Source organism: Rutidosis leptorrhynchoides, chromosome 4 (assembly GCF_046630445.1).
Source record: "Rutidosis leptorrhynchoides isolate AG116_Rl617_1_P2 chromosome 4, CSIRO_AGI_Rlap_v1, whole genome shotgun sequence".
NCBI lineage: Eukaryota > Viridiplantae > Streptophyta > Magnoliopsida > Asterales > Asteraceae > Rutidosis > Rutidosis leptorrhynchoides.
In genome coordinates, this window is record NC_092336.1 from 424,804,850 (window position 1) to 424,876,938 (window position 72,089).

Genomic DNA, 72,089 nt, shown 5'->3' on the forward strand with positions numbered 1-72,089 from the left:
ATTGGTAACAAATCTATTCCAACCATAACTTAATCAACTTGTATTGTATATTATGTAATCTTGAGATACCATAGACACGTATACAATGTTTCGACCTATCATGTCGACACATCTATATATATTTCGGAACAACCATAGACACTCTATATGTGAATGTTGGAGTTAGCTATACAGGGTTGAGGTTGATTCCAAAATATATATAGTTTGAGTTGTGATCAATACTGAGATACGTATACACTGGGTCGTGGATTGATTCAAGATAATATTTATCGATTTATTTCTGTACATCTAACTGTGGACAACTAGTTGTAGGTTACTAACGAGGACAGCTGACTTAATAAACTTAAAACATCAAAATATATTAAAAGTGTTGTAAATATATTTTGAACATACTTTGATATATATGTATATATTGTTATAGGTTCGTGAATCAACCAGTGGCCAAGTCTTACTTCCCGACGAAGTAAAAATCTGTGAAAGTGAGTTATAGTCCCACTTTTAAAATCTAATATTTTTGGGATGAGAATACATGCAGGTTTTATAAATGATTTACAAAATAGACACAAGTACGTGAAACTACATTCTATGGTTGAATTATCGAAATCGAATATGCCCCTTTTTATTAAGTCTGGTAATCTAAGAATTAGGGAACAGACACCCTAATTGACGCGAATCCTAAAGATAGATCTATTGGGCCTAACAAACCCCATCCAAAGTACCGGATGCTTTAGTACTTCAAAATTTATATCATATCCGAAGGGTGTCCCGGAATGATGGGGATATTCTTATATATGAATCTTGTTAATGTCGGTTACCAGGTGTTCACCATATGAATGATTTTTATCTCTATGTATGGGATGTGTATTGAAATGTGAAATCTTGTGGTCTATTGTTACGATTTGATATATATAGGTTAAACCTATAACTCACCAACATTTTTTGTTGACGTTTAAAGCATGTATATTCTCAGGTGAATACTAAGAGCTTCCGCTGTTGCATACTAAAATAAGGACAAGATTTGGAGTCCATGTTTGTATGATATTGTGTAAAAACTGCATTCAAGAAACTGATTTCGATGTAACATATTTGTATTGTAAACCATTATGTAATGGTCGTGTGTAAACAGGATATTTTAGATTATCATTATTTGATAATCTACGTAAAGCTTTTTAAACCTTTATTTATGAAATAAAGGTTATGGTTTGTTTTAAAAATGAATGCAGTCTTTGAAAAACGTCTCATATAGAGGTCAAAACCTCGCAACGAAATCAATTAATATGGAACGTTTTTAATCAATAAGAACGGGACATTTCATACGCATCGTCTTGTCCCACTTACTCTAGATAGGTATTCCACCATGTTAACGCAGAACCTGTGAAGGTATGCGTAGCGTACTTCACTTTGTCCTCTTCAGTACACTTACTTATGGCAAACACCGATTCGACCTTCTCCGTCCACCGTTTCAATCCGATCGGTCATTTGGTTCCATCAAATTCCAAAGGTTTGCAGGCAGTGAATTCTTTGTAGGTGCATCCTACACGATTTCCTGTACTGCTAGATCCAAGGTTATTGTTGGTATGTAGCGCAGCCTGTACTGCAGCTATGTTTGAAGCTAGAAAAGTACGGAATTCCTCTTCATTCATATTCACGGTGTGTCGAGTAGTCGGTGCCATTTCCTTCAAAATAGTCAAATGGAACAAGTTAATCATACAAAATATTAAGAGTAGTTAATAGTATTTCGTAGCATAATATGAACTCATTTATAAAAGCTTTTTCTTCATATTAGCATTTTATAAGTTTAAATTCGGGTAGTACCTACCCGTTAAGTTCATACTTAGTAGCTAATATACAATTCAACTACTACAATTCTATATGAAAAACTGATTATAATAATATTTCGCGTTCAAACTTTTACACAATATTTTACAAACTTACAATACCGCTTATTTTACATATAGCATGAAATATAGCACACAATAAATTTGATACAAGATGGTTGTGAAGATAATTCTAGCTAGTACACAAGTCGTTCAGCAAATGCAATAAAGACACGTAATTCATACGTCCAGAAACAAGTCATGCATTCTGGTTTTACTAGGATTACTTCCCATCCTTGGTCTTATGGAACATAACCGTTATGGCCGTTGATAAGACAGCGTGTTGTAACGTCATCAAAGGGCGAGGATTACGTAATGTCCAACAGTCCCGTAACAATCTAAAAATCTCATTTCTTACCCCAATTACCGACTCCGTAACTTGTGGGAACGTTTTGTTTAATAGTTGTAGCCCGATGTTCTTGTTCTCACTTTGGTGAGAAGAGAACATTACTAATCCGTAAGCATAACATGCTTCTTTATGTTGCATGCTAGCCGCTTTTTCTAAATCACGAAGTCCAATATTCGGATATATTGAGTCAAAATAATTTCTTAACCCATTGCGTAAAATAGCATTTGGGTTCCCCGCAATATATGCGTCAAAGTAAACACATCGTAACTTATGGGTTTCCCAATGTGATATCCCCCATCTTTCAAACGAAAGTCTCTTATAAACCAAGACATTCTTGGAACGTTCTTCGAATGTCTTACAAACTGATCTCACCTTAAATAGTTGTACCGAGGAATTCTGACCGACTCTAGACAGGATTTCATCAATCATGTCTCCGGGTAGGTCTCTTAAAATATTGGGTTGTCTATCCATTTTGTATTTTTAAACTGTAAAATAGACAAGAGTTAGATTCATAAAAAAATACTTATTAATACAAGCAATTTTTACATATATCATAAAGCATAAGCACACTATATTACATATATTACACCACACGAATACAACTATCTTATTCCGACTCGCTCGTTTCTTCTTCTTCGGTTTTGGTTCGTTTTGCCAAGTTTCTAGGGATATATGATGTTCCCCTAATACTAGCTGTCGTTTTCCACATTGGTTTAGAAAAACCTGGTGGTTTAGAGGTTCCCGGGTCATTGTTACAACTTAAGGACTTCGGGGGTTGACGATACATATAAAGTTCATCGGGGTTGGAATTATATTTATCTATTTTTATGCCCTTTCCCTTATTATTTTCTTTTGCCTTTTTAAATTCAGTTGGGGTAATTTCTATAACATCATCAGAATTCTCGTCGGAATCCGATTCAACGGAGAATTGGTAATCCTCCCAATATTTTGCTTCCTTGGCGGAAACACCATTGACCATAATTAACCTTGGTCGGTTGGTTGAGAATTTTCTTTTACTTAACCGTTTTATTATTTACCCCACCGGTTCTATTTCTTCTTCCGGTTCCGACTCTTCTTCCGGTTCCGATTCTTCTTCCGGTTCTGACTCTTCTTCCGGTTCCTCTTCGGGAACTTGTGAATCAGTCCACGAATCATTCCAATTTACATTTGATTCTTCATTATTATTAGGTGAGGCAATGGGACTTGTTCTAGAGGTAGACATCTATCACATAATATCAAACGCGTTAAGAGGTTAATATATCACATAATATTCACATGTTAAAAATATATAGTTTCCAACAAAATTTGTTAAGCAATCATTTTTCAAGTAAACACGGTCGAAGTCCAGACTCACTAATGCATCCTAACAAACTCGATAAGATATACTAATGCAAAATTTTGGTTCTCTAAGACCAACGCTCGGATACCAACTGAAATGTCCCGTTCTTATTGATTAAAAACGTTCCATATTAATTGATTTCATTGCGAGGTTTTGACCTCTATATGAGACGTTTTTCAAAGACTGCATTCATTTTTAAAACAAACCATAACCTTTATTTCTTAGATAAAGGTTTTAAAAAGCTTTACGTAGATTATCAAATAATGATAATCTAAAATATCCTGTTTACACACGACCTTTACATAATGGTTTACAATACAAATATGTTACAACAAAATAAGTTTCTTGAATGCAGTTTTTACACAATATCATACAAGCATGGACTCCAAATCTCGTCCTTATTTAAGTATGCGATAGCGGAAGCTCTTAATAATCACCTGAGAATAAACATGCTTAAAACGTCAACAAAAATGTTGGGGAGTTATAGGTTTAACCTATATATATCAAATCATAATAATAGACCACAAGATTTTATATTTCAATACACATCCCATACATAGAGATAAAAATCATTCATATGGTGAACACCTGGTAACCTACATTAACAAGATGCATATATAAGAATATCCCCATCATTCCGGGACACCCTTCGGATATGATATAAATTTCGAAGTACTAAAGCATCCGGTACTTTGGATGGGGTTTGTTAGGCCCAATAGATCTATCTTTAGGATTCGCGTCAATTAGGGTGTCTGTTCCCTAATTCTTAGATTACCAGACTTAATAAAAAGGGGCATATTCAATTTCGATAATTCAACCATAGAATGTAGTTTCACGTACTTGTGTCTATTTTGTAAATCATTTATAAAACCTGCATGTATTCTCATCCCAAAAATATTAGATTTTAAAAGTGGGACTATAACTTACTTTCACAGATTTTTACTTCGTCGGGAAGTAAGACTTGGCCACTGGTTGATTCACGAACCTATAACAATATATACATATATATCAAAGTATGTTCAAAATATATTTACAACACTTTTAATATATTTTGATGTTTTAAGTTTATTAAGTCAGCTGTCCTCGTTAGTAACCTACAACTAGTTGTCCACAGTTAGATGTACAGAAATAAATCGATAAATATTATCTTGAATCAATCCACGACCCAGTATATACGTATCTCAGTATTGATCACAACTCAAACTATATATATTTTGGAATCAACCTCAACCCTGTATAGCTAACTCCAACATTCACATATAGAGTGTCTATGGTTGTTCCGAAATATATATAGATGTGTCGACATGATAGGTCGAAACATTGTATACGTGTCTATGGTATCTCAAGATTACATAATATACAATACAAGTTGATTAAGTTATGGTTGGAATAGATTTGTTACCAATTTTCACGTAGCTAAAATGAGAAAAATTATCCAATCTTGTTTTACCCATAACTTCTTCATTTTAAATCCGTTTTGAGTGAATCAAATTGCTATGGTTTCATATTGAACTCTATTTTATGAATATAAACAGAAAAATTATAGGTTTATAGTCGGAAAAATAAGTTACAAGTCATTTTTGTAAAGGTATTCATTTCAGTCGAAAGAACGACGTCTAGATGACCATTTTAGAAAACATACTTCCACTTTGAGTTTAACCATAATTTTTGGATATAGTTTCATGTTCATAATAAAAATAATTTTCTCAGAATAACAACTTTTAAATCAAAGTTTATCATAGTTTTTAATTAACTAACCCAAAACAGCCCGCGGTGTTACTACGACGGCGTAAATCCGGTTTTACGGTGTTTTTCGTGTTTCCAGGTTTTAAATCATTAAGTTAGCATATCATATAGATATATAACATGTGTTTAGTTGATTTTAAAAGTCAAGTTAGAAGGATTAACTTTTGTTTGTGAACAAGTTTAGAATTAACTAAACTATGTTCTAGTGATTACAAGTTTAAACCTTCGAATAAGATAGCTTTATATGTATGAATCGAATGATGTTATGAACATCATTACTACCTTAAGTTCCTTGGATAAACCTACTGGAAAAGAGAAAAATAGATCTAGCTTCAACGGATCCTTGGATGGCTCGAAGTTCTTGAAGCAGAATCATGACACGAAAACAAGTTCAAGTAAGATCATCACTTGAAATAAGATTGTTATAGTTATAGAAATTGAACCAAAGTTTGAATATGATTATTACCTTGTATTATAATGATAACCTACTGTAAGAAACAAAGATTTCTGGAGGTTGGATGATCACCTTACAAGATTGGAAGTGAGCTAGCAAACTTGAAAGTATTCTTGATTTTATGTAACTAGAACTTGTAGAATATATGAAGAACACTTAGAACTTGAAGATAGAACTTGAGAGAGATCAATTAGATGAAGAAAATTGAAGAATTAAAGTGTTTGTAGGTGTTTTTGGTCGTTGGTGTATGGATTAGATATAAAGGATATGTAATTTTGTTTTCATGTAAATAAGTAATGAATGATTACTCATATTTTTGTAATTTTATGAGATATTTCATGCTAGTTGCCAAATTATGGTTCCCACGTGTGTTAGGTGACTCACATGGGCTGCTAAGAGCTGATCATTGGAGTGTATATACCAATAGTACATACATCTAAAAGCTGTGTATTGTACGAATACGAATACGGGTGCATACGAGTAGAATTGTTGATGAAACTGAACGAGGATGTAATTGTAAGCATTTTTGTTAAGTAGAAGTATTTTGATAAGTGTATTGAAGTCTTTCAAAAGTGTATAAATACATATTAAAACACTACATGTATATACATTTTAACTGAGTCGTTAAGTCATCGTTAGTCGTTACATGTAAGTGTTGTTTTGAAACCTTTAGGTTAACGATCTTGTTAAATGTTGTTAACCCAATGTTTATAATATCAAATGAGATTTTAAATTATTATATTATCATGATATTATCATGTATGAATATCTCTTAATATGATATATATACATTAAATGTCTTTACAACGATAATCGTTACATATATGTCTCGTTTAAAAATCATTAAGTTAGTAGTCTTGTTTTTACATATGTAGTTCATTGTTAATATACTTAATGATATGTTTACTTATCATAGTATCATGTTAACTATATATATATCCATATATATGTCATCATATATTTTTTACAAGTTTTAACGTTCGTGAATCACCGGTCAACTTGGGTGGTCAATTGTCTATATGAAACATATTTCAATTAATCAAGTCTTAACAAGTTTGATTGCTTAACATGTTGGAAACATTTAATCATGTAAATATCAATCTCAATTAATATATATAAACATGGAAAAGTTCGGGTCACTACACTTAGCCTCTGTCTTGGTGGGCCTCAAATGATTAAGAGGTCGTTCTTCATTAGGGATATCATCCTGTCATACACATATACATATACATACACATTCAAGCACTGATATACATATACATATACATATACACATACATATACATACACTTTTTGGTATAATTATACTCACCGAGAGTTGCATCAACTCAACGTACTCATTCCAGCCCATGACTTTCTTCTTCCGTTTCCAATGGATTCCACGAGGTATGCCATCACTTTTCAGCTTGAAAGCGCATGTTTCTATTCGCTGTTTGTATGCCTCCCATATCCACATCTTCAAACAAAAGTCAAATTTGATTAAACATGAGACATGTTAATTGCTTAACAGGGTATAAGTACGGATGAATACCTTAAACACCCAAGTGAAGCCGCTCAAATGGTATGTCATCACCCCTTTCCAGGTTTTATCTACTGCCCTCTCTTTATAAGGTACTAACACGTGATGCAAACTCTTGTAAAGTTTGGTCCATAAGAAAGAACCCCACGGATACTTGTTCATCAAATCAAAGTCCTCTATTAAAAGCAGCATATCATCGTTTACACCATCCCGCAACTGCTTGCCAAGGAAGCATAAGTTAATTATCAACGCAATGGCGACTATGACCTTACCCTTGTCAGTTCCTTTCAACTCATCATTAAAAAAGGCGTCGTGAAACTCTGAAAGATGACGGGGACCACTATGTCGTTTACTAAAAACACGAGATGAAACCGAGTGGTCAAAATCAGACCTCTCTTGACCTATCCAATCTACAAAAGATGTAACCGGACCAAACTGCATCCCGGTAACCAAGCAAAATTTACGTCTACCACACCTAATGACATGATCTCGGGTAACTCGAAACCATAGCTCTTCTGGCTCCTCACATATTTCGCGTCCGTTGATTGCAAAGTTTTTCGGATGGTCAATCTGATTCATTAATAAGCAATGTATGTATCCATGATCATTGTCATCACACTTTATATCTAACCAATGACCAAAACACGTTTCTCTGAAAATCTTTGTCTGAGCCGGAGTGAGTTTGTTCTTAATCTCACGAATAAGAGACATCTTGCTTCGAATGGTGACCTTCGCCTAAAACCAAACATGTAATCAAACAATGAAAATGTCATTATACATATATGTATGTTAATATACATACATATACATACATTTAACTATACATATACATACATTTAACTATACATGTACATACCATGAAAAGGGGACAAATACAGTATAGTCGACCTTGATTCCGGTCAACTATAGTCGACTCAGGATGTAGTCGACTATAGTGTATTTTGTTGACATTCGACCCCTAGAAAGGTCGAGTATGCAAGTGCTCTTCTGCCCTAACTAATTTATCTAATTTATTACTAACATCACCACCACCATCATTATACAGTTATACACTTTAGCAAAAACAATGGGAGATATGTATATCTATAGTTACATATACATATACATATACATATACATATACATATACATATACATATACATATACATATACATATACATATACATATACATATACATATACATATACATATACATATACAGTTACAGTTACATATACAGCTACATATACCTATACATATACTGTATACACATATACATATACATATACTGACATATACACATATACATATAAATATACATATACATATACTGACAGATACATCTATACACACATATACATATACATACAGTGACCCATACATACATATACATATATACACGTATATACACATATAGATACACTAACATAAAGATACACTAACGCGAATTAGGTTTTACCTCAATATCTGTCATCTTTGCCTGACGATCGATTTAGGGTTTATATGCAATTGATTGAATCTGCAATGAATCAGGGTTGATGGTTCGTATCTAGGGTTTGTGGAGCGAAATTTTGTTAAAGTTGTAATTTGAATTGTGTGAACTCGCTATTTCATTGTCTTTTTGTATACTCGACCAACATTAAGGTCGCCCGTATTTTTTTGGGGTCGAATATAGTGGTCGACCTATAACACATGGTAGTCGACCTTTCCAGTTATAAACGAAGGTCGACCACATTGAAATTTGTGGTGGTCGACCTGGTAAAGGGGTAGTCGACCCCTATGGTGGTCAACCTAATGGTGTAAATAGACAATTTTTTTGCAAAAAGTGTATTTTGGAATACAACTTTATAAAAAAGTGTATTTTGAGGAATTTCCCATTGTTTTTGTATGGTCTTTTGTCAGCATAGAATTTCTCTTTTGACAATCCTCTCATCCATTTGCTGGGTCAGGGTACTAATCCGTTTAATTTTTCCATTTTAAGATCTTAGTTTTGTATTTGTACTTGAACGTGGATCTTACAGGTCTGTGGGTTTATATTTGGATTTATATTTTGAATTTGATAGATATTAGATCTCGATAGTGTTCAAGTTGCATTCGGCAATAAAAAAGGGTGCATTTGTAATTAAAAAGAAAGATGTGTATGTATGTGTGTGTGTGTGTGTCTTTGCCTCAATCGGATCTCTTCACACACGCTGGTATTGAAACTCATCTTAATCGATTTTAAGTGCTGATTTTCACATTTGATAATTTTGTTGAAATTTGGTAAAGCCTGCAAGAACATATTCGATACCAGAATTTTAGAAAAGGGGAGTAATTTATGTCAGCAGTTCAAAACTTAAGTGGACGAAATTGCCCTCACATGCCTAGCACGTGAGAATAACACCAGGAAACGAAAGTTTGGCATAAGGTCATTCGTGTCGAAATTGCAAAGACGAGGTCAACAAGGTCAAAAGAGTAGATAAAGGTTACCCGTGTTGTTTCGAGCAAAGATAAGGGACCAACAACGCAATTTTGTCTATTATTATTATTATTATTATTATTATTATTGTTGTTGTTATTATTATTATTATTATATTATTATTATTATTATTATTATTGTTGTTGTTGTTATTATTATTATTATTATTATTATTATTATTATTATTATTAAATGATCTACACATTATTCTCGTAAAAAAAGAAAAATAAAAAACAATTATTGTTATTAAATTTATCTATCTTTGGAAAATTAAAAAATAGGAAAAAGTTGGATTTACATTTTTTGCTATAACATTATATTATACTAAATACTACGAACAGGGACGGAGCCAGAATTTGACAATAAGGGAGGCTTACTCGGAAATTTAAATATGCAAACCTAGTAATACTAAAAGCGGTCAACTTCTCTTATGTATAATCTATTTATATGTTTAATGTGTGGGTTGATAACTACTGTACGGAACTTTAGTAACTATTAAACAAATAAAAAAATGTCACTATAAAATTTGCATGATATGGCTCATGTAAATAATTGATAAGTAAACGTGTACGATATGTTTCAGTTAATAATAATCCGTATTCAGGTTTGAAAGATTGGCAACCACAAATAATTAGGTTAGATGAATAATTAAGGGAGACTTAGTTAAAATAATTAAGTATGGAATATTAATATTTCATTGGAATTGAGTCTATTGGGGGAGGCTGAGCACCTCTCTGTTCCCTCCCTGTCTCCGCTACTGACTACGGAGTATTAACAAGAGTGGATATTGACTTCCTATTGGTTGGAGTTAAACACTCGCTGCGAAGCGCGACTTAATTCTTTTTAATATTTTTTCACAACAAATATCGATAATTTTTATTTTTTTTATTTTTATTCAATTTATATTTATATCTATATCTATATCTATATTATATATAATAACAAAATCACTTTTTGTTAATCAAGATACAAAAATTTTAGATAGAGAAAAAAGGACCATTGGATTCAATCTCATCTTTCAATATCAACCATTGATGAAATTGATCCCTCATCAATTGTCTCTCCAGTCATTTTTTTGTATTGTTAATGGACAAATATACCCAAACAAATACTTAACTAAAATGAAAAAGAAGGGGGTCATTCCTTCCTGCTCTTTCCATTCAACCAAATAAGAAACAAAAACACGCATATTTTATCCGGAACTCTCGATTCAAAACACGAAGCATTCATCAAGATAATCAGATGACGGTAAAAAAAAATTCCGATACTTCAATCGATTTGAAACGAATAATCAATTTAGTTGTATCTCACCAACCATCGGTAATTTTAATCTATTTCGTTCTGAACGATTTCTTCAATTGTTTAGTTTTATCAAAACATGTATTTATAATCGATTGTATATCGTTTGTTAATCGATAGTTAATTGTTTGTTAATACATCTGATTTCAGTTTTGTTGTGAATTATAAATTTTATGGTTTCTGCACAATACGGAGAATACCATTTGATTTGATTTGGTTAATGCACTATATATTTACTAGCGTAAGGAATTAAGTTGAATTTGATTCATACTTCAGGAATCATGGTAAGTAACTATTCAATCCTGCCTGAAATTAGGGTTTCTGATATCTTCTTATTGTTTTTGAAATACTCCATAATTATTTAACGCTTGTCATATGCGCTATATATAGTACTTATATGATACCACACAAATTTCAATTTGTTATGGAATTAGGGTTTTCAACAGATGTCTGTTATCTGGAACAGTAATTGTTTTGTTCGTTTTTTAATTAATATTGTCTGGAACAGTATTCGTTTTGTTCATTTTTTTTTATTAATATTAGTGTGAAAATGTTAAGGCTGTATAACTGTTGGATTTAGATTCACTTGCAAACTAGACAGATGCAAAATGCAACTGTCAGTATGTGTAGAAAACCTCTTTATATGTGTTTAACTGTTTAATCCACTGCATTTTGATAGCTGATAATTCCTTGCAATCATTTATGATACTACCAATTTTATTGTATGAGATATTGTAGGGGGAAGACAACCTCTCACGGGTTAATTTTTAATTTTGTTCATGTGGTTTCACAGCAGCTTGGGGCAGGCAAGAACTGTTCCTTAAGGCTAATCTAAATTTTATATTAAGTGGAAGAGTTTAGTGTTAGAGGTAACTATTTCTATTCTTGCTCATATATGCATTATTTGATTTTCCGACATCTTATATATGTTGGTGTATAGATGTATAGTGTTGATTTCAATGTTTAATGTGTTGTTTATAACTATGACAGATGGTTGTTGCAGTAAGCCCTGATGGGAAGCATATTGCGATTGCTTTGTCGGATTTCACTGTTAAGGTTGTATTCATTTCTTTGAACTTCTTTTTCTAACTATTCACTATTAAACGAAATATTTAATATTTATTTTATGTTGCAATTTTGGTTGTTTATTAGTTAGTTTTTCATGATGTGGGCGTTACAAATAGATAAGTGAGCTATGTCACTTCATATCACGAACATTCAGATGCTGAAATATAACATATTTATTTAAAAACTTATGTATTATTCAGGTACAACGTATTATTTGATTTTATGCTCACAATGATGTATCCTGAGAGGGTGATGAGAGGAGGCCAGTAAGTACATATATCGGTCATCTACAATATTCCGTTTGATTCTCTCTCAAATTCTGAAGGAAAAAGATAACAAATGTTAACGAACGAAGAAGCTTGAAGCAATGGTATTGTTGTTAGGTTATTCAAGTACGAGAGGGAGAAAGATGCAAGGATTGCCGTGATGCCTCACTATGGTAATGTGTAATGTAGATGATTAAATGGTTTCATAAACAACTTTCTATCTTTTATCATATCATGAACACCTTTGAACATGGTAACAAGTTCAATTATCTTATATCATTGGTATAAGATAACAGGTCGACAATTGGGATTAACATCTTTTTGGGGCTTTTGATTTATGTCAACACTAGGTTGTTGTAAGAGCATGCAGTGCTAATGCCGCCATTCTTCTGGAACCAGTTTGTGGCGAAGATAAATTTGACTGGCTTTCTAGAGGATTTCACTTTAAAACGAAGATAAATAGCCAAAGGAACAGGAATCACCACAACACAAATGAAGATGGGAAGTTATTTACTGATGTTAGGTAATGGAGACTGAACATGTAGATGATGGGGGTTAAGGAAAGAGTTGTCTCTGGAGCTGAATACTTGATTGACTTTCCAAGATCAATGCTGATTTACAGGTCTTAATTCTTAAAAATAAATATGGCTTTCATAGTTTAATCTATTTTAAATACTTTCCAAAGAAGTCTGGTAATCTATTTTATAGTTTAAAATCATTAAGAAATCGTACATATATTACTATAGTTTTAAATACTTTAAATGTGGCTTTCATAAGAATAATTAAGGTGCATATAATTTGTTCTATGGTTGATAAGGATTGAAGCAACCCAAGTCTTAAGGAGCCGGTATAATTTCTTTTAGAAATTTAAAAAATGAAAAGCATGTTGCACGCTATATTAGATTATCAACTATAGAATTAATGTAGGATGCTCGGTAGGTACAAATCTAATAGCCCCATAGTCTCAATAATTTTTTTTTTTCGCCAACCCTGGTTTGGGTCCACACATGTACTCATAGCTTTCGGTTGTTTAGAATCTATACAAATGTATCATAGTGTAGGTCGAATATGGGTACAAATTTCGGTACTAATCCATGTGTAATTTTATTTTAGTAGTTTCTAATAAAATTTCAGGTGATGGAATCGGATAAATGCCCATTTTGTCACGATGAGCCGGAAGACGTAGATCATTTATTTACAACTTGCAGGTTGATTCTCCCAGTCTGGAGGGGATTCTTAAGACGGTGGAATATCAATGAATCTATTCTTGCTGGAGCAGCAAATGCCATCAACTCAGCAAACATGAAAGTAAGAGTAAAAGAGGTAAATTGGTTGTGTTTAGCATCCCAATATATACTCTTGGAACTAATATGGAAAAGGTGAGACGACCCGTCCTAATCCATAAGGATGAATACAATAACATATGATTACATCGCGAGGTATTTGACCTTTATATGATACATTTTACAAACATTGCATTTGTTTTTAAAAGACAAACTTCCATTACATCGAAAGTTGACAGATATGCATATCCTTTCATAATATATCCAAACTATGAATGACTTAATATTAATTTTGATGAACTCAATGACTCGAATGCAACGTCTTTTGAAATATGTCATGAATGACTCCAAGTAATATCTCAAAAATGAGCAAATGCACAGCGGAAGATTTCTTTCATACCTAAGAATAAACATGCTTTAAAGTGTCAACCAAAAGGTTGGTGAGTTCATTAGTTTATCATAATCAATCATTTACATCATTTTAATAGACCACAAGATTTCAGATATTTAATTGTACTCGTAACCCGAGTACATAATAACACGCATAACCCGCGAATTAAAATTCATTCATATGGTGAACGCTTGATAACCGAACTAACAGGATGCATATAGAATATCCCCATCATTTCGGGACTCTCATCAGATATGATAATCGAAGTACTAAAGCATTCGTAACCCGAATGGGACGTGTCGAGGTCCATAGATCTATCTTTAGGATTCACGTCAATTGGTGGCAATTATAATAAACACCAATTCTTAGGCTACCAAGCTAAAAAGGGGCATATTCGATTCGATAATCCAACCATAGAATGTAGTTTCGATTACTTGTGTCTATTTCGTAAAATATTTATAAAAACAGCGCATGTATTCTCAGTCTCAAAAATATATATTGCAAAAACATTTAAAAATGGAGCAAATGAAACTCACAATACTGTATTTTGTAGTAAAAATACATATGACGACATTGAACAACTGAACAATGCAGGGTTGGTCTCGGATTTACGAACCTATATCATTCATATATATATTAAAACATATACTTGTAATCGAATAAATATATATATTTTATTATTAGTGATGTAATTTATATCCTTAATAATTTATAAGTTTTATTATTTATTTATTTATATATTTTCATTATATATATATATATATATATATATATATATATATATATATATATATATATATATATATATATATATATATATATATATAATTGTTAATATAGTTAAGTTATGTGTACTAAGTATATTTATATATAAAATCTTTATTTTTACACTTATGACCTTAATAATGTCATTGGAACTTTTATTTTAGTAGTCATAATTATTTTAATAATAATAATATAGATAATACTGATACTAATAACAATGATAGTAAAATAATAATTTTTAATAAAAATGATAGATTTAAAAGTAATGATACTTTTAGTAATAATAACAATAATACTACTTATATTTATAACAATGATACTAATAATAATGTTTATGAAAAATAATAACATAATGTATGGTTTCATAATGATAATAATATTAATAATCCTAATAATAAAAATAATAACAATAATATTAACAATAATAATAATACTTATAATAATAATAATAATAATAATAATAATAATAATAATAACAGTAGTTTTTAATAAAAATGAAAAGTTTACTAAGTTAATGAAAATAATACTTTTGGTAATAGTACCTACTACATAATAATAACGATCCTATTGATAATGATAATATTAATAACAATATTACTTATTAATACTACTAATGGTAATAATATTAGTAATAATAATAATAATAATCACCATAATGGAAATTATAATTATAAATGATAACTAATACTTATAATAATAATAACTAGTAGTCCGTAACTAATATTATTAATAACTATAATAATACTAATAATAATTATGATAATTATAATACTTGTAATAACACTAATTAACAACAACAACAACAACAGCAGCAGCAGCGGCTACAGCAGCTGCAGCAGCTGCAGCAGCAGCAACAACAACAACAACAACAACAACGTGGTAACCCTAAAAAAACACCTATGTCCATGCCCGGGCTTGAACCCGTGATCTCCCGCTCACTCGCACACCCCCTTAACCATTCCGCTGTTCCTTTTTATCTGTATTATCCTACAACTAAATTTATATAACCCTTATTTTAAATGTCTTCTCCTTCTTCATAAACAATCGATCCCTTATAGTTCAACACCCCTCAGTGGAGTTACCAATTTGTTTAGGTTTTTAAAAAAAAAATAGAACAAGAAACATTTAGAATGGGTTGTAAATTAATTATCAAACGAAAACAACAATATATATATATATATATATATATATATATATATATATATATATATATATATATATATATATATATATAGGGGCAGGATCAATGGGGAAGTAACCAATCGGGGGGAAGCGGGGGGAAGCAAAATTTATTTTTTTTTTCATTTTTTTGGAATTTTTTTTCCGGCATCAAGATCACACGAAAATATGAACATTTAGAAGAGACACTTCGTGATGAATGTTATTATTTAGGCGGGAAAACGATCGACAAAAATAACATTCAAGATAATATTGTTCGTGAAGAATATGAACGTTTTTTTTTCTTCATGTTTTGTGAAGTAAAATTTAGCCCGATTTAGGGTTTGGTGTTTTGGGTTTATTCCATAAACCCAAAACACCAAACCCTAAACCCTAAACCCTAAACTCTAAACCGTTCGTGTTAAAAACTCAATCTAAACCCTAAATCTAAACCCTAAATCTAAACCCTAAACCCTAAATTTCTAAACCCTAATATCTAAACCCTATAAACCCTAATATCTAAACCCTAATATCTAAACCCCAATAGCTAAAACCTCAACATACGCTCGAAAAACACGATAATTGTTATATATTGCTTCTTCGAGCGTTTTCCCGCTAAAATAAAAACATTTATCACAAAGTGTCTCTACTAAATGTTCATATTTTCATCCCATCTATAATGTTCGTGAATAAAGTTTTTTCAAAAAACGAAAAAAAAAGTTTTTGCTTCCCCCCGCTTCCCCCGATTGGTTACTTCCCTCTTGTACCTACCCCTATATATATATATATATATATATATATATATATATATATATATATATATATATATATATATATATATATATATATATATATATATATTACAGCTTCTGGTGCTGCTGTTCGTCGCCTATGAAGGAGAAAAGAAAAAAATTGATTTCAGTTTTTAGCTCGTTTTGGATAATCTTTATAACACGAAAAAGGTTTTATATCAATCATAAAAACTTCCCAAATCATTAATTGTACTTGAATTTCAACAGATAACGCTAATTTAATCGATGAACAATGTTTGACTTTTTAATTCAAAATCTTTGACTCGAAAATTCGTAATCGATACTATGAATTGAGAATTGACACTTTGCAGATAGTTTCAATAATAGATTCTTATCACAACTGCATTTTTACTTTTTGAAGATTTAATCAAATTTGATCAATGGCTTTTTCACTTTTCAAGAACATGAACTCAAAATCAAAATTTGAATTCTAGATTGTTTTAGATAAAAATTATAACTTGAATTAGATAGTAACTCATTCCTAGAAACTTTATGAATTCATAATTGATCCTGAAACATCAATATTGTAACGACCCGACCAAAACCGTTATTGACGGCGCCGTTAACTTAGGTCCCGTTGCGTGGTCGTAGTCCCTATATGAGACTCGTTTGACCAAAATTATGTCGCATTCATTTGAAAGGTAGAAGACTTGCAAGTTTAGTTTACAAAACCGTTCGACAACAAGTCTAAGTTTACAAAAGTCATAAAGTATAAATGAAATAACTTGCGACATAATTAGTTTAAAAACACAGTTGCTATAAATAGCGTAAGTATGTAAACAAAAGTTTGAATCCAAAAGTGCTATCCCTAGCGTATGCATGTATGGTTGACTCCAATCAAGTAATCAAAGAGTGCGGAAGCATGTATCAAGTAGCCAAGTATGAACCTGAGAAAACATGTAGAAAACTGTCAACGAAAAACGTTGGTGAGATCATAAATGTATTTGTAAAAGTATGTTTTTGAATCACAAGGTTTAGTATCAAGCGTATACATCTCTAAAGATGTGTTTGTATCAAAAAGTATACATCTCAAAAGATGTTATTTGTAAACCATAAGATTTTGTATAAAGTGAATATCAAGCGTATACATCCCAAAAGATGTCTGTATCACGAGCACCCAATTACCAAAACTTAACTGAATCTTACCTCTGCATAATAGTGTTAGAACCTACACTATACACCGAAAATACGTTTCATCCGTCAGACGAGGGTTCGTCAAACCCGTATGGCCACACAACATAAATTCTCGCTCACACCCTACAAGTGTAACTAATGGTAATTGAACTTGAGGATTTTCGTTCTAACTCGTATGTATCTTTGCTCTTGTATTCGCATTTGTGTTCAAAGTATGAAAGTATAAACCGTATAAATGTATATAAAGTATATGTTTCTCAGCCCACGATTTAAAAGTATAAAAGTATTTGAAAGGGTGGGACTATGATCTCACCTCGAGTGCACGAGTATAAAAGTACTTCACAAAGTAACGTATGCATGAAAGTTGCTTAGCCTTGACCTAAACAAGTAAGTTGTGTCAATTAACCGGTTACGATACAAGGTCGGGTGAAATGTGTTCAATTAGTCCTATGGCTCGTTACGACTCGATTAAATATAGCATGTGAATCAATTTGTCAAGTTTCATACAAGAATCACGTATAAAAGCATGTTAGAACGATTGCATAAAAGTTTGGTTAAGTTTGACTAAAAGTCAAACTTGGTCAAAGTCAACGAAAAAGTCAACACGTTCGGGTCGGGTCCCGGACTATTTTTCTATGCTAGTTATTCATATACAAGTATATTAGAACAAGTTTCATGTGAATCGGAGGTCGGTAGCTAGTCAAACATTTCACGTGAAATGGGTCCAAGAGGTCAGAATCTGGCCAGGTGATTCTGCGCGCCGCGCGGGGATGTGGCGCGCCGCGCCACTACCTGGGCAGAGAATTCTGGTCAGTTTTTCCAAGTGTGCACGAACCAAAACCTTTTCTAACACAACACTTGACCCGCAAACACTTATAACGCCTATCATACATCGTTGGAAAGGTATTTTGACGAGGAATGCAACTAAGTACATATTATCAATCAAAACATGCATTTAAAATAATCAAATTCTCGTCAAATGTTCAATGAACGTTCATAATCAAAGTTTCAAGTTTGTAAAACGCATTTCATGATTCGGGCAACCAATTTACACATATGATATGCCGTTTTGAAGGTAATGAAGCATACATTACTACTAAACACTAACAATTAACATTTCCTGGCATTCAAGCATCAAAAGTTCATGTCAAGAACTATCAAACCCTAGTCAAACATCACAAAATCCTTAATCGGGTTTTTGAAGTTTTCTTAATCAACCTACACATCAAAATGTAGCTAACGATACTAGTAACACAATTAAAACATGAACTTTAACAATTAAACAACTTTTAATCATCCAAAATCAAAGATTAAGCTAACCCACTTCAAAAGTTCAAACTAGTTACTCAAATCAACAAATCGAGCAAACAAAATATATATTCATGTTACACACGAGCCATAGACACTAACTAACACCATTTCAAGTATAAAAACACGAATTTAGAGAAAATCTAGAGTTTTAGAAATGTTACCCAAAATCAATGAAGTTAGTATCCAATCGTAGAGGATGATAAGAGGATCATGAATATGTAGTTTGTTTTGATGTTTGCTTGCTAAATCGAAATTAGATGATGAATCTTTTGTTTGAAGGTTGAGAGAAAAGATGGAAGTAATGAAGATGGTGGAGATGAAAATGAATGGAGGAGGATGGAGTTGACTAGTTGACCTAGTCAACTAGTTTGGCTCTTTGGCGAGTTTAGTCCCTCAAGTTTCAAAGCGGGTGCGGGAATTAACCAAACGAATATTTTAAAAACGCTCGTGTAAACGGGTGACGTTAAAATTAAATAACGAGGGATATTATTTTAAAAAAAAAAAGACGGTGTTAAAATAAATTTAACGGAAAAACGCGGGATGTTACATTATCCACACCTCAAAAGAAATTTCGTCCCGAAATTTAGTTGGAAGTAGTAGTTGTTGAATCTTCCTCGAGATCTTGCGTTGTAAATTCTACGGATAAGTGAAGGTACGTCCTTGGGCATTTCAACGAACTTCGACGGTCGGGATTTTTACGTTGGATTGAAGTTTGGTTTCACGATTCATAATTTCAACCGGTTCTCCTAGGAAGTGGAGTGTACCATCGATAGCAAGCTCATCGAAGGGAATAGCAAGTTACGTCTTCAGGTTCTATGTAGGATGAACGGAGACTCGAAATGAGCCGGAAAATCTAAACGGCTAGCAACGGGTCTAAAACGCCCCAAGATTTCAAAAGGATTAAAATATCACGGATTTAGCTTTCTATGTTTCCCGAAACGGATTACACCTCCTCAAAGTGCGACTTTTAACGTGACGCGGTTTCCCATGGAATTCGAAAGGTTTACGTGTAACATCGGCATAGCTCCTGGTGATTACGAGTCGCGTTGGGTCTTGCTTGAATATGAATAAATTTTCTCAGTTGCTCATGAATAAACTCGGCCCCGGTGAATTGATCATCGTTTACTTTGTTCGACAAAAGAGAATGACGTTTCCGGTCACATGTGGTTTCAAAAGGTGTGACGTTAAGAATCGAATGATAACTATCGTGGTAAGAGATTCTGGTTAAAGGCAAGACTTTTCTCAAGTGGTTTGAAGTTGGTAACACAAATTCGTATTACGGTTTCCAAGGTTTGAATCGTATGTTTGTTCGGTCCGTCGGGTTTTGGATGGTACGCGGTACTCATGTCTAAACGTGGTCCCGAGGCTTTTTGTAAGGCACTCCGAAATCTAGAAGTGAAACGAGGATCTCGATCCGAAACAAAGTACATTCCGTAAGGTATATTTGAACAAGTTTGTTAGGACAAGTTTCTCAAGAAAATTCGCGTCGCGGAAGATTTATCGGTTTCCAAATACGTTCGTCGAGACTATTCACCCTCGAGGCGAATACTAGTATAACGTGAAGAGTCTCTCTCCATTGAGAATTTAAAATAAAAGATTTCCTGAACCAGAATTACGAGTGTAAGGCGAGAGAAGTTTCCGCCTCGATGTGAGCATAACGAGTAAATTGTAGTTAGTCAATAAGACTGTGCGAGGACGAGATAGTATACACGTGTAACATACGGTTGAAGTCGAAAGGAATCGGTAATTCATTCGGAAGCATAAGTATAGTTCGACAAAAATCGAAGGTGTGTCCCCGGTATGGTTGTTATCAATATTCTCGGAGTTTTCAGATGTCCAACATGAATAGATGAAGTCATGTACATGGCTCATGGTGGTGTTTAGGTTGATCGAGTCTAACCACCATCACGTGTCACTAGAACTTTGGTATGTCTTACCGTAATATAACCACGTTGATCGAGTGTCGTTATATTACGCTAACTCATACCTCCATTCCCACATCACTCTATAGATTCAAGTTCGTGTAATCGTGAAGTTTAAAATAAACAAAGTGTAACGACGTCTCTAACGTGACTCGTATTGAATCGAAAGAATTAGTGCAACTATAAAGAAGCGTTCCCCGAGGGAAGTGTATAAATGATTGTTCACGTCAATGTGGTTCGAGTCAGACAATAAGGTATTCAGGTATGAAAAGAGTAACGAGTCATGATAACGAGTAGCACGCAACCGTAGTGATAAATGTTGATGACGATACTCACCTAGAGTAGTGATGGTAGTAACACCAAAAAGTAGATAGTAAGAAACACCAGTGGGAAACCGATAGTAAGTTGAAACGGTGGCAAATAACAATCCGGGAGACAGAGTTCCCGAACAAGTGTGACTTGTAATGACCCGCACTTTTTCGATCGTTCTATACTTATAAGATTAATATTTATATAAATTAAACCTTACCAACATGATAAGCAATCCAAATTGTTAAGATTTATGTTTTTGAAAAGAGTTTTACACAACGTTTGACCGTCTAGTTTGACCGATGATATCACGAACTATACAATATATGATAATTATACATACATATTTAACATGATCTAAGGATGTTTTAATATCTCATTTTGTATTAATAACAAAAAGTCATAAGTATATTTTGAAACTACTAACTTAAGTTTTCAAAACAATAACCATACGTAACGTTATTTGACATAAATACTGATGATTTATAATGTTTATACATATATCGTATAAGTAATGTATTTAATCATTTTTAAAGGGCTTTTATACATAAAACAATATAAGTATATTTACAAAAGATAGTTATATTTGAATTCTCGTTCCGTTTCCTCAATAATCCTATACGTATATCTAGGGTACTATACACAGCTTCTAGAAGTATTTACTATTGGTATATACCAATAGAAATCTTCAATTATTGGAATAATATGTCATTCATGACATAATAAATTTTAACTTATCTTAGATATTTTCACTAAAAACCAAATTTTCAAGCCTATAAATAAGCACCATTTCTAACTCATTTTTACACATTCATTTTCCAAATTTTACTTTCAATTTTCACACACACTTGCAAGAACTCTCTCAACTTTTATTTTACTACTTCTTTCCAGCAACTTTACATTTTAAACTTGAGGTAAAAACTCTACTTCAACTCTTTTTCAATTCATATATTTATAGCTATATATATAAGAGTTTATAAACTAGAACATAGTTTGAATGATTTCAAACTTGTTCGCAAACTAAATAGATCCTTCTAACTTAACTTTTAAAATACTTCAAGACCTGTAATATAACTTAAAAATATGCTAATTTAACAAGGTATAACTTGGTTTTTCAAAGAACACCTTAAAAACTGTTTTTATGACGTCGGAGTGCAACCGGGGGCTGTTTTGGGTTGGATAATTAAAAACCATCTTAAACTTTGAATTGGAGGTTTATTTTCTGGAAAAATGATTTTTACTATGAATATGATAACACATAAAAATTTCATGATTTAACTCAAAGTATAAGTATTTTTAGAAAAATAATCATTTAAGGTTGTTTACATGATGGAAAATGATTAACTTCATAAGTTTCACTAAAGTTTGACCTATGACCTGTGATTTCGAATACAAACTAAGGTATTTACAGTTCATAGTCTTAAAGAGGGACTCGATCCAAGGAAGTGGCAAGTTGAATCAACGAAAACGGAGTTGTAACGAAGAAACTATGACCAAAACGAGATCGGATATCTAAGACTAGTTTGGCTACGAAAATAATTGGAGAAAATTAAATAAATCACATCTTTTTAAAATAACATGATATTTTATATATATGTACTCATAATTTAATTTTATATGGTTCAGGATCACCCGTAAACAATACGAGAAGATTAATCATAAGATCCCATGATTGTACGCAACACGTCATTTGACAACACCGGTACTTTATGTACGCAACACGTCATTTGACAACACCGGTACCATGGGTCAAGATTAATCTCGACCAATACATATACGATGGGAGTTTTTATTTATTTCATTGGGGGTTTATTAAACACCTAAAAATGAACCATTAAAATTGAATTACTAACATCGGACTGCTAACTACGGACTAAGAAATTATTAAAACTATTAAAAGTATAAAAAGTATATATATGTGACGATTGTTTAAAATAGAAATATATTGATAAATTATATATGGATAGGTTCGTGATATCAATCGGAGACCAAGTCGAAATTACATATCTTCAAGACGAAAGTGAGTATATAGTCCCACTTTTAAACTCTAAATATTTCGGGATGAGAATACATGTATTTTATGTTTTACGTTATGGACACAAGTAACTGAAAAATATATTCTACGTTGAGTTGTACCACTGGCATACTTCCCTGTAGCTTGGTAACTAATATTTACAGCGGTATTGTAAACGCGAATCCTGTTGATAGATCTATCGGGCCTGACAACCCCAACCGGACTGGACGACCAGTATTCAACGGTTGCACAGTACTTCGTTTCGTGACTACACTTGGTACGGTGTAGTAAGATTTCATAATAAAGGGAATATGCGACGTGATTAAATGTTAAGAATGGTTACCAAGTGCTCAACCACTTAGAATATTTTTATTAAAATGTTTATATATGAAATCTTGTGGTCTATATATATATTGCTGCCGGCATTAAACCTATATCTCACCAACTTTATGTTGACGTTTTAAACATGTTTATTCTCAGGTGATAATTAGAAGCTTCCGCTGCATTATGTTGAATTTGAGCAGGATCTTGCGTACGCATATTTGTGTCAAAAATAAAACTGCATACCCGAGGATTTGTGTTGTAAAATATACTAGAAATCGTGTTGTTATCATTATTTGTAAAGTTTGTAAGTCGAAGATTATCGCTAAACGATAATCATCTTTCTATCGTCTAAAGCTTGTATCAAAAATAAGATTTGTGGTTTGTAATGTAAAATATATGCAGTTTTCTTTTAAAAATGTCTCATGTAGAGGTCAATACCTCGCAATGAAATCATACGTTATCTAACTCGTTCTTAGGGTTAAGGACGGGTTATGACATGTGGTATCAGAGCGGTGGTCTTAGCGAACCAGGTTTGCATTAGTGTGTCTAACTGATAAGTCGTTAGGATACATTAGTAAGTCTGGACTTTGACCGGGTCTGATTTCAAAAACCATTGCTTATCACTGTTGGTTAAAATTTATATGTAAATATTATGTAGTACTAATGGGTTAGTTGTTGTGTGATAGATGTCGGGCTCAAAACTTGTTATCACATTCAGCGACTCCGAACCAGAATCTTCAGATGGTGTTCCAGTCATTAACCTATCCGATGACGAAAATAATATCTTTGGGGAAGACTCACAAATTCCGGATGAACCGACTATAGAGAACCCGGAAAGTGAACCCGAGGAGGAAAGTGAACCCGAGGAGGAAAGTGAACCCGAGGAGGAAAGTGAACCCGAGGAGGAAAGTGAACCCGAGGAAGAAATACAGGAAATTACAAAAGAAGAGTTCGAACTAGGAAAGAAACGAAAGGCTAATGAATTAGAAAATTCAAATCCTGAGTTTAATAAGGATGATGTGGCACCAACTCCACTAGACACTACCACCCCTATTCCCGCTATTCCTATTCGTTCTATCCCGGCATCCAGTTCTTCAGTCCCACAGTCAAAATATAGGCAGACAGCCAGGATAAGCGTTAAGCGATTCTTTGAACCTAAACGTCCTAGAAAATAGACCAAACGATGCGCTGCCGTATTAAACCATGGGATCATATAATGTTTTGTATAATATTATTAGTGTGGTTTGCTTAATGTTCGATGTAAGATAAGCATATGTAAAATAGTGAAGTGTGAAATGCAATAATTTTCCATGGTTAAGTATTATTTAGATGGTAGTAATTGATTCTGTACTAAGCTATTAAGTATGGACATTAACGGGTAGGTACTACCCTAGATATAATTATAAAACGCTAATAAGAAGAAAAGGCTTTTATAATAATACCTGGTTCATATTATTAATAAGCTATAATGTACTGTAAATATACACTACATCTATAATATTCCATGTGAATAATTATTTTCTTTTCATTCTTATAGAAGAATATGGCGCGATTGAACCGAATGACGGAACAAGAAATCCAGGAACTCATCAATCAACGAGTGAACGACAGAATGTTATGGGTCGAGGCTGCAAGAGGTGCTGCAGTTAACCCAAATCCTCGTGTGGGGTGCACTTACAAAACTTTTCAAGCTTGCAAGCCCTCATCATTCAGTGGAACAGAAGGACCGATCGGTTTAACCCGGTGGATAGAAAAGATGGAAACTGTGTTCAAAATCAGTGGTTGTGTTGAAAAGGACATGACCAAATACGCATCGTGCACTTTACAAGATAGTGCACTCACGTGGTGGAAAAATTATGTGAAGGCTGTAGGAGGAGATGTAGCTTATGATACTCCGTGGGAAGAATTCAAAACAATGTTAATCAATGAATATTGTCCAAGGAACGAGGTTAGGAAGTTGGAAGATGAGTTACGAAGTCTGAAGGTTATTGGTACTGAAATCACCAACTACAATCAGCGATTCATGGAATTAGTTTTGCTATGTCCTGAATTGGTTCCAACCGAAGAACGGAAGATTGAAATGTATAAAGATGGTTTGCCCAAAAAGGTCAAGGCAAATGTTACAGCATCGAAACCTAAGACAATTCATGAAGCTATAACCATGGCAAACGAGCTAATGGATCAGGTCATTTTGGATAAGAAAGTATCCAATACTGATGTGAAGGTATCAGGTAACAAAAGAAAGTGGAATGGAAATTATGATCGAGGTAACCAACAACAATCTTTTAAGAAACAAGAAAACACGCAAGGTACGGGTAGTGGTTTAAGCTTTGGTTATAAAGGACAAAATCCTTTATGCAACCGATGCCACAAACATCACTCTGGTTACTGTAATGTGGTATGCAACAAATGTAATCGAAAGGGTCATCTTGCTGAAGATTGTAGGGCTCTCGTTACAAATACAAATGGTACCAAGACTCCTGCCACCAATGCAAATAGAACTGCTTTGGCTACCATTACTTGTTTTGGGTGTGGAAAACAAGGTCACTATAAGAGCCAGTGCCCGAATCCAGAGAAGAATATCGGACCTGCACGTGGAAGAGCATTTGTTATTAATGCTAAAGAGGCATGTGAAGACCCGGAGCTTGTTACGGGTACGTTTACCATTAATAACTTATCCGCATCTATTATATTTGATACTGGTGCTGATAGAAGTTACGTGTGTAGAGACTTTCACGCTAAATTGAATTGTTCATCATTACCTCTCGATGCTAAGTACATGATTGAGTTAGCTAATGGTAAACTAATTAAAGCCGATAAAATTTGCCGTGATTGTAAAATAAATTTAGCCGGAGAAACGTTTAAAATTGACTTGATACCCGTAGAATTAGGAAGTTTTGATGTAATAGTCGGCATGGACTGGATGTCCAAAATAGGAGCTGAAGTTGTGTGCGCCAAGAAGACAATTCGCATTCCTCGTAAGTATAAAACGCCAGTAATGATTTATGGAGAGAAGGGTAACTCAAAGCTAAAACTCATTAGTTATTTGAAAGCTCAAAAGTGCTTGAAGAAAGGGATGTTATGCTATTCTAGCACATGTTAATAAAGTCGAAAAGAAAGAAAAAGAGAAGTGCATCAACGACGTGCCTGTGGCAAGAGATTTTCCTGAAGTTTTTCCGGAAGAGTTGCCGGGACTACCTCCCTTTAGATCTGTAGAATTTCAAATAGATTTAGTACCAGGAGCTGCACCAGTTGCCCGTGCTCCATATAGACTTGCACCGTCCGAGTTAAAAGAACTTCAGAGTCAGTTAAAAGAATTACTGGATCATGGATTCATACGACCAAGTACTTCACCGTGGGGAGCTCCGATTCTATTTGTTAAAAAGAAAGATGGATCTTTTAGGATGTGTATAGATTATCGTGAATTAAATAAGTTAACTATCAAGAATCGGTATCCACTACCGAGAATTGACGACTTATTTGATCAACTCCAAGGATCATGTGTGTACTCAAAAATTGACTTAAGGTCGGGCTATCATCAATTACGTGTCAAAGAAGAAGATATACCGAAAACTGCTTTTCGGACACGTTATGGTCATTACGAATTTTTGGTTATGCCGTTTGGATTGACGAATGCGCCAGCTGTATTCATGGACCTCATGAATCGAGTTTGTAGTCCGTATTTAGATAAGTTTGTTATCGTTTTCATTGATGATATTCTTATCTATTCCAAGAGTGAGCAAGAGCATGAAGAGCATTTAAGGTTGATATTAGAGTTGTTGAGAAAAGAACAACTATATGCTAAATTTTCTAAGTGTGCTTTTTGGTTGAAAGAAGTTCAATTTCTTGGCCACGTTGTTAGTAGCAAAGGAATTCAGGTTGATCCAGCAAAAACTGAAGCCATTGAAAAATGGGAGACTCCTAAGACACCAACGCAGATACGTCAATTTTTGGGTTTAGCCGGTTATTATAGAAGGTTTATTCAAGATTTTTCCCGAATAGCTAAGCCGTTGACAGCGTTAACGCAAAAAGGGAAGAAATATGAATGGAATTCTGAGCAGGAGAGTGCATTTCAATTACTAAAGAAGAAGTTAACTACGGCGCCTATTTTATCGTTACCAGAAGGGAACGATGATTTTGAAATATATTGTGACGCTTCGCGACAAGGTTTTGGTTGCGTTCTTATGCAACGAAAGAAAGTTATTGCATACGCATCCCGACAATTGAAGATTCACGAACGGAATTATACGACGCATGATCTAGAACTGGGAGCAGTCGTGTTTGCATTGAAGATATGGAGACACTACTTGTATGGGGTTAAATGCACTGTGTTTACTGATCATAAAAGCCTTCAACATATTTTTGATCAGAAACAGCTGAACATGAGACAACGTAGGTGGGTCGAGTTAATAAACGACTATGATTGTGAAATTCGTTATCATCCCGGGAAAGCGAACGTGGTGGCCGACGCTCTAAGCAGAAAGGAACGAGAACCAATTCGAGTACGAGCGATGAACATAAAAATTCGCATGAATCTCAACTCACAAATCAAAGAAGTTCAACGAGAAGCACTTACTAAAGAAAATATAGGAAATGAAATAATGAAGAAGTATGAGAAGCAACTCGTTATGCGGGAAGATGGAATTCGATATTTTGCAAATCGTATTTGGGTACCGAAGTTGGGTGGATTAAGGAAGTTGATATTGAACGAGGCACATAAGACAAGATATTCGATACATCCTGGAGTTGGAAAGATGTACCAAGATCTTAAGACGCATTATTGGTGGCCTAATTTGAAGACAGACGTTGCAACATATGTTGGGGAATGTTTAACTTGTTCCAAAGTCAAAGCAGAACACCAGAAGCCGTCAGGGTTACTTCAACAACCAGAAATTCCAGAATGGAAATGGGACGGTATTACCATGGATTTCATCACGAAGTTACCAAAGACTGCCTGGGGATACGACACCATTTGGGTAATTGTTGATCGTCTTACCAAATCTGCACATTTCTTGCCTATAAAGGAAACAGATAGAATGGAGAAATTATTACGATTATATATAAAGGAAATAGTTTCAAGGCATGGAATACCTATTTCCATTATATCTGATCGTGATAGTAGATTTACCTCAAAGTTCTGGCAATCACTACAGGAGGCCCTAGGAACTCGTTTGGATATGAGCACCGCATATCATCCGCAAACCGACGGGCAGAGTGAAAGAACGATTCAGACTCTTGAAGACATGCTCAGGGCATGTGTGATCGATTTTGGAAACGGATGGGATAAATATCTACCATTAGCAGAATTCTCGTATAATAATAGTTATCATGCGAGCATTAAAGCTGCGCCATTCGAAGCATTGTACGGAAGGAAGTGTAGATCTCCTATTTGTTGGAATGAAGTAGGAGATCGACAATTAACTGGTCCCGAGATCATACACGAAACGACTGAGAAGATAGTACAAATCAAGGAGAGATTGAAAACAGCCCGTAGTTGCCAAAAGAGCTACGCCGATGTTCGAAGGAAACCATTAGAGTTTCAGATCGGTGACATGGTTATGTTAAAGGTGTCACCTTGGAAAGGTGTAATACGTTTTGGAAAAAGGGGTAAACTAAACCCAAGGTATGTAGGCCCGTTCAAGATCATCGAACGCATTGGACCGGTAGCTTATCGACTCGAGTTACCGCAACAACTCGCCGGAGTACATAATACCTTTCACGTCTCAAACCTTAAGAAGTGTCTTGCAAAGGAAGACCTCACCATTCCTCTTGAAGAAATCCATGTCGACGAGAAACTACAATTCATCGAAGAACCAATCGAAATCATGGATCGTGAAGTTAAACGGCTCAAGCAGAGCAACATACCGATCGTTAAGGTTCGTTGGAATGCTCGAAGGGGTCCCGAGTTTACTTGGGAACGAGAGGATCAAATGAAACAAAAATATCCACACTTGTTTTCCGATGACGCAAAATAGGTACAATTTTAAAATTTCGGGATGAAATTTATTTAACGGGTAGGTACTGTAATGACCCGCACTTTTTCGATCGTTCTATACTTATAAGATTAATATTTATATAAATTAAACCTTACCAACATGATAAGCAATCCAAATTGTTAAGATTTATGTTTTTGAAAAGAGTTTTACACAACGTTTGACCGTCTAGTTTGACCGATGATATCACGAACTATACAATATATGATAATTATACATACATATTTAACATGATCTAAGGATGTTTTAATATCTCATTTTGTATTAATAACAAAAAGTCATAAGTATATTTTGAAACTACTAACTTAAGTTTTCAAAACAATAACCATACGTAACGTTATTTGACATAAATACTGATGATTTATAATGTTTATACATATATCGTATAAGTAATGTATTTAATCATTTTTAAAGGGCTTTTATACATAAAACAATATAAGTATATTTACAAAAGATAGTTATATTTGAATTCTCGTTCCGTTTCCTCAATAATCCTATACGTATATCTAGGGTACTATACACAGCTTCTAGAAGTATTTACTATTGGTATATACCAATAGAAATCTTCAATTATTGGAATAATATGTCATTCATGACATAATAAATTTTAACTTATCTTAGATATTTTCACTAAAAACTAAATTTTCAAGCCTATAAATAAGCACCATTTCTAACTCATTTTTACACATTCATTTTCCAAATTTTACTTCCAATTTTCACACACACTTGCAAGAACTCTCTCAACTTTTATTTTACTACTTCTTTCCAGCAACTTTACATTTTAAACTTGAGGTAAAAACTCTACTTCAACTCTTTTTCAATTCATATATTTATAGCTATATATATAAGAGTTTATAAACTAGAACATAGTTTGAATGATTTCAAACTTGTTCGCAAACTAAATAGATCCTTCTAACTTAACTTTTAAAATACTTCAAGACCTGTAATATAACTTAAAAATATGCTAATTTAACAAGGTATAACTTGGTTTTTCAAAGAACACCTTAAAAACTGTTTTTATGACGTCGGAGTGCAACCGGGGGCTGTTTTGGGTTGGATAATTAAAAACCATCTTAAACTTTGAATTGGAGGTTTATTTTCTGGAAAAATGATTTTTACTATGAATATGATAACACATAAAAATTTCATGATTTAACTCAAAGTATAAGTATTTTTAGAAAAATAATCATTTAAGGTTGTTTACATGATGGAAAATGATTAACTTCATAAGTTTCACTAAAGTTTGACCTATGACCTGTGATTTCGAATACAAACTAAGGTATTTACAGTTCATAGTCTTAAAGAGGGACTCGATCCAAGGAAGTGGCAAGTTGAATCAACGAAAACGGAGTTGTAACGAAGAAACTATGACCAAAACGAGATCGGATATCTAAGACTAGTTTGGCTACGAAAATAATTGGAGAAAATTAAATAAATCACATCTTTTTAAAATAACATGATATTTTATATATATGTACTCATAATTTAATTTTATATGGTTCAGGATCACCCGTAAACAATACGAGAAGATTAATCATAAGATCCCATGATTGTACGCAACACGTCATTTGACAACACCGGTACTTTATGTACGCAACACGTCATTTGACAACACCGGTACCATGGGTCAAGATTAATCTCGACCAATACATATACGATGGGGGTTTTTATTTATTTCATTGGGGGTTTATTAAACACCTAAAAATGAACCATTAAAATTGAATTACTAACATCGGACTGCTAACTACGGACTAAGAAATTATTAAAACTATTAAAAGTATAAAAAGTATATATATGTGACGATTGTTTAAAATAGAAATATATTGATAAACTATATATGGATAGGTTCGTGATATCAATCGGAGACCAAGTCGAAATTACATATCTTCAAGACGAAAGTGAGTATATAGTCCCACTTTTAAACTCTAAATATTTCGGGATGAGAATACATGTATTTTATGTTTTACGTTATGGACACAAGTAACTGAAAAATATATTCTACGTTGAGTTGTACCACTGGCATACTTCCCTGTAGCTTGGTAACTAATATTTACAGCGGTATTGTAAACGCGAATCCTGTTGATAGATCTATCGGGCCTGACAACCCCAACCGGACTGGACGACCAGTATTCAACGGTTGCACAGTACTTCGTTTCGTGACTACACTTGGTACGGTGTAGTAAGATTTCATAATAAAGGGAATATGCGACGTGATTAAATGTTAAGTATGGTTACCAAGTGCTCAACCACTTAGAATATTTTTATTAAAATGTTTATATATGAAATCTTGTGGTCTATATATATATTGCTGCCGGCATTAAACCTATATCTCACCAACTTTATGTTGACGTTTTAAACATGTTTATTCTCAGGTGATAATTAGAAGCTTCCGCTGCATTATGTTGAATTTGAGCAGGATCTTGCGTACGCATATTTGTGTCAAAAATAAAACTGCATACCCGAGGATTTGTGTTGTAAAATATACTAGAAATCGTGTTGTTATCATTATTTGTAAAGTTTGTAAGTCGAAGATTATCGCTAAACGATAATCATCTTTCTATCGTCTAAAGCTTGTATCAAAAATAAGATTTGTGGTTTGTAATGTAAAATATATGCAGTTTTCTTTTAAAAATGTCTCATATAGAGGTCAATACCTCGCAATGAAATCATACGTTATCTAACTCGTTCTTAGGGTTAAGGACGGGTTATGACATGACTAATGAAGTCGTCGTCATCCATACGTGTATGAATCATGAATTTACGTGTGTTACCAAAAAGTGGCGGAATACGAGTTCGTATGATGAAGGTTGGGTACCATTAAAAAGTTTGCCTAAGAATGATTCAAGTATAATGCACAAGTAGTCAAGTAAGTGCTATCTATAGCAAATGTATGTCAGAATGCAAATGCTAACTATCCGGTTGTAGTCTAGATTCACTAATGCGTCCCAACGACTCTGTCAGACACACTAATGCACATCCTAGTTCCCTACAACCAACGCTCTGATACCACTTGTAACGACCCGACCAAAACCGTTATTGACGGCGCCGTTAACTTAGGTCCCGTTGCGTGGTCGTAGTCCCTATATGAGACTCGTTTGACCAAAATTATGTCGCATTCATTTGAAAGGTACAAGACTTGCAAGTTTAGTTTACAAAACCGTTCGACAACAAGTCTAAGTTTACAAAAGTCATAAAGTATAAATGAAATAACTTGCGACATAATTAGTTTAAAAACACAGTTGCTATAAATAGCGTAAGTATGTAAGCAAAAGTTTGAATCCAAAAGTGCTATCCCTAGCGTATGCATGCATGGTTGACTCCAATCAAGTAATCAAAGAGTGCGGAAGCATGTATCAAGTAGCCAAGTATGAACCTGAGAAAACATGTAGAAAACTGTCAACGAAAAACGTTGGTGAGATCATAAATGTATTTGTAAAAGTATGTTTTTGAATCACAAGGTTTAGTATCAAGCGTATACATCTCTAAAGATGTGTTTGTATCAAAAAGTATACATCTCAAAAGATGTTATTTGTAAACCATAAGATTTTGTATAAAGTGAATATCAAGCGTATACATCCCAAAAGATGTCTGTATCACGAGCACCCAATTACCAAAACTTAACTGAATCTTACCTCTGCATAATAGTGTTAGAACCTACACTATACACCGAAAATACGTTTCATCCGTCAGACGAGGGTTCGTCAAACCCGTATGGCCACACAACATAAATTCTCGCTCACACCCTACAAGTGTAACTAATGGTAATTGAACTTGAGGATTTTCGTTCTAACTCGTATGTATCTTTGCTCTTGTATTCGCATTTGTGTTCAAAGTATGAAAGTATAAACCGTATAAATGTATATAAAGTATATGTTTCTCAGCCCACGATTTAAAAGTATAAAAGTATTTGAAAGGGTGGGACTATGATCTCACCTCGAGTGCACGAGTATAAAAGTACTTCACAAAGTAACGTATGCATGAAAGTTGCTTAGCCTTGACCTAAACAAGTAAGTTGTGTCAATTAACCGGTTACGATACAAGGTCGGGTGAAATGTGTTCAATTAGTCCTATGGCTCGTTACGACTCGATTAAATATAGCATGTGAATCAATTTGTCAAGTTTCATACAAGAATCACGTATAAAAGCATGTTAGAACGATTGCATAAAAGTTTGGTTAAGTTTGACTAAAAGTCAAACTTGGTCAAAGTCAACGAAAAAGTCAACACGTTAGGGTCGGGTCCCGGACTATTTTTCTATGCTAGTTATTCATATACAAGTATATTAGAACAAGTTTCATGTGAATCGGAGGTCGGTAGCTAGTCAAACATTTCACGTGAAATGGGTCCAAGAGGTCAGAATCTGGCCAGGTGATTCTGCGCGCCGCGCGGGGATGTGGCGCGCCGCGCCACTACCTGGGCAGAGAATTCTGGTCAGTTTTTCCAAGTGTGCACGAACCAAAACCTTTTCTAACACAACACTTGACCCGCAAACACTTATAACGCCTATCATACATCGTTGGAAAGGTATTTTGACGAGGAATGCAACTAAGTACATATTATCAATCAAAACATGCATTTAAAATAATCAAATTCTCGTCAAATGTTCAATGAACGTTCATAATCAAAGTTTCAAGTTTGTAAAACGCATTTCATGATTCGGGCAACCAATTTACACATATGATATGCCGTTTTGAAGGTAATGAAGCATACATTACTACTAAACACTAACAATTAACATTTCCTGGCATTCAAGCATCAAAAGTTCATGTCAAGAACTATCAAACCCTAGTCAAACATCACAAAATCCTTAATCGGGTTTTTGAAGTTTTCTTAATCAACCTACACATCAAAATGTAGCTAATGATACTAGTAACACAATTAAAACATGAACTTTAACAATTAAACAACTTTTAATCATCCAAAATCAAAGATTAAGCTAACCCACTTCAAAAGTTCAAACTAGTTACTCAAATCAACAAATCGAGCAAACAAAATATATATTCATGTTACACACGAGCCATAGACACTAACTAACACCATTTCAAGTATAAAAACACGAATTTAGAGAAAATCTAGAGTTTTAGAAATGTTACCCAAAATCAATGAAGTTAGTATCCAATCGTAGAGGATGATAAGAGGATCATGAATATGTAGTTTGTTTTGATGTTTGCTTGCTAAATCGAAATTAGATGATGAATCTTTTGTTTGAAGGTTGAGAGAAAAGATGGAAGTAATGAAGATGGTGGAGATGAAAATGAATGGAGGAGGATGGAGTTGACTAGTTGACCTAGTCAACTAGTTTGGCTCTTTGGCGAGTTTAGTCCCTCAAGTTTCAAAGCGGGTGCGGGAATTAACCAAACGAATATTTTAAAAACGCTCGTGTAAACGGGTGACGTTAAAATTAAATAACGAGGGATATTATTTTTAAAAAAAAGACGGTGTTAAAATAAATTTAACGGAAAAACGCGGGATGTTACAAATATGAATTCGAATTTTAAGATGAACACAAATATTAACTTTTTGAAATTTAACTTTGACTTCAAAATTCAAAATTAATAGAACGAATTGGGGATTGGAAACTTACAGTTAGAATATTTGGACAATTACTAACAACCCTGCATTATTATATTTTGGAATTTGTTACGAATTTGAGCTATCAATAAAATGGTTAAGGAACAGAGGGTATCGAGCTTTTTAACTGGTTTCTTTTCTGTTTTTAATTTCATTCTCAAATACAGCAAATTATTTATAAAGTGTAAAATTCTGTTTGATATCGTGATTGAAATAGACATGTAACAAATTTAGACAGGAATTCACTAGCTGTATAATATATCAGAGAACAAAATTTAAAAAGCAGATACTGAAAATGATGTGTTCACTTTTGTATTTAATCTATTATATAAATTAATTTATGTAAATAAACTTATTAATAATCATACTACCTTTTATATTATAAAAAAAATACAGGTAATACAACAATAATAATAATACTAATACTAATAATAATGATATAAATAATTAAAATATTGATAATAATAATTTTACTTATAATAATACTAATTATAATACTAATATTATTAATGATAATAATAATATTAGTAATAATAATAATATAACAATTTATATATATTAAATTTCATACGTATGTGTGATAATAATATCAATAATATTAACTTTGATATTAATATTGAAAATGATAATAATATTACTATAACAAATTTTAACTTATAATTTAAATTTAATATATTAATATTACATGTTGTTAACTATGTGTTATGTATTAGTTATATAATATATATATTTAATATTTAATAATTATACTTTTTATATAAATATTATAATACATATAATATTAATTATGTTTAACAATCATATATATATATATATATATATATATATATATATATATATATATATATATATATATATATAATATCAATAATATTAACTTTGATATTAATATTGAAAATGATAATAATATTACTATAACAAATTTTAACTTATAATTTAAATTTAATATATTAATATTACATGTTGTTAACTATGTGTTATGTATTAGTTATATAATATATATATTTAATATTTAATATTTAATAATTATACTTTTTATATAAATATTATAATACATATAATATTAATTATGTTTAACAATCATATATATATATATATATATATATATATATATATATATATATATATATTACATAGATCTTTATTATCTAATATATTGTTTTACTTTATTCTAATGTTTTAATTACATTTTATTATTTCACATTATTATGTATATTTACATTTATATCTATATATATATATTTATATACACATATTTATTTACAAACAATTGTTCGTGAATCGTCGGGCATAGTCAAGGATTAACTAAATCCATATAAATAGTTCAAAGATTTTTGAGATTCAACTAAGTCGACTTTGCTTATCATGTCGAAACCAAATAAAATTATGTTTAAATTTAGTCGGAAATTTTCGGGTCGTCACAAAAGGCGTAATAAACTAATCCATGCACCCCCTAGGAAAAAGAAGGCATATTTTAGATGAAGATTTGTTGACGAGTTTGCGTGTATTATCTCACCTTTGGATATCAAATAGGTGCACAAAAAGGATGGCTTACTTTGAAGTTTGGAAATGGAACCCAAGAAAGACATGGGTCTCAAGTCAGAAGACAAATTGAGATCGTTATGATGTTCAAAAGTATAAATGTTGGTGTATGTTTGATGTACCAATTGTAATCTATAACTACACATGGGGTGTAATATGCTCACATCTTGTGAGTCATTATATACCTATATCTAAAAGACAAAGCCCAAATGAATAGTACTATTCCTTCTTCTACTTTCCGTAAACTTAACCCTTCACTTTTATTAAAATACAAATCGCACCCCTATTTTATACTCTTATTAAAATACAAATCGCACCCCCACTTTATACGTATATTTTTTCCCAAATTTAACCCCCCAACTTTTATTAAAATACAAATCGCACCCCCACTTTATACTCTTATTAAAATACAAATCGCACCCCCACTTTATACGTATATTTTTTCCCAAATTTCACAAACTTAACCCCCTAACTTTTATTCTAAAAGACAAAGCTCAAATGAATAGTGCTATTCCTTCTTCCACTTTCCGCAAACTTAACCCCCCACTTTTATTAAAATACAAATCGCACCCCCACTTTATACTCTTATTAAAATACAAATCGCACCTCCACTTTATACGTATATTTTTCCCCAAATTTAACCCCCCAACTTTTATTAAAATACAAATCGCACCCCCACTTTATACTCTTATTAAAATACAAATCGCACCCCCACTTTATACGTATATTTTTTCTCAAATTTCACAAACTTAACCCCCTAACTTTTATTAAAATACAAATCGAACCCCCACTTTACTAACTTTTTTTTTTTAACTAATATTCAAATTTCACAAACTTAACCCCCTAACTTTTATTAAAATAGAAATCTAACTCCCACTTTTTTTTTACTAATATTCAATTTTCACAAACTTAACCCCCTAACTTTTATTAAAATAGAAATCGAACTCCCACTTTATACGTATATTTTTTCCAAATTTCACAAACTTAACCCCCTAACTTTTATTAAAATACAAATCGAACCCCCACTTTACTAACCTTTTTTTTTATAAATAAAACTCGAACGCTAAAAGAAGCAACTTTCACAAAAGGAACAACCCTTCAATGTTAGATGTCGAAAAAAATTCTTTTTTACAAAATAGATCAAGACTTTTTTTTTAACTCGCATTCAAAACGGAGCCCCCGGCGCGAAGCGAGGGCTCCACAACTAGTTTTGATCAATCAATAAAGTGTTGGCTCTTAAAAAAATTGGCTTTTAAAAAAAAAATAAAAAAATAAAAATAAAAATCATTTTCACTATCTAACTTGATGCTATTGCTTTATGCATATATAGTGTTGGTTCTTTTTATGTCTTTTTTAATAATTATCTATAACACTAATAGCAACCAATTATATAACATGAATAACAACCAATCAAATTACTAAAGTACATTTATCTCATACTTATAAAGATCATTGGCAAACCAATATGAATAAGGTTGACATATTTTGTTGCATGATTTAAATCAAGTACAAAAGTTTTTATGTAAAATCCCGCGAAATCACGGGTTATAAGCTAGTTGTAGTTTAAAATAGGGTAAATAATCTAAAAAGGTAACATAAAATTAAAATTTCCCGATAAAGTAATGCGGAGGAGGATTTGGAAGACAAACGTTCTCGGTAAATAGCGATAAAACTTGTGAATACGTTCACAAAATATAAAGGAATGCAAATATTTAATTAATTTAGAAGATAGATGCCTTACATGATCTATTTATACTAACTAAAGCAATTAGAACTTGGAAAAGAAATTAAACCCCTAAAATAAAGGAAACCTAAACTTATTCAAATAGCCTGGTTCCACGTCATAAAGGGAATATCGGTTTCCACTATGCTCATGTCATGATTTCAATTTGGCGACTAAAATGTATTCTGATTTAAAAAAGTTCAATAAAGATATTATTCGTCCATTGACATCCACATATATAGACGACACATCATCGAATTAAATATGGTGGTGTCACGTATTGATCCATTATTCCAACCTTCCCGACCCGCCCATTTTCACCTTCTCTACTCCAGTAACTTTTGTTCATTAGCTAAAGAAGCTTTGGATGTTATTCCATATCCACCTTTTGTGTCTCAGTGTTCATACCTATTTCTTGATTTAAAACTGACTCTACTAATTCCGTCTCATCGTCTAATGTACCCTGTGGTTGCATTTTTCTTTCTTGAGTCACTGGTACCGTTAACTGCTCCGAACCCTCATTATGATGGCCTGATGACATCATTTTTATAGTTTTATTCTCAACTTTTAAGGCGACATCTGACAGATATTTATCAAACTGTGATGGCTTTTCAGATTCCAAAACTTCCAATTTATGTTGCTTGTATTCTGCTGATTTAAAATCATCCTCCATGGTTGATAATGGAGAGTTTTCTGCTGATTTAGTATCATTCTCCATTGGTGAAAAAGGTGAGTTTTCTGGGGATCCACCTAAGGGGATATATGGTTTTTGTCTAGGAAACTTGATTAACAATTTCTGAGAAAAAACAGACGTAAGATCTTGCATTACGCGTCCAGAAGATGAAGATGGTGTTCCAACTGCTTGAGGACTCCCTGTTGCTGTTGAGAACTCTTCATCGGTTGGAATCTCAATCCTCAAAATTGGCCTTCTAATGGTTTTGAAGTCGCATTTAATCTTTTCGATATCATCGCATAGCTCGTTAACCATTTCAACACCTTTCCTGACGATAAGTTTTACACATATAAAGGTTTATGTTAAAACAAATCACTCAACAAAGCGTTTATAGCCTAACAGCATTCAAGGAGCCTTTCCACCAAGGAGGTTGGGGGTTCAAGCTCCGTCATGGGCATATTGGTGTGTGTGAGTTCGTTTTAAAGAATAAAAAAAAAACTAAGAATCATCCTTATTCAGCATTACGATTCACTGTATTTTATGTAGTTATAAACATGTGTAATTTAGTTCTTACGAATTAGGATAAAATAGTGGTGTAGGTAATATCTGATTAGGTCGCGTATATCTGAGTAAATAAAGGTGTCTTTTTAACCATGGGGAAATCCATAAAAAAGACGGAAGTCAACTGGATGTTTTTAGGTGCCTCATTACCTAGAAGTGTCGTCGATCGCGCTATAAAAGAGCTCTTTAATGCTCTCGACTGCATCGAATATTTTTATAACCTGCATATTTCAATTGGTAAGTTGGAACTAATCAGTAGTACTAATATTTAATTGAAGTGGTGTAATCACACCTTGGCTTCAGCATCCAAATATTCCTGCTCAAGATCTTCCCTTTGCTCGATATCTTGCAAAAATTCTTCGTCCGGATCTATTACATACCGATACCTTCCACAAACCAAAAACTTTTAAGCTAAATTTGATATTTATCACACACACTTTTTTCTACAATCTACATCCATTGTAACATAAAGCTTTAGAACTAAAGACCTTTAGGGGGTGACTGGGATTGTGTATTTAAAAATTGTTTGATTATCGTGTTTTCATAACGCTAATCAAAAAAAGTGTCGGAAAAGCAAAAACTGATTACTTGCATTTTGCTTTGGAAGAACACAGTTTTCGAACAAACTTTTTTAAAACAATTTCGAAAACATTCAAAACGCAATCTCAGAGACCCTCTTATTGGCTGCATGATACAGAATCCTCTGCTTTTGTGTGTTTAGAATGTTCGGGGTTCAAATTAACAAATGCCACTAAAGCATGATTCTGTACTCTTATGGGACACTTTTATGAACCAATCAAGATTTACCCTTTCAAACCCTTTATAAGCTTCCTCAGATTGTCGACAGTAGGCTCTAGTTGCTCCTGGTTTGAAGTTTAAAATGAGGTTAGATGCATATATAACCATATGGTTCTGCAATTGATTACTTAATATATATAGTACCTTGTATGTAGACAAAAATCTTATCGTCGCGTTCACAAAGTAAGCTTCATGGGTCTGCAATTGATCACTTTAACATTCCATAATAAACCATTAGCATGAAAGTTGTCAGATGAGAGTATGATAATTATCGACTGCAAGTGTTTATGAACTTCATACGCACAAAAAAAAAAAAAAAAAAAAAAAAAAAGACATACTTGACTTGCTTGTCTTTTTGCTTCGCAAATGAGGACTGAAAAGCCCAAGTAGCTTCCAGAAAGTTGATAAATGCACTGCATGTATCAGCTTCTGCTTTATATGAAATAATTGTTTTTGAGAGTTCATCTTCCTATATATTACTCCATATCATTTATTTATTAAATATATGATATAAAGATAAAGATAGAGCAAAGAGTTATAAAAGATATAACGATAATGTAATAAGTATAGTTGATCAATGATATTAGGCTAAGGATCTTACCTTTTCGTTAGAGTTTAGAAGAAACTCGTTATTATCCTGATCGAACTGTAGTCGTTCTTCCCTTGCATCTTGGAGACGAGCATTTGCAGCAGCCAATGTGTTATTAACCTAAACAGACGATGTAAACAGCTGTAACAGTGTGATAATTGTTTAACTACAGATTATAACTTTTTGATGCTCTACTACAGAGAAACAAGGGATTATATTCTCATATACGTTGTAGTTTATTAGAATCTGGTTTATATTGTGATTAAGGGAGGCCTTATTATTACAAAATAGTTGTATTATAATTACTATACTTTTATAATGTTGTTAAGTGATAAGTGATGAGATTTTAGTCATTAGATAGCTCATTTTTCCTAAGCTGGCCATAATATTGGGACAAATAAATTAAACTGATGTGGATTAAAATTATGAACTCTGAGAACATAGCCATAGTAGAAATCAAAATAAAGTGGCAAAAATTTTAACAGCATAACAGTATGATAAGTATTATGCCTGAGAATTGGGTCTGGTTGGGTTGAATTGGATCAGGTCAAAACGGGTCTGGGTAAAAAAGGGTCACATTATGTATCAAAACTCCCCCCCCTCTCTCTCTCTCTCTCTCTCTCTCTCTAACTTTTGTAGTATGTGCTCTGCTTGTGCTTCTTGTTTGCTAGTAACATTGTGTCGAATGAATTCTACACTGACTAATTATTGGATTAAGAGACTTAAAACAAGAAAAAGTCAAAAGAGAACGAGGCTACCTCTCGTAGTTCTGCTTCAAGTTTGTCTCTTTTCTTTTCAATCACTCTAATTTCAGCTTCCAAATCCTGTGAAAGTACTATGATATTCAGCTAGCCAAAGTTCCCAGTTAATAGGACAGTTTGGAAGGTTAAAAACACTTCCAAACAAATTTGATAAAATGTAAAAAGTACATGTAGTTCAGTGTAAAATGACATAATCAATAGATGCTGGTAATAAGTGAACTACCAATAACCAACACACCTTCTCGATTTGGCTGAGTTCACCGGTTCTTGCTTCTCTGAAAATAACAATTTCCTCTTTCTGTACCCTGACAACACATTAGTGATGGATGTATTATGTATGTTTCGTTCGCACAAAATCAGTTACACGAATACAAAGGGATAAAAGTGATAAATAATTACCTATGCTCTGAAATTCTCTTTTCAGTTTTGTAGGCTGAGTTATGCAGAGATTCATATAGAAGTTTCAATTTATCCACCTGTATAATAATCAGATAAACAGACTAAGTACACTATTCCATAAACTAAGGACAACGGTTCCTCCCATGTACTTTGTGTCATGGGATAGGAAGAGGTCATGGGTTCGATCCTTACGGATGACATGATTTTCTTTAAAACAACTGAACATCAATAATGGTGGTATATATTGACCCTATAGGGAGGTTTTTCGGATTCATTCACGGACCTCTACCCAGGAACACTGCCCGAATGGATGTGTTCCCGGGTACCGCCGATCGGGTTCAGGTTTCCGCCGAACGTGTGTGATACTTGCAAATGATGAGGGTCGTTGAAATAGATGATCTACTGATGTCAAAAAATCGCAGTTAAAAAAAAAATAAAATTTAAAAATGTCCTGATTATACATGATGTATCTACTCTGCCTTTTTAATGATTAAAACAACGTCTCTAAGTGCAATCATGTTTGGCAATTTTTTCGTGACATGAAGTGTCATAACAAAAGCTTGTCTTATTAAAAGCTATTTGACAATTCGTATATCAAAAGAGAATACACATCTTATGTCTACACACTGGCCCATGTGGTGGTCTTAAAGAAGAAATTAAGTATCCCCCTTTAGCCATTATGTAAATTGATATATTCATACGGAATATTAGTCTAGCGTATAAGGGTCGAGATGGGTCAGGTTACGTCAAAGATCAAATGGGTTTGGGTCAAAACGGGTCATGGGTCAAAAGGGTTAGGTCGAGACCCGGGTTGGGTTGGGTCAAGACCCCGGGTCTGTTGGGTCGAGCTAGTAAAATTGTTCTTGTTTTTATTTTTTGATGTATCTCTTCCGAACACGTGCCCTGAAAACGAGTGTCGAAAACACGCCTAAAAAAATGTGCCTCAATAGACGCGCAGCGAATATCGCGCATCGAAATTGATGGTCGAAAATGCGTGTCGAAAATGCTGGTTGAAAACATGCGTCGAAAACGCGCGTAAAAAATGAGCGCCGAAAAACACGAGTAGAAAATGCCTCTCAAAAAGGCGCGTCGAAAAACCTGGGTCGAAAATGCGCGTAAAAAACGAGCGTCGAAAACAGGCGAGGAAAACGCGTCGAAAACCGTCAAAAAATGAGCGTAAAAAACGCTCGTCGAAAAAACGCGTCTCGAAAACGCGCTCGAATAACGCACGTCAAAAAAATCGTGTAAAATCGCTTGTCGAATACGAATTTTTTGAAGTAAGCCCATTTGGGTCTTCATGTAATCTTCTATTATGTGATTGGACTCATTTGGGTCTTCAAGTAATTTATTATATTATGTTCTTGGACCCATTTGGGTCTTCTGGTAAACTCAATGGACCCATTTTTGAAGCTTTGAGTCACTCTAGCTGTTGGGATCCTGTTTTTCAAACCTGAGTGCAAGCATATCATATGGTGACCAGGAAAAAAGGTCAGAAAAGGTCATAAGATAATCTGGATAGACCCCGCACATCTAACGAGTAGGAAAACCTCATCTGTTTAACCGTTATGGTAATCATGAGCATATCACTAAGGAGTAGCTTCCATAAATATCAAAGTTCAAGATTATGATGAACTTAAAGTACTTTCTTAGTATGAGTCTCTGGTGTATCCCCTTTAGTCAACAATCTTTTCTGTAATAAAAGAGACTTTAGTCTGCAACACAATTGGATCTGGGCAACATATTCTTCTGTTTCCTGCATCAAAATTAACTGTTTATCTTCTCTTTTTTTCTTCTTCCAAAACTTGATAATCAGCACTTTAATACTCCCAAAAATTCTATTGAACAGGAGTTTCCATAAGAATAATAGGATCACCTTTGATGATGCATTGGTTGCTGATTCAGAAGAATCCACATGGCCCGTAATTACAGATCTTTGGCATTTCATTCCGTTCAAGCTTTGTTGTATTTGTGAGATTTCAGAATCTAGACTGAGGTTTAACAAAATACTCAAAATTAGTAATTCAGTGATCATTTAGAAAGGAGAACAAAACTCAGTGTAAACAAGAAACCAAATTACTAATGAAGAGTATTTTTTGATGCAAAAGCTGTACATTAAGCTTTATAAGGTTGTACTTTTATTATAAATTAATAATAATTAATATAGGTAGTGTTTGTTAATTGTTATGATGGGTAGTGCTTAGGGTTTGTTCCCAAGTTTATTTTTGGAATGAAAAGAAGAGATTTAGAAAGAAGGAGAAAGATTGTATAGAAAAAGAGGTGTTCCTGAGATTTTTGTAGGGAAGAAAAGAAGTGAAGGGGACGGGGAATTGAGTCTAATTTTCAGTCATAAGTTTCCTTTCAAATTGGGCAGATTTGGATTGAAAAGAAGCGTTCATATATCTCTTCTGTTCCCAAGTTTATTTTAATTGCAAATCATTCACTTTCTTTTCTTTCTTGAAACAATCATTTCTCTTCCTTTCTTTTTTTTTTAAACAAAATACTCTGGAACAGAGCCTTAGTATGAGTTAGTTATACTCTATTCGTGCTGATGGGCCGCTTATGTGACAGTAAACAGGATGAGGATTTCAGCCATGATAGGAAGTGGTCTTATGTAAAAAAATATTTAAGCAGAGTATACATTTTCCACACCTACCTTGCCACGTCAGCAGTTTCTTTCAGTCCAGTAATTGCAGTTTGAGCAAATTGAAGCAATTGATCTTTCTTTACCTGACATCAGTTGTGAGTAATCCATAAGTAAAACCTTTGTGTAGTTAGGGGTGGCAAAAAAGTAGGGATAAATCCAGGTCAAAATGGGAGATTGGGTCTGGTTAACCAAAAACCTCCTAACTGATTTTGAATTTGTTTAAAATGAAAATAACCTGATTTTTCAAATAAATAATTTAGGAAGTTCTCTGCATTCAAAAATAAAACGCCAACAAACTGTTCCCTATTAGTTCAGATTTTTGATTACTTTGCCCGTTTGACCCGTTTCAAAATGGGTCAGAAAAGTTTCTCTAAACACAAAAGTGTACAAGTGATGATATTACCAGCATCTCATCACCGTAAACTGAGAATGTTTTGGCAAGATCGTGTATCTTTTCGACCAGAACATCATGAACTCCCTTCCCTCTTGTTAGACACAACCTGCATCCAGAAAAAATAAAACAATCATAAGTACGTTTAGTCGACACACTCTACATTTTGCGTTTGGGAATAAGTTCTATGAGATCAAATAGTTCTCAATTAGTAAATATCTTTGTCTAAAGTGCATAAAACCAAATAAACCAGATAATCAGATTTATGAAAACTGCTACCTAAATATTTCGCGCAATAAAAAAATTTCTTCCTCATTTGGTTCCTGAAGAATCTGAGTCAGACAAAAGAGTGAACCTGCGGTTAAACTCCATTAATCAGCAAATACAAAAAAAAACATGTATCTTAATAATTAAAAAAAAGCGCTAATTAACTTGCGATCAAAAAACATGATGACGAACTTTACCTAAAATGATCTAGCTAGATGTGGTAAGTAAACAGTAATAAAGAATTCAATAGCCATTGTATTTCCTAAGGCAGTCTACTGATAAAATGTGAGTAGCTAATTAAATCCCAGATCTACGCTTCATAATCACTTATCGTCGTATTGCACACTGATTAAAATGTCTTGTACATCAATACTGAAAACTTTAGTATTGACAACAAAACAGGTTTCACAGACATATTAAATACACTTTAAAGGGTCAGCGGTCTCTATATACATCAGTAAATTTTATAAACTGTTATTTTAATAGATATTGTCGATTATTTTATTCAAGAGAAGAAGTTTATTGGCTTATATACTTACCATGGACATTGTCATGCCTTCGAGAGCTTGACTCTGAAGGAAAACATCACGAAATTTCATTGGTACACTACCAAGATCAGAGTCATAGTATAGAATCTGTCGAAAAAGAACAAATAAATCATAGGTAAACTGATGATAGTTATTCAAAACAAACAAATGTAAGAGTGACAGTATCAAACAAAATAATTTATTTGTTCATATAAGAAAATAACACAAAAACAAGGTTTTTTTATTTCTCAATTACCATAGTTGCAGAGTTGCCAGGCGTAACATTCTTATCAGTTAACGTTCGAGGATCCTCTAAACTTTTTCTATCGTTCTCAACATAATTTTCATCTACTCTTTCGAATTCTCGTAGAGCAACTAACCAACTTCTTAACAACTCTACTCTTTCTTCCCCTTTACAAGAAACCGAAACTTCTTCAAGACTTGTAGCTGCATCACTAAAGCTTTGTATTTTCTGAGTAACCTGTGTTTTTGACATAAACAGTATTATTATTGAACTCTTTCGAATTCTACTATTAGTAATATTATCCATATATCTCGTACTAAAAAGATTTTATCCAAATGCAGGCAATGCAGAAAAAAATATATACTGCCTTAGATCAGAAATAGAATATATCTAACTTCTAACTCTATAATCGAAATGTAACACATTACAGAGTACATGTTAAGACGACGTAACGAACTCGAACCATCATCATAAATCAATAGACGTGTTCAATGAACGTAAAAACTGAACTTCAAAATTAGAATGATTCAAAAGTTAACTTGGTTATGATACATTTTTGACAATACGTAACCATTTCATGCAAGCATTTACCCATAAAGTTATGATACATTTTATACATGTACTAAAACACAATATCTTACGGTAGACATTAGACGACACAAATATTTAAGAACAATAAGGAATTATAATAGGGTCGTACAAAACGGTCAACGTGAAACATCTTAGCGGCATCGGCAACAGAGTTTCCAGCGTGATGAATGACGTTTTCGGTGTAAGTACGGACAGCAGCTTTGATCACGCCGCCAGGTAATTCGACAGCTTTTTGCATTGCAGATTTTATCCATGACATGAATACGTATAATACAACAACCTTTACCACCTCGATTTATCAAAAAGAGAACAATAGAGATTGTTATCTTTGGATTAGAAGAAATTAGAAAACTAATCAAAAATAGAAAAAGTCAGCGTTTAAGAGAATTTTATTCAACACTTTGTCTGTACGTATGGCTATCCTTTTATTTAGCTTTCATGTAGTTCGTGTAATTACGTACGTACGTTGTAAGTTTGTATATGTATCTAATAGTTGCACTTAGCGCCCCAAATTAACATCATATATACAATATATTACCTTGTCAAATATTTATGCACGTTACATTAGATGTACTTCGTGACAATAGTGATGGGAAAATAAATCACAACGGACAATCTACAAAGCAGAAACAAACTCGTTTGACCAACACTTTCCCGACCCGTATGAACCCGTGAGGATGCTAACAAACAAGCTATACCAAATCCAACCCAAATCAGTAGCTAAACAATACCAAATCAGTAGCAAATCAGTAGCTAAGCAATAATCAAGCACACACAATACACACAAGACTTTTTACGTGGAAAACCTCTCAAAATCGAGAGTAAAAACCACGGGACTCGTAAGCCACTTAAACTTCACTATCATCAACAAGGAGAGCAATACAATAATCCTTCTCTAGATCAACTAGAGGCATACAACATCATCATACTCTTAAACAACAATAATCAACAAGTATATGAAGAAATTAAAGACAAAAGATGAATGAATCACCCAATAATCTGCTCTCTGTTCCAGCAGCAAAATCATGACCTACAGACCTTATTAGACGAATTCAACGGTTGAAAATGTTGGCACTGATGTCAGGAAGACACATCCCAAAAATTGTGAAGATTCAACGGTCGGATCTCCGGGGATCGTCTCTTTTCTGAGCTGCTGTACACAAAAACGGGATTTGAGGTTTTTCTCTCTTTTTCTTGATTGCTTTTTGATCTCTCTCTCTCTTTCTCTCTCTCTCTTGATAGTCAAAGAACAGCTGCACACAACTGATTCAAATAATGCACTCAGATGTTGACCAGGTCAAACTTCATCTTGGGCCTAAATTTGTTGGGCTTGGGCTAGAGATAAGTTTCCTCATATTTGGAAACATATAAAAAAAACCCAACAAATCTTCCCCTTTCCAATTATGAGGAAGGAATCGCCATCCCGACGATCGAGCAACATACCTTGAGCTTCTCACTTGCTAAAGCCTTTGTGAACATGTCGGAACCATTATCATCGGTGTGAACTTTATCAAGTTCAAACGAACCATCTTCAAGACGTTCTTTAATCCAATGATACCGCACATCTATATGTTTTGTCCGCTTATGATACATAGAATTTCTAGCCAAATGAATCGCACTCTCATTATCACAAAGAACCACATATCGTGATTGCTTAAACCTAAGGTCTTGTAGAAACCTTTTCATCCACAATAGTTCTTTGCACGCTTCTGTTGCTGCCATATACTCAGCCTTGGTTGTAGACAATGCAACACACTTTTGTAACCTTGATTGCCATGAAACTGCTCCCCCTGAGAAAATCATCAAATATCCAGAAGTGGATTTCATGTTATCTTTGTTTCCTGCCATATCTGAGTCTGTATAACCAACAAGCATCAGCTCTCCATTTCCAAATGTGATATCCAACTTTGAAGTACCTCGTAAGTATCTCATAATCCATTTAACTGCTTCCCAATGCTTCTTACCCGGATTTGACATAAACAGACTAACAACACCTACCGCATGAGCTATATCAGGCCTAGTACACACCATAGGATACATCAAGCTACCAACCGCTGAAGCATATGGAACTTTCTCCATCTCCTCAACATCCTCCTTTGAAGTAGGGCAATCTCTATCTGTTAGCTTAAAGTTTGTAGTAAGAGGGGAACTAACCACTTTAGCATTCTTCATGTTGAACCTACTAAGCACCTTTTCAATGTATTGCTCTTCTGATATATGCGCACCTCTATCTCTAGAAATCTGAATGCCAAGAATCTGTTTTGCTGGCCCCAAGTCTTTCATAGCAAAAGACTTGCTCAATTCTCGCTTCAACTGCGCAATTCTTTTAATATTTTTATCAACAATCAACATATCATCAACGTATAACAACATTATGATGAAATCATCATCACCAAGCCTCTAAAAGAAAACACAATGATCTGAAGTTGTCTTTCGGTAGCCTTGCTTTCCTATAACCGACTCAAACTTCTTATACCACTGTCTCGGTGCTTGCTTCAACCCATATAGATTTTTCTAAAGTCTACAAACATAATTTTCTGTACCCTTAACCCGAAAACCTTCAGGTTGCATCATGTAGATTTTCTTATCCAAATCACCGTGAAGAAAAACAGTCTTGACATCCATCTGTTCAACCTCAAGATCAAGACTAGCAGCTAACCCAAGAACCACTCGAATAGATCTCATCTTCACGACCGGAGAGAAAATCTCATCAAAATCAATACCCTTTTTCCGGCTGAATCCTTTAACAACTAACCTAGCTTTGTACCTTGGTTGTGAAGTAAGCTCATCTGTCTTCACTTTGAACACCCATTTGTTTCTCAAAGCTCTCTTGCCTTTAGGTAACTTCACCAACTCATAAGTATTGTTCTCATGTAAGGAATTCATCTCATCTTGCATGGCTTCACCCCACTCTTTCTTATGCTCATCTTTCATAGCTTCTGCATAACACTCTGGCTCTCCCCCATCAGTGAGTAATACATACTCATCAGCAGAATATCTAATAGAAGGATGACGGTCTCGGGTAGACCGCCTAAGTGGGACAAATGGGGGTACATCTGGTACTGGAATCTCTACCTGCCTTGGAGCATAATCATCATCAGTGTGACAACCCGAAAATTTCCGACCAAATTTAAACTTTATCTTTATATTATTCCGACACGATAAGCAAAGTTTGTTAAGTTAAATCTTGAGAATTTTAAACTGTGTTCATACATTCATTTAATCTCGACCAAATTCCGACGATTCAGGAACCATTAATTACACGGATATGATTATATATATATATGTGTATATATTATAATTTGAAATGTTAACAAAGTATTTAAATGTATAATATTTTACATGAACGTATTTGTTTCAATATGTTTATCAATGGAATTAGAAAATAATATCAAATGATTGATTTATCAGATTTATTGTACGATTACGAATCTCTGTTAAGAGGTCCACATTGATTTAAGAAACCTTTTCTTTTAACGGTATTCGGAATATTTGGTAAAGTGATTTACATATAAGAACAAATGTGTCAATTGACGAACGTTAGACAAAAGTTAGTGGAGAATTGGATTTCATAATATTCGACTGGCCTATTTTTCAAATGTGAGAAAACGATTTCAAAAACTGAATTATTATAATCTATTATTTTATAAGGATAAATTGATTTTATATAATTAGAAGAATTTAAGTTTTATATTATATATATATATATATATATATATATATATATATATATATATATATATATATATATATATATATATATATATATATATATATATATATATATATATAACGTTTCAAGAATGTAAACGTAATACGACATAGTAAATTCTATTATTTAAATGATTATATATACTAATCTTTGAAATATGATTATTTTGGAAAAACTAACAATCTTATTATTAGATAAATATTTCAAACATATATATCATGTATAAATTTATAATTCTAAATGAATATATATATATATATATATATATATATATATATATATATATATTAATTTAGTCATAAAACGTTTTGATTTAAAATAATACATTTTGATAACAACGAGACGTCGATTTATAGAAGTAAATGACCAAAACACTCAAATGAATAAGTTATACTTTGAGTGGGATAATTTTTCATTGATTTGAGTCTTGTTATTGACAAAGGTACATTACACGAAACATAAAGTACCAGTTTTCTAAGCGTACAAAAATGCGTTCGAAAAACCGGAACTGGCACGTATGTCGAGCGTCAACGTACAACTCATCAGTGCTAAAATTACAAATCAACTATGCACGAGAATATAATATAATATTTAATTAATTCTAAAGATTAAATATATTATATATTAAATAATATATATATATATATATATATATATATATATATATATATATTTCATAAAGTTATGGCGTGCGATTGTGAATTGAAATTTATGTCTCATGCGATTGCATGAGATCTCCACACAATCCTCATGCAATCGCATGAGGGGGTTAGGTGAGCTCAAATGCTTTAAAACGCGTTTTTGGGTCGAGCTGAATTCATTCATCCATCTTCACTCGTCTCAATCTCTCTTTATATAAATATATATGTGACGATCGCTCCAAATCCATATGGACGAACACGTCATTCATCGATTTCATTGCGAGGTATTTGACCTCTATATGATACGTTTTGTAAATATTGCATTCTTTTGAAAAGGCACACCATAAATGAATATTTAAATCAAAGGTTTTCGACATCTGATGATTTCTACATATAGACAATCACTGTAAATAATAGTTTACAATAGTACTTCCGTTGACAATGCAGTCAAAATAATATACATGGTGATGATTTGGTGAATGCAACGTTTCCTTGAAAATATGCCATGTAAGACTCCATGCACATAGCTTGTCTAACATATAAGCAAACAGCGGAAGACTTCTAGGGAACCTGAGAATAAACATGCTAACAAGTGTCAACACAAAGGTTGGTGAGTTCATAGTTTCAATGTTTTGCATAATCTGTACATAAAGGTGGATCACAAGATTTCAGTTGTTCAATCCAGAAACGTTTATCAAAATATTCTACGAAATTGAGCACCCTGGTAACTAAATTTAACGTATATATAATTTGTACCCTTTGTATAATCATCTTAATAATACACGCAAACCAACGTGTACGCTTCTCAAATAGCATACGTCCGTTAAAAGGCTAGTGCTCTAGCTCGGACGGGGATATCAAGCCCTATGGATCCATATACTACTACTCGCGCCCACCAGTTCTTATAACCGGCAGTTACTAGTTACCAAAGCTAAGGAATTTTCGGTTCAAACTCAGTATAGAATTTAGTATGTACTTGTGTCCATTGTTTAAAATAAAGTGCATGTATTCTCAGCCCAAAAATATATATTGCAAAAGCATTTAAAAAGGGAGCAAATGAAACTCACCTTAGCAGCATATAAAGTCGTTCACCAAAATGTGACTGAAACTCGGATTACCAAATAACCGTAGATCTCAACCTAGAGAACATATGTTGGTCAATAAATGTCTATCAAGCTAGGTCAGGTCATAGTGTATCACAATCCTAATGCTCGAGATCGACATACAAAAGTTATCCAAAGTCATTTCAAAAGGCCAATTTTGATAATAGTTCAATAAAACGAGACGTACCTTATATAAGGATTCATTTACTCGGTTGGTAATATTCAAAAATCCAATTTATCAATCTTACAAACAAGTTGTTTAAATATTAATTGCAGATTCAAAAGCAATTCCAATTAACGTCAATCATAATTCAGTTGACCATATCTTTTGATTCGTTCATCGAAATTACGCGATTTCTAAATGAAAAGTTATTGATTTTTTGCCAGCTTTCTAAAAACATGCATATCATATACCTTTTATCAGTAATATATGTATTTAATTCGTGATTCATCATAAACTGTTTAACGACGAAATTTAGCATACAAGCATGCATAAATATATATACTCGAGCACTAGACATGTATACACTATTAATATATAAAAGATAAGATATGAATGCTCACGTATCAATATTGTGATTCAATATTGCAGGAAAGTACGTAGACGCAACAGAGATGATAAACACTAGGTTTGACTTGCAAACAATACCTACGAATATTACCCATAACCTCCATAGCTATAACCCATAATTTCCTTAGCTCTATCCCGTTCGAAAAGCTTGTTTTGAAGTGACACACTCATGACCTCGTCGTAGTATTTTATGTATAATATTAATTATTAATAATAATAATAATAATAATAATAATAATAATAATAATAATAATAATAATAATAATAATAATAATAATAATAATAATAATAATATATAAAGAGAGCTGAGGATATATGTGTATGTAATCGAGCAAAAACGAATTCAATTTATAGACTTTTCCTGAAATCTGACCCCATGCGATCGCATGGGTTTTATGCCTATTTTCCATGCGATCGCATGGCCCCAAAATCCAGCTCACAAATTTTTTTGTTGTTTTGTTTGTCGACATATTTAAATATAATATATATAATATATTTAATTTAAATAATTAATTATATATTATATTAAATTCATGTGCATAGTTGACTTGTAATTTTCGTTCCAATGACTCATACGTTGTCACTCGACTTATGTCCCGGTTCTGGTTTCTCGAACGCATTTTCGTACGCTTAGAAAACTCGCAATTTACGTTTTGTGACTCGTACCTTTGTCAAAATATAGTCTTAAATTATCAATAAACTATATCATTCAAAGTGTATCTTAAACTTTCGAGTGTTTTGGTCATTTACTTTTATAAATCATTGTCTCGCTATTTGTTAATATATGTATAATAACAAATCATTTTATGACCAAGTTAATATATATTTTCAACATTCATAAACACGTTTTAAATATACGTCGCAAATTATTCATACAATTAATATTCCAACTTATCATATATATTCAAATAAATATTTAAACCAATAAGTTTAATGTACAGTATCAAACAATTAATACATTGTTACGTTTTCAAGTTATAGTATATATATATGTATCTATATACATATAATAGTTCGCGAATTGTCAAGAACAACCGAAAGGTATTTGAATATATGAAAGTAGTTCAAAAATTTTGAGATTCAGTTTTACAGACTTTGCTTATCGTGTCGGAAATGTTAATCATACTAAGATTAAGTTTAAATTTGGTCAGAAATTTCCGGGTCATCACAGTACCTACCCGTTAAAGAAATTTCGTCCCGAAATTTGAGTGAGGTCGTCATGACTAACAATAAAAATGTTTTCATGACGTATATGTGTTGATAAATAGAGTTTTATCACCGTTGAATAATATGGATAAAACAATCCGATTATTCGAAGCGTATGAGAGAATTTATCGTAAAAGAGTGAAATGAAGAATAGAGATTCGTCTTAACTCTTGACGTATTAACGATTGATTTCTGTAATTTAAGGAATAGAAAATCTTCATAATCTAAATAAGATTTGATTCTTTAAAATTTAAGGAAATTAAGATTTCCTTTAAATACGTAATCTGCCTCGATTGCTATGTCTGATATTTTGCTATAAATTAACCACTTCCGTTTCATAATTTTCACCACTCCTACATCTTCTTCCTTATTTCATACTTCCAAAAGATTGTGAAATGCTTAATCCAGTTCTGATTCTTGATATTTTCTTGGCTATCGTATCTTTCATTCTTCTTTTTCATCTGCCACCAGAGAAAATTATTTTCTTCTACTATTACCTTGGGGTTATAGTATTTTTCATTCTCCCGTGTCTTTATATTGCTATACGCATTGATATACACGGTTTGTAATGTATGTGTTGTTGTCAGGCTTTATATTTTCCCTTATATTTCAAAGTTCCTGCTTCTGTCTTCTATAATTATTATCATCCCTAGTTAATGCTTTCTTTTATTTGCTTCGATTTATACCCCAATTTCTATTTCAGAGTTTTGTCCCTTCGTTTCTTCTTCTTGTGACTAAGCATTGCTTGTAATGGTTCAGAATTCGTAGGTATGGATTTTGAAATGAACATAGTTAATGTTCTAAGAAGGAAATTGTAATGGCACGATTTTGATTTGTCAAATTACCAGAATATTCGGAAAAGACCGAATCATCAAGAAAATATTTTCTTGATATTCTTAGAGATTAACTAGAATACAAGAGTCATATGACATAGCATATGATGATGTTATGATCTGTGAATCATCACGTTCCATTTAGAAACTCAGCATGACTTACTGTAATATAATCACGTTGATCAAGTGTCATTATATTATACTAACTCATGCTTCAGATCCCAACACCACTTCAAAAATATTCATATTTTAAACTCGAAGGTTTTAGAATTTAGAAACTAAAATAGTTTCTTTTATGATGTAACACAGATATCATAAGGAGAAAATTGATTTCCGATAAGAATGATTATGGAATTATCTCCAGAAATATGGAGGATATTTATAATGAAAGATATGATGATATCTTAGAATTTCTAATATCAGAGGATGATGAAAAATATTGTCCGAAAGGGTTTAGATTCGGAAGCAAGGTATTCGTTAATGGCTTCAGCAAATACTGAATCATTTGGATTCTTGAAAGGCAGGTATCGTCCTTGTGATTTATCCACAGCCTCCTTCATACTTTGCTCAATTCGTTTTCCAGTTCCAAACCTTTTCTTTTTCTGAGCTTTGCCAACACACTATTCTTTATCATCAAACTTTTTACTGTTAAGGTCGTTTACAGTTTTTGCTGCTTCATCAGTACTTTTTAAAATTTCGAGAACTATTTCGCGGTTTAAGGTGTTTTTCGGAAACTTCACATTCAAAGTACGTAAGTATAGGAGATAGATGTTATATGTACACATATAACTGTTGGAGTAGACATGCTGTGAGATTTCAAAATACTGATTGCTGATTCCCAGTAATTGGCAAGACAATTCTTGTTATAAGATGCAGATGAGTAAATGATGGGGTTTCGATAAATATAATAATTTTTCAAAAAGTCAAAGATCAGTGAAGTTGTTGGTAAGTTTACTGCTAATGTGGTGGAACATGAAAGGTTCCCCAGTAACAAGAACGTATATGTCAAGGTTATAATAAGGTTAATCTGAAAAGTCGAAGTTGACTGGTTGGAAGTGTGATGAAAATTTGATATCTTGAAAAGAATTGCAAGATTATTTTCGGTAATAACAACGTTAAAGGATCTTGCACAGTTTTGAAGTCAAAGTATAGCTTTAAAAGATGTAGAGATTTAAGAATGATGTCACCGGTTCAGAGTTATGGCTTGGATTCTGATCCGTCAATATCAAAATATGTAATTGAATTTGTATGGAAACGATTGTATATTGCTGTGAGCATAGTTAATAATTTTTGAATCAAAGTTGAAGAATGTACAGTGTAACATATTAATTGTGAACTTATATATTTTCCGGGTATTACCTACCTGTTAAAATATTCTCACCATTAACAGTTTGTACAAAATAATTTTCTTAATTACAATCTTTATGAAAATATACCTATATATATAGTTTCCTTAGATGTAATCATGGATTTAATGAGTTAACATAATATTAATCTCATCTGATTTTCGACTAGGACTAGAATATATAATCTCTAACACTTTTAGAAACTACATATTCTCTGCAGAATATTTCTTCGATGAAGTTATGAATCAATACTTCATCGTTTGTTGTTGTTGGTATTCCTTGATATCTATGGTGTGTATGACGTTGATGTTCGAGGTACAGATTGTGATGTTGAGGTGTGGGATGCGGATGTTGTTGTTGTTGGTGGTAATGATACTGTTGGCGTTGATGATGGTGGTACTGTTGATGTTGGTGATGCTGCTGGTGCTTGTAACCTTTGTACCATATTCTCTAAAGTCACCACTCGAGCACGAAGCTCGTTGACTTCTTCTACTACACCGGGATGATTGTCGGTTCGGACGAGCGGATGAATAAGATTTAGAATTTGAGATAGTATATTATCGTGACGAGATACTCTGTAAATGAGAGAGAAAATGGTATTACGAACAGGTTCGCCGGTAAGTGCTTCAGGTTCTTCGCCAAGAAGGCAATGTGGTGGATGGAAGGGATCGCCTTCTTCTTGTCTCCAATAATTAAGTAGGCTACGAACCCATCCCCAATTCATCCAGAATAGATGATGGCTAATTGGTTGATCCATTCCGGTTACACTGTCTTCGGAATTCATGTGAATATCCATATCGGAATGGCTGTCAGAGTTTAAGGAATTTGAACTAGATACGGGATCCATCTTGTATAATTAGGGAGATGATTTTTGATATGAATTAGATTATAGAATTTAGTTTAGTATTCTTCAATACATAATTTACATATGTATATATAATATCAAATTCCATAAATCACGGAGAAATTTTCGGAAGATGTCAGGAAAAGTTTACAGTAACAGATACGCTAAGATATGAATTTTGTCTATACACTATTCATGCAATCAATGTAGTAAAACGTGTTTAGACTTAAGAATGATAAGCATGTAATTTCCGAAAAGAAATGATAAGCAAAACTTTTAACATGCAGACACGGTCGAAGTCCAGACTTACTAAGGCATCCTAACAACTATCAGTTAGACACACTCATGCAAGACCTGGTTCGCTAGGACCAACGCTCTGATACCAACTGTGACGATCGCTCCAAATCCATATGGACGAACACGTCATTCATCGATTTCATTGCGAGGTATTTGACCTCTATATGATACGTTTTGTAAATATTGCATTCTTTTGAAAAGACACACCATAAATGAATATTTAAATCAAAGGTTTTCGACATCTGATGATTTCTACATATAGACAATCACTGTAAATAATAGTTTACAATAGTACTTCCGTTGACAATGCAGTCAAAATAATATACATGGTGATGATTTGGTGAATGCAACGTTTCCTTGAAAAATATGCCATGTAAGACTCCATGCACATAGCTTGTCTAACATATAAGCAAACAGCGGAAGACTTCTAGGGAACCTGAGAATAAACATGCTAACAAGTGTCAACACAAAGGTTGGTGAGTTCATAGTTTCAATGTTTTCCATAATCTGTACATAAAGGTGGATCACAAGATTTCAGTTGTTCAATCCAGAAACGTTTATCAAAATATTCTACGAAATTGAGCACCCTGGTAACTAAACTTAACATATATATAATTTGTACCCTTTGTATAATCATCTTAATAATACACGCAAACCAACGTGTACGCTTCTCAAATAGCATACGTCCGTTAAAAGGCTAGTGCTCTAGCTCGGACGGGGATATCAAGCCCTATGGATCCATATACTACTACTCGCGCCCACCAGTTCTTATAATCGACAGTTACTAGTTACCAAAGCTAAGGGATTTTCGGTTCAAACTAAGTATAGAATTTAGTATGTACTTGTGTCCATTGTTTAAAATAAAGTGCATGTATTCTCAGCCCAAAAATATATATTGCAAAAGCATTTAAAAAGGGAGCAAATGAAACTCACCTTAGCAGCATATAAAGTCGTTCACCAAAATGTGACCGAAACTCGGATTACCAAATAACCGTAGATCTCAACCTAGATAACATATGTTGGTCAATAAATGTTTATCAAGCTAGGTCAGGTCATAGTGTATCATAATCCTAATGCTCGAGATTGACATACAAAAGTTATCCAAAGTCGTTTCAAAAGGTCAATTTTGACAATAGTTCAACAAAACGAGACGTACCTTATATAAGGATTCATTTACTCGGTTGGTAATATTCAAAAATCCAATTTATCAATCTTACAAACAAGTTGTTTAAATATTAATTGCAGATTCAAAAACAATTCCAATTAACGTCAATCATAATTCAGTTGACCATATCTTTTGATTCGTTCATCGAAATTACGCGATTTCTAAATGAAAAGTTATTGATTTTTCGCCAGCTTTCTAAAAACATGCATATCATATACCTTTTATCAGTAATATATGTATTTAATTCGTGATTCATCATAAACTGTTTAACGACGAAATTTAGCATACAAGCATGCATAAATATATATACTCGAGCACTAGACATGTATACACTATTAATATATAAAAGATAAGATATGATTGCTCACGTATCAATATTATGATTCAATATTGCAGGAAAGTACGTAGGCGCAAAAGAGATGATAAACACTAGGTTTGACTTGCAAACAATACCTACGAATATTACCCATAACCTCCATAGCTATAACCCATAATTTCCTTAGCTCTATCTCGTTCGAAAAGCTTGTTTTGAAGTGACACACTCATGACCTCATCGTAGTATTTTATGTATAATATTAATTAATAATAATAATAATAATAATAATAATAATAATAATAATAATAATAATAATAATAATAATAATAATAATAATAATATATAAAGAGAGCTGAGGATATATGTGTGTGTAATCGAGCAAAAACGAATTCAATTTATAGACTTTTCCTGAAATCTGACCCCATGCGATCGCATGGGTTTTATGCCTATTTTCCATGCGATCGCATGGCCCCAAAATCCAGCTCACAATTTTTGTTGTTGTTTTGTTTATCGACATATTTAAATATAATATATTTAATATATTTAATTTAAATAATTAATTATATATTATATTAAATTCATGTGCATAGTTGACTTGTAATTTTTGTTCCGATGACTCGTACGTTGTCACTCGACTTATGTTCCGGTTCCGGTTTCTCGAACGCATTTTTGTACGCTTAGAAAACTCGCAATTTACGTTTTGTGACTCGTACCTTTGTCAAAATATAGTCTTAAATTATCAATAAACTATATCATTCAAAGTGTATCTTAAATTTTCGAGTGTTTTGGTCATTTACTTTTATAAATCATTGTCTCGCTATTTGTTAATATATATATAATAACAAATCGTTTTATGACCAAGTTAATATATATTTTCAACATTCATAAACACGTTTTAAATATATGTCACAAATTATTCATACAATTAATATTCCAACTTATCATATATATTCAAATAAATATTTAAACCAATAAGTTTAATGTACAGTATCAAACAATTAATACATTGTTACGTTTTCAAGTTATAGTATATATATATATATATATATATATATATATATATATATATATATATATATATATATATATATATATATATATATATATATATATATATATATATGTATCTATATACATATAATTGTTCGCGAATTGTCAAGAACAACCGAAAGGTATTTGAATATATGAAAGTAGTTCAAAAATTTTAAGATTCAGTTTTACAGACTTTGCTTATCGTGTCAGAAATGTTAATCATACAAAGATTAAGTTTAAATTTGGTCAGAAATTTCCGGGTCATCACAATATAATATAATAATAATTATTAATATTATTAATGTTATTAATATTATTATTAATCTTATTATTATTATTAGTATTATACATAAAATACTACGACGAGATCATGAGCGAATTATTTCAAGATTGGTTTTTCGAGTGGGATAGGGCTAAGGAAATTATGGGTTATAGCGATGGAGGTTATGGGTATAGTTTGTGGGTATGCTCGTGAGGTCAAACTAGTGTTTATCATCTCCGTTGCGTCTATATACTTTTCTGCAATATTGAATCTCAATATTGATACGTGAGCACTCATAACTTAACTTTTATATATTAATAGTGTATCCCTGACTAGTGCTCGAGTATATATGATTATGCATGCTTGTATTTTTAATTTCGTCGTTAAATAGTATATGATAGATCATGAATTTAGTACATATGCTACTAGGATAAGGTATATGATATGCATGTCGTTGGAAAGCTGGCGAAAAATTAATAACTTTTCATTTAGAAAGCGAATGGTTTCGATGAACAGATTAAAAGATATAATCAACTGAATTATTATTTTCAGTATTATTATTATTAAAATGATTATTATTATTATCGTCATTATTATCATCGTTATTATTATTATTATTATTATTATTATTATCATCATCGTTATAAGAGTTACTATTAAAAATTGTCATTTTTACTAATATTACTATCATTAAGATTATTATTAATATTATCATTATTATTATTACAAAATAATACAAATTTTTACTTATTATTATTATCAATATTATTTTATCAAATAAATATGTAATACAGAGATATTCTTACCACTCGTAATATAATTACATTAATAACACACAACACTATATTTTTATGACATTAAGTGAACCTTATAAATTTTATTACTTTAGTTATATAAAAGTATATTTTTATCATGTATAGATTTTGATGTAAATTTTTATTAACAAATGACTTTTATTATTTACTTTAATAAAATTTGTTAAATATATTTAAATATATATAAAACGATTATATTTAAGTTATATAATAAACACATATAAATTTTGGAAATCATTTTGGGTCAAGTTGACTTTTGCATATTAGACTCGAGCATTAGGATTGTGATACACTACGACTAGACCTAAATTGTTAAACAGATATTGACCAACATATACATATATATATATATACATATATATATATACATATATATATATATATATATACATAATATAGGTTCGTGAATCCGAGGCCAACCTTGCACTTGTTCAGTGCCGTCATATGCATTATTGCTACGAAATACAGTTTTGTGAGTTTCATTTGCTCCCTTTTTAAATGCTTTTGCAATATATATTTTTGGGACTGAGAATACATGCGCTGCTTTTATAAATGTTTTACGAAATAGACACAAGTAATCGAAACTACATTCTATGGTTGGATTATCGAAATCGAATATCACCCCTTTAGTTTGGTAACCTAAGAATTAGGAAACAGTACCCCTAATTGACGCGAATCCTAAAGATAGATTTATGGGCCTAACAAACCCCATCCGAGGTACGGATGCTTTAGTACTTCGATTTTTATACAGACGAGAGGATTCTGTTATACATACGAGAGGATTCTGTTATACAGACGAGAGGATTCTGTTTTAGGGATATTCTATATGCATCTTGTTAATGTCGGTTACCAGGTGTTCACCATATGAATGATTTTACCTTAATGCAGACGAGAGGATTCTGCTTGAGGATTATGTTTATGAAAAATGAAAATCTTGTGGTCTATTATATTATTGGAAATGATTTTACCTTTATGCAGATGAGAGGATTCTGCTATTGGAATTATATTTAAACGAAAATCTTGTGGTTAATTAAAATAATGGAAATGAATGATTATGATAAACTAATGAACTCACCAACCTTTTTGGTTGACACTTGAAAGCATGTTTATTCTCAGGTTTGAAAGAAATCTTTCGCTGTGCATTTGCTCATTTTAAAGATATTACTTGGAGTCATTCATGGCATATTTCAAAAGACGTTGCATTCAAGTTGTTGAGTTCAATAAAGATTATTATTAAGTAAATGACAGATTAGATCATTTATAGTTGGATGTTATAAAATGGTACGCATGCGTGTCAACTTTCGATGTAATGAAAGTTTGTCTTTTAAAAACGAATGCAATGTCTGTAAAATGTATCATATAGAGGTCAAATACCTCGCAATGTAACTATATGTTATTGTGACGACTCCGTCAAAACACTTAACGGCTCCGTCACTTGGTCCCACAGCTTGATCGAAACTCTATATGAATTTAATAAAACAACCTTGCATTCTTTATTTAAAAAAAATGATTTCCTATAAAGGAAATCTACTAAAATGTATAAGTTTAGAAAAACTATACAATAATACTTTAACCAAAAGTTGACCAAAATAAAGTCAACAAACAACCACTTTTTAATGTAACAAAATAGAATGCAAGTTAATGTTTAACAAAAACTGCCATCATAAATATGCAGACTCTCTAAGCACAGCGGAAGCAATCAATCATGAACCTGAGAATAAAACATGCGAGTAACTGTCAACAAAAATGTTGAGTGAATTATAGGTTTAATATTGCAAACAATATTTAATTTAAACAACAAAAATTTATGTTTGAAAACATAAAAACTCCTTTTAAACCACCAAATTATATGCTAGAAAACATATAATAAAACATTATTCCATTTTCCGTGAGCCACCTGGTAACCACTTAACCATTTATTTACCCTTGCCAAACACAATAAATAATATACACCGAACAAGTGTATCTACAACAAAATACGAAGTACTAAACATTCCGATTATAAATTGCTAGCGCGACTAGCTCGAAATGGGGTTGTCAAACCCGATAGATCTATCCATAGGATTCGCGTTCACCAGTAGAAACCAGTGATTACAGTTACCAGACTAGGGAATATTTTTGTTCAACTCACAATGAATAATTTAAACCAACTTCCACTTGTCCAAAATATAAAATAAATTGCATGTATTCTCATCCCAAAGATTAAAAATAGAAAATGGGACTATAACTCACCTTAATAGCAACGAAGTAACCAATACAATTAAGCGAACAGCAAATGTAGTACAGTGATCAGGAATGATCACAACGCCGACCTATAAATAAAGCAGGTCGATATAAATAACTAACTTAGGTCAAGTCTTAGTATGACAGCTATTGTACATGTTGCAAGTAGTCATAGAACAATACTCAATATGCATCGGTTTGATCGGAACAGCTTACGGACACACACTTTCTATTTTTAGAAAGTTTCTATTTTTAGCAGGTTTCCATTTTTGGAAAGTTTCTATTTTTGGAAAGTTTCTATTTTTGGAAAGTTTCTATTTTTGGAAAGTTTCTATTTTTGGAAAGTTTCCAAATTTAGAAAGTTGCTATTTTAGGAAAGTTTATAAGTTAGGAAAGTTTCCTTAATTAGAAAGTCAACAAAAGTCAACTAAAAGTCAAAGTCAACCGAAAGTCAACTCAAAAGTCAACCTTGGTCAAACATAGTCAACATTAATTTGAAAAGTGTAATGTTATAATAATAACATAGGTTATAATGTTTATTAAAGTCAAAAGTGTATAATTATGTCTTAACATAAGTTTAATTAAATTAAAATGAATTATTAAAGTTTAGATAAGTTTAAATGATATAATTAATATAACATAAGTATTTAATTAATTAATTAAATATTAGTCATAATATAAGTATTATTAATTAATAATAAATTTTAAATCATATCATAAGTATTATTAATTAATAATGAATTATTAATCATATCATAAATTTTTAATTATACTTATTAAATCATAAGTATTTAATAATTAAATAATAACTAAATAATAACTAAGCCTTATAATAATTAAATAATTAATTAATCCTTATTATAAGTCTTATTATAATAATCTCATAATATAAGTTTAATACTTACCATAAGTATTTTCCATTAATAATAAAAGTATTATTAATTAAAAGTTTAATTAAAATTTTAATTAAATCATAAGTAATAATTAAATGATATAATAAATATATATCATAAGTCTTAAATAATAATAATTACTTTTTTTTATCATAAGTAATTAAATGATAATGAAATCCATTATTTTTATCATAAGTTCAATAGTTAATCATAAATTTTAAATCAAAAGTTCATCGGGTCGTATCTTGAGCCCCGGGTGTCGGTTTTCGGCGAGCCTTACATATATCTCTGCCTAATCAAACCACCCGACACTTTGGTACACTCAAGAACACACCAAGAACAGGCCACAAGTCGTGATATACAGCCAATACACTACTTGGAACTTCAATTTAATCAAAAACGTGTTTTAGACGTAACGGGTGATTCGTGGCTCGGATTGAGATGACCCGAACATGAAAGTTCGCCCCACCATCAGTCCTAACACACTAACACACCCTAAAGTCACCAAATATGATCACAAGGTCGGACCACACCTGGTTCATACCAAAATCACATTCAATCTTAATAAAATACCACTTTGATCATAACTATGGTTCCGGGAATCGAAACGACATGAATCCGGTGTCTAAAATTAATGTCTTGATGAGAGGAACTCATTTATATACTTTATTTTAACTTTTATATCAGTTACAAAGTCAGAAACACACGAAAAAGCTGCTGTCCAAATTATATCAAACCGAAAACATATGTTTACGAGTAATTCTATGCATACAAACACCATTACAACAACAAGTAATCATCATACTATTAATTTATAATCAAAATACAGAAATATAATGAAAAATCAAAAGTTCTAGGGTTAGGGTTTATACCCTATTCAAGAATTGAGAAGAATGAGATTAAAGATCGCGAGACGGTGAATCCGATTATGTAGATGATCTTGATTGATGAAGAACACTTGTATGCTAGATGATGGTGGACGAATTTTATGATGATGATGCTAAGAAAATCGGCCAAAATGATGTAAGAGAAAGAAGGGAGAAAAGAAAAATAAAAAGGCTAGGTTAAATGGAGCATTTTGGTGGTTTTGATCAAATAAATCACTAATTACCAAGAATGGCAAAAACAACCCCTCCCTCCTTGATATTTTCGGCCAAAAACAAAAGGGTGGGCCCCATTTGTGGGCCAACTTGCTAAAAGATTAATTCCTTATGGCCCGATGTCATAACCCGTCCTTAACCATAAGAACGCGTTAGATAACGTATGATTTCATTGCGAGGTATTGACCTCTATATGAGACATTTTTGAAAGAAAACTGCATATATTATACATTACAAACCATAACCATTATTTTTGTTACAAGCTTAAGACAATAAAAAGAAGATTAACGTTTAGCGATAATCTTCGACTTACAAACTTTACAAATGATGACAACAACACGGTTTCTAGCATATTTTACAATGCAACATCTCGGATATGCAGTTTTATTTTTGACACAAACATGCGTACGCAAGATCCTGGTTAGATCCAACATGATACAGCGGAAGCTTTAGAAATCACCTGAGAATAGACATGTTTTAAAAAGGTCAACATAAAGTTGGTGAGATATAGGTTTAATGCCGGCAGCAATATATATATATAGACCACAAGATTTCGTATATAAACAGTTTAATAAAAGTATTCTAAGTGGTTGAGCACTCGGTAACCATACTTAACATTTTCACGTCGCATATTCCCTTTAATATGAAATCTTACTACACCGTACCAAGTGTAGTCACAAAACGAAGTACTGTGCAACCGTTGAATACTGGTCGTCCAGTCCGGTTGGGGTTGTCAGGCCCGATAGATCTATCAACAGGATTCGCGTTTACAATACCGCTGTAAATATTAGTTACCAAGCTACAGGGAAGTATGCCAGTGGTACAACTCAACGTAGAACATATTTTTCAGTTACTTGTGTCCATATCGTAAAACATAAAATACATGTATTCTCATCCCGAAATATTTAGAGTTTAAAAGTGGGACTATATACTCACTCTTGTCTTGATGATATATATAATTTGACTCGGTCTTCCGGTTGATATCACGAACCTATCCATATATAATATATCAATATGTTTTCATTTTTAAACAAACGTTATAAATATATACTTGTTATACTTTTAATACTTTGAATAATTCCTTAGTCCGTAGTTAGCAGTCCGATGTTAGTAATTCAATTTTAATGGTTCATTTTTAGATGTTTAATATACCCGCAATGAAATAAATAAAACCCCCAACGAAATCAATAAAACCCCATCGTATATGTGTTGGTCGAGATTAATCTTGACCCATGGTACCGGTGTTGTCAAATGACGTGTTGCGTACATAAAGTACCGGTGTTGTCAAATGACGTGTTGCGTACAATCATGGGATCTTATGATTAATCTTCTCGTATTGTTTACGGGTGATCCTGAACCATATAAAATTAAATTATGAGTACATATATATAAAATATCATGTTATTTTAAAAAGATGTGATTTATTTAATTTTCTCCAATTATTTTCGTAGCTAAACTAGTCTTAGATATCCGATCTCGTTTTGGTCATAGTTTCTTCGTTACAACTCCGTTTTCGTTGATTCAACTTGCCACTTCCTTGAATCGAGTCCCTCTTTAAGACTATGAACTGTAAATACCTTAGTTTGTATTCGAAATCACAGGTCATAGGTCAAACTTTAGTGAAACTTATGAAGTTAATCATTTTTGTTACAACAAAATCATTTAATGACCATTTTTCTAAAAATACCTATACTTTGAAAAACCAAGTTTTACCTTGTTAAATTAGCATATACATAAGTTATATTACAGGTCTTGAAGTATTTTAAAAGTTAAGTTAGAAGGATCTATTTAGTTTGCAAACAAGTTTGAAAACATTCAAACTATGTTCTTGTTGTTAAACTTGTATACCACAAAATATGATAGCTATATATATATGAATCGAATAAGGTTATGAACATATATTCTACCTCAAGTTCCTTGGATGAAGTTGCTGTAAAAGAGAAGTAAGAAGCTAGAATCAAAAGGGTGATAGAAGTGGATGAAAGATTGGAAGTAAGTTGGTGTTCTTGGAGGGTTTTCTTGAAGTGTTTTTGTATGGTTTTCTTATGGTGTTTTAGTATGGTTTTTGAAGCTAGATCTTCAAGGTTATGAGCTGAGGTGGTTAAGGTGTTTTAGGGTTCATAAGTATGTGTGTGTTTTGGCTAGATACTTGGAGTAAAATGAATCAAAAATGGGTTACTCCTAACCCTTTAAAAAACGTGAATGGGGGAGTATGGAGACAAAATTTCAAGTGATAATTTTATGTATCTAGTCCTAATTGCTTCCAAGTTCAATTACCTAGCCCTCATGGCATGAACAATGGCTGGTTAGGTGGTGATTTTGATGTGTATTTACTATTAGTAAATACGTATAGAAGCTTGGTATGATACGAGTACAAATACTCTAGGTATACGTATAGAAATCTTGTGAAAAATGTAATGAGAATTCAAATATAGCTATCTTTTGTGAATATACTTATATTGTTTTATGTATTTAAGTCTTTAAAAGTGATTAAATACATTACATATACGATATATGTATAAACATTATAGGTTATAAGTATTTATGTCAAATAACGTTACGTATGGTTATTGTTTTGAAAACTTAAGTTAGTAGTTTCAAAATATACTTATAACTTATTGTTATTAATACAAAATGAGATATTAAAACATTCTTGGATCATGTTAAATATGTATATATACATATATATACACAAACGTATAATTATCATATATTGTATAGTTCATGATATCATCGGTCAAACTAGACGGTCAAACGTTGTGTAAAACTCATTTCAAAAACATAAGTCTCAACAATTTGGATTGCTTATCATGTTGGTAAGGTTTAATTTATGTAAATATTAATCTTATAAGTATAGAACGATCGAAAAAGTGCGGGTCATTACAGTACCTACCCGTTAAATAAATTTCGTCCCGAAATTTTAAAATCGTACCTATTTTGCGTCATCGAGAAACAAGTGCGGATACTTTCGTTTCATCTGATCCTCGCGTTCCCAAGTAAACTCGGGACCTCTTCTAGCATTCCAACGAACCTTAACAATCGGTATATTACTCTGTTTGAGCTGTTTAACTTCACGGTCCATGATTTCGATTGGTTCTTCGACGAATTGTAGTTTCTCGTCGACATGGATTTCCTCAAGAGGAATGGTGAGGTCTTCCTTTGCAAGACACTTCTTAAGGTTTGAGACGTGAAAGGTATTATGTACTCCGGCGAGTTGTTGTGGTAACTCGAGTCGATAAGCTACCGGTCCAATGCGTTCGATGATCTTAAACGGGCCTACGTATCTTGGGTTCAGTTTACCCCTTTTGCCGAAACGTATTACACCTTTCCAAGGTGACACCTTTAGCATAACCATGTCACCGATCTGAAACTCTAATGGTTTCCTTCGGACATCGGCGTAGCTCTTTTGGCGACTACGGGCTGTTTTCAATCTCTCTTTGATTTGTACTATCTTCTCAGTCGTTTCATGTATGATCTCGGGACCAGTTAATTGTCGATCTCCTACTTCATTCCAACAAATAGGAGATCTACACTTCCTTCCGTACAATGCTTCGAATGGCGCAGCTTTAATGCTCGCATGATAACTATTATTATACGAGAATTCTGCTAACGGTAGATATTTATCCCATCCGTTTCCAAAATCGATCACACATGCCCTGAGCATGTCTTCGAGAGTCTGAATCGTTCTTTCACTCTGTCCATCGGTTTGTGGATGATATGCGGTACTCATATCCAACCGAGTTCCTAGTGCCTCCTGTAGTGATTGCCAAAACTTTGAGGTAAATCTACTATCACGATCGGATATAATGGAAATAGGTATCCCATGCCTTGAAACAACTTCCTTTATATACAATCGTAATAGTTTCTCCATTCTATCCGTTTCCTTTATAGGCAAGAAATGTGCAGACTTGGTGAGACGATCAACAATCACCCAAATGGTGTCGTATCCCCAGGCAGTCTTTGGTAACTTCGTGATGAAATCCATGGTAATACCATCCCATTTCCATTCTGGGATTTCTGGTTGTTGAAGTAACCCTGACGGCTTCTGGTGTTCTGCTTTGACCTTAGAACAAGTTAAACACTCCCCAACATATGTTGCAACGTCTATCTTCAAATTAGGCCACCAATAATGCGTCTTAAGATCTTGGTACATCTTTCCAACTCCAGGATGTATCGAATATCTTGTCTTATGTGCCTCGTTCAATATCAACTTCCTTAATCCACCCAACTTCGGTACCCAAATACGATTTGCAAAATATCGAATTCCATCTTCCCGTATAACGAGTTGCTTCTCATACTTCTTCATTATTTCATTTCTTATGTTTTCTTTAGTAAGTGCTTCTCGTTGAACTTCTTTGATTTGTGAGTTGAGATTCATGCGAATTTTTATGTTCATTGCTCGTACTTGAATTGGTTCTCGTTCCTTTCTGCTTAGAGCATCGGCCACCACGTTCGCCTTCCCGGGATGATAACGAATTTCACAATCATAGTCATTTATCAGCTCGACCCACCTACGTTGCCTCATGTTCAGCTGTTTCTGATCAAAAATATGTTGAAGACTTTTATGATCAGTGAACACAGTGCATCTAACCCCATATAAGTAGTGTCTCCATATCTTCAACGCAAACACGACTGCTCCCAGTTCTAGATCATGCGTCGTATAATTCCGCTCGTGAATCTTCAATTGTCGGGAGGCGTATGCAATAACTTTCTTCCGTTGCATAAGAACGCAACCAAAACCTTGTCGCGAAGCGTCACAATATATTTCAAAATCATCGTTCCCTTCAGGTAACGATAAAATAGACGCCGTAGTTAACTTCTTCTTCAGTAATTGAAATGCGTTCTCCTGCTCCGAGGTCCATTCGTATTTCTTCCCTTTTTGCGTTAATGCTGTCAACGGCTTAGCTATTCGGGAAAAATCTTGAATAAACCTTCTATTATAACCGGCTAAACCCAAAAATTGGCGTATCTGCATTGGTGTTTTAGGAGTCTCCCATTTTTCAATGGCCTTAATTTTAGCTGGATCAACCTGAATTCCTTTGCTACTAACAACGTGACCAAGAAATTGCACTTCTTTCAACCAGAAAGCACACTTAGAAAATTTAGCGTATAGCTGTTCTTTTCTCAACAACTCTAATATCAACCTTAAATGCTGCTCATGCTCTTGCTCACTCTTGGAATAGATAAGAATGTCATCAATGAAAACAATAACAAACTTATCTAAATATGGACTACAAACTCGATTCATGAGGTCCATGAATACAGCTGGCGCATTCGTCAATCCAAACGGCATGACCAAAAATTCGTAATGACCATAACGCGTTCGAAAAGCAGTTTTCGGTATATCTTATTCTTTGACGCGTAGTTGATGATAGCCCGATCTTAAGTCGATTTTTGAATAAACACATGATCCTTGCAATTGATCAAATAAGTCATCAATTTTCGGTAGTGGATACCGATTTTTGATAGTTAACTTATTTAATTCACGATAATCTATACACATCCTAAAAGATCCATCTTTCTTTTTAACAAATAGAATCGGAGCTCCCCACGGTGAAGTACTTGGTCGTATGAATCCACGATCCAATAATTCTTTTAACTGACTCTGAAGTTCTTTTAACTCAGACGGTGCAAGTCTATATGGAGTACGGGCAACTGGTGCAGCTCCTGGTACTAAATCTATTTGAAATTCTACAGATCTAAATGGAGGTAATCCCGGCAACTCTTCCGGAAAAACTTCAGGAAAATCTCTTGCCACAGGCACGTCGTTGATGCACTTCTCTTTTTCTTTCTTTTCGACTTTATTAACATGTGCTAGAATAGCATAACATCCCTTTTCTAAACACTTCTTGGCTTTCAAACAGCTAATGAGTTTTAGCTTTGAGTTACCCTTCTCTCCATAAATCATCACCGGCATTTTATCCTTACAAGGAATGCGAATTGCCTTCTTGGCACACACAACTTCAGCTCCTACTTTGGACATCCAGTCCATGCCGACTATTACATCAAAACTTCCTAATTCTACGGGTATTAAGTCAATTTTAAATGTTTCTCCGGCTAAATTTATTTTACAATCACGGCAAATTTTATCGGCTTTAATTAGTTTACCATTAGCTAACTCAATCATGTACTTAGCATCTAGAGGTAATGATGAACAATTCAATTTAGTGTAAAAATTTCTACACACGTAACTTCTATCGGCACCAGTATCAAATATAATAGATGCTGATAAGTTATTAATGGTAAACGTACCCGTAACAAGCTCCGGGTCTTCACATGCCTCTCTAGCATTAATAATAAATGCTCTCCCACGTGCAGGTCCGATATTCTTCTCTGGATTCGGGCACTGGCTCTTATAATGACCCTGTTTCCCACATCCATAACAAGTAACAGTAGCCAAAGCAGTTCTATTTGCATTAGTGGCAGGAGTCTTGGTACCATTTGTATTTGTAACGAGAGCCCTACAATCTTCAGCAAGATGACCCTTTCGATTACATTTGTTGCATACCACATTACAGTAACCAGAGTGATGTTTGTGGCATCGGTTGCATAAAGGATTTTGTCCTTTATAACCAAAGCTTAAACCACTACCCGCACCTTGCGTGATTTCTTGTTTCTTAAAAGATTGTTGTTGGTTACCTCGATCATAATTTCCATTCCACTTTCTTTTGTTACCTG

General features: G+C 32.9%; 1 protein-coding gene and 1 long non-coding RNA gene across 2 annotated transcripts; one reads left to right on the forward strand and one right to left on the reverse strand.

Moving 5' to 3' along the window:
* Positions 1-12,010: 12,010 nt before the first annotated feature.
* On the forward strand, positions 12,011-13,633 carry LOC139845502 (uncharacterized). The gene is made up of 4 exons (XR_011758362.1): positions 12,011-12,078; positions 12,291-12,529; positions 12,707-12,978; positions 13,491-13,633. It is a non-coding gene; the product is annotated as an uncharacterized lncRNA (long non-coding RNA).
* A 25,109-nt stretch (positions 13,634-38,742) lies between these two features.
* LOC139842064 (uncharacterized) lies at positions 38,743-47,311 on the reverse strand. Its single transcript, XM_071832242.1, has 17 exons — positions 47,162-47,311; positions 46,474-46,698; positions 46,230-46,325; positions 45,703-45,755; positions 45,436-45,532; positions 45,042-45,115; positions 44,031-44,376; positions 42,389-42,465; positions 42,228-42,294; positions 41,987-42,052; positions 41,241-41,348; positions 40,978-41,108; positions 40,784-40,850; positions 40,649-40,704; positions 40,134-40,227; positions 39,992-40,062; positions 38,743-39,608 (listed from the first exon to the last, which is right to left on the reverse strand). The coding sequence occupies exons 1-17, from the start codon at positions 47,309-47,311 to the stop codon at positions 38,978-38,980; spliced, it is 2,409 nt and encodes an 802-aa protein (XP_071688343.1). The 3' UTR covers positions 38,743-38,977.
* Positions 47,312-72,089: the final 24,778 nt, after the last annotated feature.

Bases quoted from the DNA above. Each gene is read 5' to 3' on its own strand.
- LOC139842064 (XM_071832242.1), bottom strand. From the start codon at position 47,311: ATGTCATGGATAAAATCTGCAATGCAAAAAGCTGTCGAATTACCTGGC. The intron at 45,116-45,435 runs GTAATATCATCA...AACTGATGTCAG, and splicing joins TTTACGGTGATGAGATGCTG to GTAAAGAAAGATCAATTGCT. The intron at 40,705-40,783 runs GTACTATATATA...ACTTCAAACCAG, and splicing joins GATTTTTGTCTACATACAAG to GAGCAACTAGAGCCTACTGT.